Consider the following 72089-nt stretch of genomic DNA (forward strand, 5'->3'; position numbering starts at 1 on the left):
GAGAAAAAATCCAAGTTTTAGTATACTTTGTCATTATTATACATTTTTCTCTAATCATATATCCACTGTTTTCTTTTTTTGTTTTAGCATTTTGAATTTGGGTTAAACTTCTATTATATGATAGAATTAATATGAGTATATTTTATTATTAAATAAACAAAGTTAATATAAAATAAAATTATACATAAAAAAAGCAAAGAAAATAAAATTAAAATAGCAAAAGTGATAAAAAGATTATTTTTATAATTTTGTTTTGTCATTTTTATGTATAGAAGATTAGAAAATATTAAATTTTTTATTAAATTAATTTTTATTTGTTGTATTCAATTTAAATAAGTAATAAATTATCTTATTTTAATTTATTCCTTAAATTTATATATAATAAAAATTAAATCAAATAATTAAAATACATAATTTTAAATTGTGTGATACTTAAATATCTATTCAAATCAATTAGTTGATATAATTAATTCATCATAATGAATTAACTTTAATGAGTTAAACAAAATAAAGCGGAAGCATGCTACGTTGATTCTATCATTAAAGGTAAAAATTCGATTTTTATATAATAGAATAGATAGAATAGATAATATAATAAACGGCAAGAAAGAGAAAGATAAAAATTTTAAATTCTAAGTTGTTTCATTTGGATATTGCAATGTGGGTATCACATTATTTTACTTATTCTACCCTATAGACCCTTTTGTAACTTTATTTCAGTATTAATGGAAGAATGACTTTAATTAGTATTTGATAAAATATTCAATTAGAATAATTAAAAAAATAAAATTATGATATTATTAAAAATAATACATTTTTATGGTAAAAAATTATATTTAAATAAAATATTTATAAAATATAAAATTTAGAGTAACATAGTTTCATGAACATTAATCAATTATGAAATAACATCAAATTATAATATAATTTATTTATGAAAAAATAATCAATAATTAATATTAATATTAATAAATATAAAAATCATCCAAACACTTTGAAAAGTATGAGTGGTTAATTATTATTCATTATTAATAATATTTTGTTCATAACAAAAAATAAAAATATAATTATTCAGATTTAGATTTTAAAAAAATAAACATAAAAGTAACAAATGATCTATTTTATCATGAATATTATAAATTAATAAATTAAACTAACTGATATAATAAATTATAATTAATTAATTGGTATAAATTATAATAAATTATATGATATTTAAAAAGAAAGTAAAATGAATAAAAAATAAAAAGAAATAGAAGAATAGAAGACTATAATAAAATAAATTGAATGAAATTTTTTTTTCTTTTTACAAATTTTATATTACATTTGCTTCAATAATAATAAATAAAAATACATTAACTTAATATCTAAGGAAAATGATGAGATAAAATCATAACACAATTCTAAAATAAAAGCTTAAATTAAACCATAATATCATTGTACAACACAAATTAAAAGTAATTTTACACTACAATACACCACACAAATAGGTAAATGACTTAAACTTAATTACGAATTTTTTATTTATTTATGCAAACATGATAACACCATGGTCTATAAATGCTTAATGGATAACATATCATATATTGCTCTAAATGATGAGCACGGGAGTTGAAGAGTGTGTGCTGATTTGTATCCATGATAGTTACCTTCTTGTGACGACGTCTCATAGGAAGAAAAAGAATTGTTGTAAAAGCTACCCAATAAAAGAATAATTGGTAAATGAATGATGTTTTCTTCTAACATATATGATTTTTTATAGTGGTAAAATAAAAATGAAATGAATGAAATTTTGTATTTTTATATTAGAAATAGAATTTGATATTTATCCTAATAAAATTAAATAACAAATTAGTTATATTTAAATAAATAAAATAAGTTAAACAAAAATATTTGTAAGAATTAATCAAATTAATTAGTCAATAAAAATAATTAGTATAATTAATTTTATTTAATTTATTGAATTCAAAAAATAAATTAAAAAATAATTGATTGAATTAATTAGTTGATATAATTAATTTATTATAATTGATTGGATTTAATAAATTAGAAAAAATAAATAGGAAAACATAGGAGACAATGGTTTTTTTAACTAAATTAATATGTATTTATTGTATTTAATCATTATAAGTAATAAATCATCTATGTTATTATGTACCTTATAAATTAATGAATTCAAATAATTGATATAATAAATTACAATTATTTGATTGATATAAATTATAATAAATAGTGTGATATTTAAATACATAATCAAATCAATTAGTTGATATAATTAATTTGCTATAATAAATTATATTCAATGAGTTATAAAAAACAAATTAAGAAACACGCTAAGAAGTATGTCACGCCCATCATGAAGTCAGAAATTCAATTTTTATATAATAAAAATATACATTTTTATATATGTTATAGAAATATGATTTGATTCCATGAACTTGCTTATTTTTTTTTACTTGCGACCTATATTCAGCATGGAATTTTAATTTTTCTAAAATAAATTTAGAAGAGAGAATAGTACTTTCATTTTGGAGAAAAAATAAATTTATAAAGAATTGACACCTCGCTTTCATTAGTTGATAATGCATTAAATATTAATTTTATATAATTATAATAAATATATTTTCCTAAATTAGTATAATCATACATTATTCATTAAATGTTAACTGTAATATAAATATAATAAAGATATTTTTGTAAAATACATTTAGAAGAGAGAATAGTGCTTTCATTTTAGAAGAAAAATGAATTTATGAAAAATTGACACCCCACTTCAATTAGTTAGAGAAAAATACAATTTTAGTATATTAAGTAGAAGTATATTATTATTATTATTATTATTATTATTATTATTATTATTATTATTATTATTATTATTATTATTATTATATTTTTGATTGATAATTGATAAGTAGTTTAATAATGTATTAAATATGACTTTTATATAATTATGCATTATTCATTAAATGCATTCATTTTGGAGAGAAAATGAATTCATGAGAAATTCACACCTCACTCATTAGTTGAAAAAAATCTAATTTTAATATATTAAGTAGATTATATAAATAGAAATACTTGCTAATAAGTATATATAAAAGAGGAGATATATAATTATATATAATATAATTGCTATATATGTAACAGATATAAATTGTTATAATTATATAGACTTACTATAATTATATTAAATTTAATTATGAATGTAAACAAATAAAAGTGATAATAATTAATATTATTTTTTTCTTTTTTATATTTAATATTTACCGTAAATATAAAAAATATTGAGAAAAAAAATAGATACTGACTTTATTTTATTTTATTTTACGTCATGGATTTCTTTACTAAAATTAATGGAGGAAAAAAAATCTTTATGATTATATATCAATCTCAATCACAATAAATAAGATGAATCGGTTGAGCAACTAACAAATTTACCAAAAAATCTATTCTTTATTTTCATTAAATACTTATATTAATTCAATTAGATGAGTATTTTAATAAAAGAAATTATTATTATTATTATTATTATTATTATTATTATTATTATTATTATTATTATTATTATTATTATTATTATCATTATTATTATTATTATTATTATTATTGAATAATAACGATAATTATCATTATTAATATTAAATTGATTATTAATATATATATATATATATATATATATATATATATATATTTTGTTACTTCTACAATCGTCCAATAATATTTTCTTTCATTTGTTAATTAATTAAATTTGGTTATTTATATTAAATATATTTAATGATTACTAAAAATTAATCATATAATTATCATTATTATTAATAACTAATTATTAATAATCAATTTATATTTCTCTAAAATATAATTTTCTATTATATTATTATTATTATTATTATTATTATTATTATTATTATTATTATTATTATATAGGTCACCATTAAAATAATAATTTGTCACTAATAAAATTTTAGGATAATGAATAAAAAATAGAATTATATTAATATAATTAAAATCAATATAATTAAAATAGTTAAAAATATTTTTGATTGATAATTAGGTTAATAATGCATTAATTATTGAGTTTATATAATTATAATAGAGATATTTTTTAAATTAATATAATTATGAATTATTCATTAAATGCTAAGTATAATATTGTTATATAATTATAATTAAGATAATTTTCTGAAATAAATTTAAAAGAGATTAGTATAATTATAATAAAGAGATTATCTTAAATTAGTATAATTATGTATCATTCATTACATACTAATTATAATATAATTATATCAATTAAAGATAATTTTTAAAAATAAATTTAAAAGAGAGAAATAGTGCAATCATTTTGGAAGAAAAATGGGTTCACAAAAAAGTGACACCTCACTTTCATTAGTTGGAGAAAAACACAATTTTAGTATATTAAATAGAAGTAGATTGGTATAAATTATGATAGATTACATAACATTTGAAAAGAAAATAAAATGAATAAGAAGAAAATAAAAATAAATAGAATAGATAGAAGACTACAATAAAATAAATTAAATGTGAGAGTTTTTTTGGTACATTTCATATCACATTTGTTTCAATAATAATAATAATAAATAAAAATACGTCAACTTGATATCTAAGAAAAAATGATGAGATAAAATCATAATACAGTTTTAAAGTAAAAGCTTAAATTAGAACATAATATCATTACATAACACATATTGAAAGTAATTTCACACTACAATATATCACAAACAGGTAAATGACTTAAATTTAAATACAAAATAGTTTTTATTTATACATACATGATCTATAAATATTTCATAGATAACATATCTTATAGAGCTCCGAATGATAAGCACGAAAGTTGGAGAGTGTGTAGTTTGTATCCACGATAGTTGTCTTCTTGCAACGATGCCTCATAGGAAGAAAAAGAATTGTTGTAAAAGCTATCAAATAAAAGAGTAATTGGTAAACGAATGATATTTTCTTCTAGCATACATGGTCTTTTATAGTGGTAAAATAAAAATGGAAGGAATCAAATTTTATATTTTTATATTAGGAATAGAATTTGATATTTATCCTAATAAAATTATTATTATTATCAATATAAATGGGTTAACAACTTGCCACTAATAAAATCATTGGATAATGAATAAGAATTAGAAAGATATGAATATAATTAAAATATTTAAAAATATTTTTGATTGATAATTAGTTTAATGATGCATTAAATATTGATTTTATATAATTATAATAAAGATATTTTCTTAAATGAGTATAATTATGTATTATTCATTAAAATAATAAAAAATATTTCTAATTAATAATTGATAAGTAGTTTAATAATAAATTAAATATTGATTTTATATAATTAAAATAAAGATATTTTCCTAAATTAGTATAATTATGCATTATTCATTAAATGCATTCATTTTGGAGGGAAAATGGGTTCACGAGAAAGTGACACCTCACTTTCATTAGTCGGAAAAAAACACAATTTCAGTGAAGACAACTCGATGAGGTATTTCATGGATGTGATGCATTGTAAATGATTGTGGCAAAAGACAATCGAACTGGAACATTAGACGATAAGAATAACTTAGAGTAACAACAAATAAAAAATTATTAAAAGAATAATATAATAGAATGAGTATATGAAAAATATTATAAAAAATTATAAATTGTACCTTAAAAGGATCAACTTCAATAAAAAACGAAGAATACATTCTTATTCTATGAAGTAGTAAAAAAGAAAAATACTAAATATAAAATTATGAATTGACTCTCAAATTTAGATTCATGTACCACAGGAAAACATTATATATAGACTTTAGTAAAACAAAAATAAATATGTAAATTACCTATTATTAAGGTAATTTTTTAATAATGCATTAAATATTGATTTGATACAATTATAATGAATATATGTTCTTAAATTAGTATAATTATATATTAATTTCATCATATCACGGGTAACAAAGATTTTTTATTATTAGTATTATTATTACTGATATTATTATTATCATTAAAATGAATAAAAGTATTTTTAATTGATAATTGATAAGTAGTTTAATCGTGCATTAAATTTTGATTTGATACAATTATAATGAAGATATGTTTCTAAATTAGTATAATTATATATTATTCATTAAATATTAATTACAATATAATTATATTAAAGATATTTTTTATAAAATAATTTAAAAAAATTATTTGATATACGTGAATCGGGTAACAAAGATTTATTATTATTATTATTACTATTATTGATATTATTATTATCATTAAAATTATTAAAAGTATTTTTAATTGATAATTGATAAATAGTTTAATAGTACATTAAATATTGATTTGATATAATTATAATGAAGATATGTTGCTAAATTAGTATAATTATATATTATTCATTTAGTATTAATTATAATATAATTACAATAAAATAATTTAGAATAGAAAAAAAATTTTATTCGGAGGGAAAACGAAGGCATGAGAGATCGACATGTCACCTTTAGTAGCTGAGGAAAAACTCAGTTTTAGTATATTAAGTAGATAGATAAGATTGTGAAAGTAAATAAAGAATTTAGGTTTTTTTTCTCATTTTTACTAAATTTTTTTTTGGGGTTAATACCAAAAAAAGATTTTAAATAAGCTTTTGTTATCATTTATTTTATTTTGTCTATTCAGGTGAAAGTATCTATAGTGATATCTTCAAGTTATTAAAATGATAAATTTTGTAAAAACAAATTAAAATTTTACGGTAAAAAGTATTATTTTTACCATAAAGTTTACAGTTTAATAATTAGTATTTTGCATATTTCATTTAAATTAAAATTCTGTTTTCAATTTTTATCCTCCTCTCATAATTTTTTTTAGTTTTTGCTAAAAAAAATATATATATTATTTACGTGCCCAGTAAAATACTTGAATAACGTACCCATGAGTCTTGGTTCTTTAACTTGTCTTTACGTAATCAGTCTTTTGCCAACCCTAACAATTTCCCCAATCGGCCAATCTTTCTCTGCTCATCTACAGAGAGTCATCCTTCGTTTGGGATTCGGATTAGGGTTTCCCAATCACCACCTTTCTCACTCATCTTGCAGCCATGGATGCTCAGAGAGCTCTTCTTGACGAACTCATGGGTTCAGGTACTTCTTCCATTCTCTCATTCCCCAAAACGTTTACTTCCTCATTGTTTCTAAACTGAGGAAAATAAAAATTCGATATTTGATGCTTCCAAGTTGATGAATTTGGTGTGTGTTTCTTGTTCCTGTGTGGAAAAAGCTCGCAACTTGACGGAGGAAGAGAGGAAAGGATACAAAGAAGTGACGTGGGACGATAAGGAAGTGTGTGGATTCTACATGGTGCGGTTTTGCCCTCATGATCTCTTTGTCAACACCCGCAGCGATCTTGGTGAGTTTTATTTGTTGATTATGTTGCTTCTTGCTGAGATTTGAGAATTGATGAGAGTTGACCATAGCTAATGGATTCTATGACAGATGATGAAATTTGAGTTATTTGTTGTAATCTAGATTGTTGCTCTCTTGTGAAGAAATTTTAGAGACTTTGTTTATATTCTTATATCTTCATATCTGTCATCCTAAGGGCACGCTTGAATGAAATCCTAGTTAATAAAGGTAAAGAAGTAATGACTTGATTTTGTAGTGTTATGCTTTGCATCATAATTAGCTTTATATGAGGTTAGTTAATTATTTCTTTAGAAGTTTATTTATAGGAACGTTCTCAAGTTTACAAGAGGGTGGGTGAGCCTTAGTGCAAATAGTTTGATTTTAAATATAAAGCTGTGTACATTCTCCCTAGAGCCCACCAAGCAGGATCCTTGTGCCGTGTTGTGCCCTTTCTTTATGGAATTTATTTGCTCGTAATATTTTATTTATTACTTATTTGATTTTTATTTATATTTGCATAAAATTGCTGCAGGACCTTGCCCAAGAATACATGATCCGAAGTTGAAAGAAAGGTGAACAAGTAGATCTACTCTATTCATATAAGGTTTTGTGTTTTGTTAAGGAACGGTGTCAAATTTCTAATAATGGACTGCATACTATGAATCCTCTTGCTGTAATTATTTCCTAAATGAATATGTAAGAAAACCATTGTGTCTCTGAAGTTAAACATTGTTGACTTGATTCTCATCAGCTTTGAGAATTCCCCAAGACATGATGCATTCGTACCCAAATTTGAAGCTGACCTTGCTCAGTTCTGTGAGAAATTGGTAAGCTACCTACATGTTTGCTGACCGTCAATTAAGTTTATTCTCTTCTATATGTTAATGAATAATTTCAATTTTTATAATCACAGGTAATGGACTTGGATAGAAGAGTAAGACGTGGGCGAGAACGCCTTGCTCAAGAGGTGGAGCCAGCACCAGCGCCTCCATTGACTACTGAAAAGTCTGAACAGCTATCGGTGCTGGAGGAGAAGATAAAGAATCTTCTGGAACAAGTTGAATCTTTAGGTGAAGCTGGGAAGGTTGATGAAGCTGAAGCTCTTATGAGGAAGGTACTGAATATGATTCAACGCCTTTCTTTGCATGCATTTACTATTGATCTTTTTTTTTTTAAGTTTTGATGGTCTCTATTGCATAAGAGCACTTATAAATATTTATCTTTGGAGGATCTCAACAACTTTCACTTTGAGCTTCACATTGCTTTTAATTGTCTGTTATAGGTGGATGCACTCAATGTTGAGAAAACGGCATTAACACAGCCTCAAAATGATAAGGTGTTGATGCTTGGTCAGGAAAAGAAGATGGCACTCTGTGAGATATGTGGTTCTTTTCTTGTGGCAAATGATGCTGCGGAAAGGACTCAGTCCCATATTACTGGGAAGCAACATGTTGGTTATGGCATGGTTCGCGATTTCATATCCGAATACAAGGTCAATTTTGTTGTCTAAACTCATATTCTAATTAAAATACATGAAATGTTTTTTATGTTTATATATTGATATCATAATTCAGGCTGCCAAAGAGAAGGCCGTTGAAGAAGAAAGATTAGCTCGGGAAAAAGAGGCAGAAGAGCGAAGGAAACAGAGGGAGAAGGATCATGAGAGAAGACGACGAAGTGATTCAAGTGATAGGGACAGGCATCGGGATAAAGATCGAGATAGGGACAGGGATAGGTACAGAGATAGAGACCTAGATCGTGAAAGGTCTCGGGAGCTGGATGGTAGAGGTAATCGAGATGGGGGAAGGGGCATGGATTCTAGGTTGAGGAATGGAAGAAATGGAGGCAGAGACAGGTACCGCAACAAAAGCAGGTCACGCTCCCCCGTTAGGCACAACTACAGGCGGCACTCCTGAAATCTGGTTTCTCAAATTTGGGGAATTTCTTGATAGATGTCGGAATTTGAATTAAAAAGAGGTAGATCTTAATATCCCAAGACTTAGATAAATATGTGTTTTGGAGTCCTGAGTTTTCTCATCATCAAGGGTGAATTTATTTTGTTTCTTATGTCAGAGCTTTGTTGAGACTATACAATCTCCCTTCCATCAATATTATTTATGGAGAAAAAAGGGTTGAGGTAGGTATTTTACTGTTGTAATTTTTTCCTCTTGCATGACTGATCTCTGAAAGTGTAGTCCAGTCTTTCTTTACTCGCATTTTCTAGAAGTCATTTGATCGGTTTAAAATGTCAGACACAAAATTACATGCATGGTTGTCATTGCTGCTGAGGGGGATGGTTTTCTCATGTTTTGAGGTAACCTGTGAATCTTATATCCTGAGAAAAATATGATATTTGTTCATAGTAGAAATCATGTTTGGTTTCCCGTAATCTTTTTGTTTCATTACTTTGCTTCTTAAGTTGATATAAACCAGCACAGGGTTTAAAAATGCTGCTCAAACATGCATTTGACATTGAGCTACATACCAAAGGCACCAGTTTAGAAGATATGGGTAACATACCGAATCTGTTGTTAGTAATCTCCCAAATCCATGGTGTCCTATTTATAATATATCTGTCATGATAACATAAATTAACTCTATATTCCCTAAACTCCTGGTATCATTGTAGATGAGTTTCCTATTGCTGGAGGTGCTGAATAGGTAGGCTATGTTGATAGAATTGAAGCAAAAACTGATTTTTTGCTAAACTTGGTTTGATTTAGCCAATTGGCCTTTAAGAGGAAAAACAATATCAAAACTAATTGTGAAAGTTAAGATTTTTCTTTTGGGTGTTAACTCATTTTAAAGCACTCTAATTTCAAATCTTATTTCACAATGTAATTTTACTTTTAGTACTTGTTAATTAAGTAAATTATTGGAAAAAATATTTTTAAAGTTGAATTATTATATATATAAAGAAAATATGCCATAGTGCAAATTGCTAACCATCACTATGCTGAGCCTATAATGGTCCAAGCTTGGCCTATGGAGAAAATATAAGTTTTTGGTCCACCATAAGTAGTTGATCCTAATGATTTTACTATAAGATGCAATGACTTATCATGTATCCAATTTGACTTAATAGGAAAAACTATGTTGTTGTAGTTGTACAACTAAGAAGCTATTTTGACGAATTTGGATCTGGTATAGAATCAACTAGGTTGTTAGACTACAACCTTGTTAGAAATAATGCTTCAGTTGAAGATTTGCCGAGGAGCCGCTTCAGTTGAAGATTCGTAGAACCGGAAACACATGATTTTTTTTAATTTTTGGATTTTCTATGTAGTCATTTGCATGGAAAACTATCAATCATGATTGGGATGTATGACGCCTCTTGTTGGAAGAACGGGAGCAAGTCGAAAATAAGGCTTATCTGGAGAATAATCTGAATATTGTTACTTTGGTACATTCTTCAGTCTTGAATAATTGTAATATTCAAGCTAATAAATCTGGCATTTTGGAGCAATGCAAGCTTTTCTTCCCTGTTCTTAGAATCTCACAACTTAGATTATATTCTGTTACCTTCCGTCGCACTTGAATGTCTAATGATCTCATAGTTTCCTAAATTTTAATTGGTTGGGTAAAAAATAAAAATGAAATTTAAACTACTCATGACTAATGAAAGTGAAATCATTGTTTCTTGACTTGTGTGTTATTAAATTTAAGTTTTTGCTAAGGCAAGCCTGGAAAAAGTACCACCTCACTAAAGAGGGTTAAAATTTACATTAATTACGGATTAAGGGACAAGCAAATATTTTCTTGAATTCCTTACAAAATTAGAAGCTTGTACTCTATTATTCTAAACTAAATAAAAGCTTTATCTTTTTAGCTGTAACTTTTTTTTTTGGTGAAAAAAAATATAAATTATAATTTAGGTGTGACTAAACTATTATTTTTAATTATGCATTTCTAACCATTAAAAATATAAATTAATTTGCTAATGAGTTGTTGCTCAAATACCATAGTATTTCCATACTTACCTAGAGTCTGCGAGTTCGAGTCTCATTCCTAATTTTAGAAAAAAAAATATAAATTAATTTGATATCCAGCAAAGATTGACTTAGTTTGACAAAATTAATTACTTAAAATGTTTAGTAAAACTACTCAATAAATGTAGTTTACCATTTTCTGTGCACTATAAGAAATGTTGTTTACCATTTTCTGTGCACTATCTTTTTCTTTGAATAATGACAAATACAAAAAATTGAATCCCAGCTTTACACGCACCATTAAGCAGCAGATAACAACAAAATCAAGTCCTCAAATATGCAACAAAATTCTAGTGACACAAAAAAAATGAATGGTCTAACCACAAGCTTCTCTTATCCAAAAACAAAACCAGCTTCTGTGACTCTAGTTAAATTAAACTTCTCTAAATATTATTATCCCTCTTTGAAGAAACCAATTCAGTTATCTATGATTGAAACCATTTCTATTACCATTTCGGTCCTCCAACCATGAATGACACAGTAGACAAACTTGTGATCTTCCTAGCAAAGAGAGATGGCATAGACAAGCTTGTGAAGACATTCCAATATGTCTCAAAGCTTGTAAACTACCATGTTGAATCCACAGACTCTGACATGGCTAAGAGGTTCAAGAACTGGGAAGTTGCATCAGGACTAAGCCGAAAAGCCTTTCGAACCGGAAGGTTCTTAACCGGCTTCAACGCCCTAAGGCGAAATCCAGGTTCATCAAACACTCTAAGGCTGCTAGCAGTTCTTGGAAATGCTGGTGAGATGGTTTACTTCTTCTTTGACCATTTTCTTTGGCTTTCAAGGATTGGAACCATTGATGCAAAGTTGGCAAAGAAGATGAGTTTCATTTCAGCATTTGGTGAATCAGTAGGGTACATATTCTTCATCATTGGTGACTTCATTTTGATGAGACAAGGTTTGAAGGAAGAGATGAAGCTGAAGAGGAGAATAAGAAGCAGCAATGATAATAGTAAGAATGATGAGAAAGAATCAAAAGGAGAAGAAGTAGAAGAATTGAAGAAAAGGGTTCAGAAGATAAAAGGTGACAGAGTAATGAGGCTAATGGCAGTGGCAGCAAATGTTGCAGATTTGTTCATAGCAGTGGCTGAAATTGAACCAAATCCATTTTGTAATCACACAATCACACTTGGTATTAGTGGTTTGGTTTCTGCTTGGGCTGGTTGGTATAGAAATTGGCCTTCATAAACACAAATATTTCCCAGTTTTACTGTAATTTTTCAAAGTTTTAATAATAATATGGATGTTTATTTATCTTAATTTGTTCATAATTTTGTTCTACTCTTTTAATATACTGTTTTTCAATGCAATTCTCTGCAAAAGTTCCCTGACTACTAAAATCACCAAACATAATGTTTTGTTTTTGTATGAATACTGTTTTTTTTTTTTTGGTAGTGATGTTGGGGTGGGGGATAGGTTATGTATGGTTCAGTTTTCATTGTTTGCACCAATGAAAAGTATGCTTTTTAATTACTTATTTCTTTCAAAAAATGTTTTTTTTTTCCCTTACAAAATACTTAATAGAAAATGAGAGAAAATCTTTGACTCATCATGAAACACACACTATTAAATAATGGGTAAATACTATGGTGCCTAAGTTATGATGCCTAACTTACTAAAAAGGCAAAGAAATAATATTTAATAAACTTTAACTATTTTATTTTTACTTTATACATTTTATTTTTTATCTATAAAAGCAAGTTAGACAATTTAGGCACAACAATAAAAGACACCATAAAATTCACCTAAATAATGAGTAATACACTCTTTATTAATTAAGAACTTTTTATTAATTAAATAAATTTTAATTCTTTATTTTATTAGAAAATTTTCAATAATTCTTAAAATATCAGTATTTTAATAATTTTAACCATTTATTTCAATTAATATATATTATATATATTTTTTATAATTAAGATTGACAGCTAAAATTATTAGAACATCAGTGTTTTAGAAATATTTAATTTTTTTATTTTATTATGTTCTATATAATAATTAAAATTTAAGAAGATAATTTACAGTATTTTAATAATTTTAATTATTTATTTTAATTAATATATATTGTATATTTTTTTTAATTGAGATTCACAGTTAAAATTATTAGAATCAATGTTTTGAAAATATTTAAAATTCTTTTTATTTTATTATGTTGTATATAAGAATTAAAATTTAAGAATATAACTTATTAATCAAGTTAATCAATTTTTTAAAAATTATATTTATTCTTTTTTAAAAAATAAAGTTCATAATACCTTTTATGGTAGATAATTTTCTAAAGAAGATACTGCATTCTTTATTTTACTTAGAACTTTGCCGAAAATTTTTTAATCGCCTGATAATAATCATAAGATAAAATCTTTTAAAACCGACACTCTAAAGTCTGAACAAAGTACTAGTTTAAACAATTAATTAGTTTGGCAATTAAACACAATAATCGTATTTTTTAAGTAAAAGATATTCTACCAACCCATAAAATAAAAAAAATATTCTGTACGAATCCCTACATGGAATATTGTCAACTACAGATACACGATTCTTTTGCATTAGACAGAAACCAAAACCTGGCGCTTTACACATAAATTAAAAATAGGTTTTGCTAACCATTGGTCAAGGTTTCTATTTTCTATTGAATTGACTATAGTATCATTATATTAAAAAAATAAAAAGAGTGAACTATTAATCCAGTCTCTGATAGAATGATAACGCGGTCAATTAAAATAGAAACGGTCTATTTTAATTTTTGTCTTCTATTTTTATATCATAATATAATTTTTGTGGGTGTTTTTCTGTCAACTCTAAACGAAAAATGCTAAATTTATTTATTTCTATTTTTTAAATAATATATTTTTTAAATTTTGTATTTATTATATTAATATTTTTTTCAATAAATTATTAAATATATAGTATAATAAGTACAAACTAATTAATAAATTATTCAAATTTAAAAATATTATTTATTATAAAATTAAATAAATAATTTTCAAATATAATTTTAAATATATATAAATAATAAATATTAAAATTCAGTTAACACATTAATAATAATAATCCTATAATATATTATTAGTATTATGATTTAGATAATTTTCTCAATAAAATAAAAAAGAATGAACACATTATTTGATGTATAGTAAAATTTTTATTGAATAATAATAAATTTAATTTTTTTTATCTCTTTAAACTAAATTAATAATTCTATTTGATATCTTTACACTAAAATACACTATAAATAGACTACTAATACTAAATAAAATAAAATATAATATATATTTATATACAAATACAATATCATAAACTAAAAGTCTTGAATTTCAACCTCACTCTAACTTATAAAAAAAAAACTGTTACTTTAATTTTGAACTTTTGGTACACTTATATATTCGTGTAAAATATCATACACAATTCTTTCATCAAAATGTTGTTAAATAAAACATTTAAGTAATATAAAAATAAAATTGTTATTTTTAATTGACACAACAATACATTGCTAAACATTTATATTATAACTATATTAAAATTAAATCCATATAAATTATATATTGCCTTTGCTGAATTGATTAAATTCTCAATTTCCTTTTCTAAAAATTTGTGTTTTTGTGCTTTTATTTTTTGTTTTACAAAATCATGAAAATAAAAATACAAGCGCAATTTTTTAAAAAAAATTCTTCTTTAGTGAAAACAAAATCTATAATACTCCAAAGTGCAAAGTCTTCTAGTCTGCAAAGTCTTCTTAGCTAAGGACGAAGGAGGCGTAACAGTAAGGGCGGTTAAGTCAAAGGCAGTGCCTTGAAACAAAACAAGAGAAAAGCTGCTTCATTCCCTTCCTTCGCTCTCGATTAACAAGGTTCCCTTGTCACCCCAATCCCTCAGATCTATCTCATTTTCTTTTTTCATTTCCAATTTTCTTGCATTTTCTTTTTGGGTGAGGTTAGATAAGTTGATGGCGGAAAGGAAGCAATCGAGTTATGTGAAGCTGGGAAAAGATCATGCGCCTCTCGTTGATATCACTCCTGGCGAGCTCAATCAGCCAATTGAGGTTCCTCAGGTCAGATTTCAAATTTTAATTTTTTCCCCTTTCCATTTTATGTTACTTTTGAATCAGTTATTTCTTTCACATTTGCTATTGTTGCATTTTCCTTCTTGATTATTGGGTTTCTGTTATGTTATTTTCTTCCCAAAGGGGGTAAATCGTGTAAATCAAGGTTTTGAATTTTGCAGTTCTAGTCATAGTTTTGGAAAATCATGGGTAAATCATAAATGCATCTGGTGCAGCTGCAATTGATGCTGAATTGCGGTTGTGGAGCGTGATTTGAAAACATTTGGAGGTGTATCAACTTCTTATTCGCAATCTAAACCTAATTCTACAGTGATTAGGTTGATTATTAAAATGTGAATGTGGGTGGGGTTTATCTTGTTGTGGACGGTGAATTTTCTGGCTGATGTACGATAATGCTTTAGATTTGACTCAGAAGGATTAGTTATCATGTTTCTGTATTATTTTTTTTAAAGAAAATGTCACTCTAATTTTAGGGATTTCCAAGTCGAAGCAGCAAGAAACTGTTTGAGAACTTGTGTTGGTGTTTCTTTGGGCGCTTTGAGTGTGTTTGCTAATATGTAGATATATATTTTGGTCATGGATTTTCGGTATTGTGCAGTTGGCTGTTCGCAAGTGCCCTGAATGTAGACAGCCACTACCCGAAAGCTATTCGCCTCCGGCAGATGAACCTTGGACGACTGGGATCTTTGGATGCACTGAAGATAGGGAAAGTTGTAAGTAATGCATTAATGGTCAATGTTAATAGTCTGTTTATATATTTTTTATGCTGTAATTGCCTTCAGTTTGATATAATCTAAACTAAGTCTATATAGGCTAGAGTGGATCCATGACCATGAATTCATTGAGTACTGACTAGTTGGCAGAAACTGAGTTGCATAGACATTTGACAGCATCATTGTAACATAAAAATTAACCGAACACTTTCTTTGATCACTTTGTTGTCCTTCTTGCAAAACGCCGTCATACTTTGTTTCATCAATTATGATCGGCCCATGCTTCTTTCAACACAAAGGATTGATATGTATGGTTATGGTAGAAGTTTGTACTTTGCAGTGACGTGGTTAGACATACTGTAGTGGAGAGTTGCTTCCTGTTTATATTCTTTCGACCTTCATTGCAGGCTTGACAGGGCTGTTTTGTCCTTGTGTGTTATTTGGGCGCAATGTAGAAAGCTTGAGGGAAGACACGCCTTGGACTGGGCCATGCTTGTGTCATGCCATTTTTGTTGAAGGTGGCATTTCTTTGGCCATAGCAACTTTAGCTGCAAATTCCCTCGTTCCTGGTATTGATCCGGGGACGGTATTTCTCGTTTGCGAGGGTTTATTCTTTACATGGTGGATGTGTGGCATTTACACTGGTCAAGTTCGGCAAACCTTGCAGAAGAAATATCACTTGAAGGTAATTCTTTGTCACTATGTTAAACTAGTCGAAATCCAAGCTGAACTTGGCATATAACAAATATCCATTTACTGAGAAATATGGCTGCTGTATTCTGCTGCTTGCTTTAGAATTAAGATTAATAATGGAGAATAAAAAATGTTGTGTACACCAAAAATCAGCCACCATGTATTTGTATATAAATACATGTGTTGTTTAACTCATTTTCAATGTGTATTTTGTATTTCAATATGTATTTTATATGGATGGCTGATTTGGTAGCCAATATTCTGTGTACACATACCATGGTTGATTAACAAACTTGGAGGATAGGCACTGCCCATCACAAAAAACTTGATAATGTTTGAATCTGGCATGTTGACAAATTCCCTTGTGGTTCCAAGCAGAGGGTACTTCTACATGTTGATATCTTTGAGTCTTTACTCCGATTTTTACATTTTCTGTGAGTGCAGGACTCGCCTTGCAATGCATGTTGCGTGCACTGCTGCTTGCACTGGTGCGCCTTGTGTCAGGAGCACAGGGAGATGAAAGGCCGGCTCTCGGATGATCTTTTCTCGGAGATGACCATCGTAAACCCTCCTCCAGCTCAAGAGATGACCACGTCAACTCATACCGATGATGATCACAAGGAAAATCCCGAAGCATCTTCGGCTAACAATGGCGAGCACGAGCATACTCATTTAGAAATGCAGGCTATATAGGATATAGTATTGTTGATAGCATGGCTTTGGAACATTTGCCTTGAGTTTTTCACCACATTTTGTGAGAATTCTCTGAAGTAGGTTTGTCCCTTGGGTTGGAAGAAAACATGTGAGGGAGCTTAAAGTGGATATGGCTTCATTTTTTCACTATACATACAAGTTCCCTTTGGAGGAGCTTTCTCTTTATCATATATACACAACTCATTCATGGTTTAAAAAGCCAGATTATATCGAAATCCTTGTTTTTGGAATTTGTTTTGGGGATTCGAGCAATCTTCTAGTCTCTTTCTTTAGTTTTCAGTTTTCACCAATGATTTTTTAGAAATAAAAATGCTAATTTTTTATATATTTGTTTTCCAACGTTTTAGGGAACACAAGTTAAATTTGATCATTTCTAAAGCTCTCTTACTCATCAAATCTGTCTAACGTTTCATATCATCGAAATTCTATTACTAGTGTATGTACCGTACTACGTATAAGATATATTTACTTTTTTTACATTTATATTTGAAATATATTTTTAAAATAAATTATCATAAATATATTTATCTTATATAAAATATTTTTATAAATTTTTTATTATTTATATTAATAGCAAACAATCTATAAAATAAAGAAATTCACAAAGTACTTATATTTAATAAAGAAAAGTTGTTGTATCTAGTAAATAAATTAATTAATATTTATAAAAAAATGAACTAAAATATTTTAAAATGAATTTTATATGTATTCACTAAATGTTGTCAAAATAATAATAATAATAATACTAATAATAATAATAATAATAATAATAATAATAAATTGAACTATATTTAAAATATTCTATTAAAAAAAATCAAGAATTATTTAAAAGATATATATTATTTATAAAGATATAAGAAAAACTCAAGATAATTATTAAAAAAATATAATATAATATATTATAATTATTTATAAATTTATCATAACTAATCATTAAATATTAATAAAATTTAATTTTTAATACATAATATTTTTTAAAAATGTCATCAGTAACTGACACCAAAATACGTCATGGCACTAAATTTGAATCTAAAACTTATGTTCATGAATAATAAAATGAAACACTATATATAACATTTACAAAAATATAAGAAAGAAGCGTGTTCTAAAAGAATATAAAATAAAATAGTAAAATTATTGATTCATGAAAATATAAGAAAGAATAACGATCATTATTAAAAATACATGAAATAAAATATTATAATTATTAACAAATCTGAAATTAATCATTAAATGTTAATTTGTCAAATATATTTCTAAAAATAGATGTATATATTCAAACTGGCAATAAAATATTGGAATAAATTAATTTCAATAATCCAGATCATCCATATTGAATCACCAAAAAATAAAATATAATGCGGAAGCGTATCTTTACTCATAAGAGTCAGAAATTGATGGAAGAATTTGGATCTTGTGGTTCTTTCGATCTTTCTCAATCAAAGCCTTCTGTATTCCTAGGCAACTGAACTGCAACTCTTTTGATGGGGAAAGAGCAACAAAGGCGGCTTTGGTATATTGGGGACCGAAACCCTGGAGGTCTATTTATATTTGGCATGACACCCATTAAACCCTAAATCCCAAATAAAATAGTATCTAAAGCCCAAAAGATAATATATCTAAAATCCAAAAGATAATTATCTAAGGAACAAAAGATAATATCCGGTTTTATTCTCATTTAATTCCAAATCAAAAGTAACAATGACTTATTCAATTAACATTTATAACAATAAATGAGATCATCATTATATAAGTCATTTAATTTGAAATAGCATCATTTGTGATTATAATTGATATATGTATTGCGCACAAATAAGTTAGGAAATTAAATAATTTCCTAACAATCTCCCACTTGGGCTATACATATATTCTTTCTTGACATAATCACATTTTATAAACTTTATGCGCGCATCTGAATGCTATTTCTTTCATTACTTTTAACAATCTGGTCCGTCTCATACATTAGATATGGAACTACCGCAACTTTTATCACATTAAATGCCGTGACTAAACCACACCAATCACCATCCTAATATACTTAACGACATAGATCAAATTTGGATGAGTAATATGGAAATTACATGCCAAGTGATCTCATGCATGTCTATTTCCAGCTGGTCCAACTTTATTGAGATCAAACACAATACAAATATTGCAAAATGAACATTTCATATAACATGAAATAAACCATCAACTTAATTCTGCAAAAAAATAACTCAATATCTGTCATAGGACATATAGCATGAAATAAATTCCCACTAAACCAAGGCATCATAAATATTGACACCCATCCGAGCAGTGTGCTCATGAAAAACTTTAGGGTTCAATCCCTTGGTAATGGGTCTGCTAGCATATACTCTGTTTCCATATGTCCTATGGAAATCTGTTTTTCTTAAACTTTCTCCTTGACAACTAAGAAACTTGATGTCTATATGCTTCGATTTTGTCAAGCTCTTATTGTTATTGGAGTATAGTACTTACTGACTTATTGTCACAAAATATCTTTAATGGCCCTTTCAATGTCATCTACTATATGAAGCTTAGTGACAGAGTTTCGCAACCATATGCCATGAAATCGGAATCAGAGTACCTAATGATCTCCAAATTTTCTGATCTCCGATAAATAAGCATGTAATCCTTTGTTCTCTTTAGATAACGCATTATGCGTTTAATAGCTATCCAATGATCCATGCCTGGATTGCTCAAGTATTTACCCAACACTCCCACTATAAATGATATATCGGGACTTGTGCAGACTTGAGCATACATTAAGCTCCCAAGTGCTGATGCATAAGATTTATCATGCATTGCTGTCCTCTCAAGATCATTTTTAAGGCATTGTTTGAGACTGAACTTGTCTCCTTTAGTTACCGGTGTGTCCATTGGTTTACATCTTTCCATGCCATGTCTACTTAAAATCTTTTCGATATAGTTCTTTTGTGATCATCCAAGAATACCTTGAGAGCGATCTCTTAGTATCTCGATTCCTAATACAAAAGAGACATCACCAAAATCTTTCATTTCGAATTTGTTCGATAGAAATTTCTTAGTTTCATGTAACAAGCCTATATCGTTACTGGCAAGTAGAATCTCATCAACATGTAAGACCAAAAAGATGTATTTACTCCCACTGAACTAGCGGTATACACATTTATCTATAATATTTACCTCAAAACCATATGAGGTAATAACTTGATGAAACTCGTGATACCATTAACGGGAAGTTTGTTTGAGATCATAGATAGATTTTCTCTTTTCTCTATTGGATCTCCTTACTGACACTTCTTGAGGTTGTTGAGCTTGCTGTATGGATTGGGATTGAGGAGGATTCTCATTATTTTACTGTGCTGTAGCAGTATCTTGAGCAGCAACGATATTCTCATTGTTCTCTTGTACTGTAACTGGATCTACAGTAGGATTCTCATTGTGCTCTTGTACTATAACTGTGTCTTTGAACAATAATAGGTACAAAGACCTGATCATTGTCAGTTACAGAATCCTCATCAAAAGCAACATTCCTAACATTTCCTTCCCCCCAAACTCAACATCCTCAAGAAATCTCGCATTTTCCGTTTCAAAAATAGACCTTAATATAGGATTGTAAAACTTGTACCCCCGTGAGCGCTCGCGTAACCAACAAAGTAGCAACTAATTGTCCTTAAGTCCAATTTTCTTTCATGCGGCCTATTAGGTCGCGCTCAGCTGGACATCCCCAAATATGCAGATGCTTTATACTGGGCCTTTTTCCAGTCTAAATTTCATATGGGGTTTTGTTAACTGCTTTGCTTGGCACCCTATTAAGGATGTACACTGCGGTCTTTAATGCTTCTCCCCAGAATGATTCAGGCAAGGAAGAATGACTAATCATACTTCTCACCATGTCCTTAAGAGTTCGGTTCCTTCGCTCTGCAACACCATTCATGCTAGGTTTGCCTGGCATGGTGTATTGCGGAACAATACCACACTCCTCTAGGAAAAGAGCAAAAGGCCCGGGACGTTGCTCACCTGAACCGTCATATCTTCCATAGTATTCATCACCACGATCAGATTTGACAGCTTTAATTTTCTTTCCAAGTTGAAGTTCAACTTCAGCTTTGAAAGACTTGAAAACATCCAAGGCTTGGGACTTTTCATGAATTAAATATAGATACCCGTAATGAGAGTAATCATCTATGAACGTAATAAAGTACCGTTGTCCATTCCAAGAGACAGTAGGGAATGTGCCATATATATTGGTATGTATCAGTTCTAAGACATCTTTAGCTCTCTCGGAACCTAATTTCCTTTTGTTTGTCCTTTTCCCCTTTATGCACTCAATGCAGACTTCAAAATCTGCCAAATTTAGGGGTCCAAGAATTCCATCCGATACGAGCCTCTGAATTCTCTGTTTAGAGATGTGACCTAAGCGTTTGTGCCATAATGATGCCGAATTCTCATTTAGTTTTCGTTTTGTACCCGTTTGCAGTATTTCATTATTATAGGAATTTAAGTCAAGCCTATATAGATTATCCACCAAATGACCAGAGCAAATATTATTCGAATTATAAAAGAGACTGACTTTATTGTCTCCGAACGAACAAAAATAACCTGATTTGTCCAAACGAGAAATAGAAACCAAATTTCGTCTAAATGACGGTACATAAAATGTCTCTAATAAATCCAAGTAAAATCCACTCGTGGAACATAATCTAAAGGTTCCTATAGCTTCAACTGCAACTATATTGTCGTCTGCCACATAGATGTATCTTTCAGCATCATTTGGCGGTCAGCTCCACAGGCAACCTTGCATAGTAACACTTACATGAGTAGTAGCAACAGAATCTACCCACCAAGTATCAACAGGTGCATAACTTAAACTAGCCTCAGAACAAACAAAAATAAGAATTATACCCTTCTTTACACGCCAGGTGGCATATTTGGTACAATCCTTCTTCATGTGTCCCCACCTTCTTACAGAAGAAACAAGTTGAAACTTGATCTTGTTTCTTAGCCTTTTTCTGCTGAGAAGGCACATCCGCAGTAGTATCACGCTTTCTTTTATACTGAGAAGATGAAGCCATGTGAGCACTTTCAGTCTTATCTTGCTGTAGCCTCTCTTCTTCTTGCACACAGTGAGATATAAGCTCATTTAAGGACCAAGTGTCCTTCAGAGTGTTATAACTCACTTTGAATTTCCCAAAGTGTGCAGGAAGGGAAATCAAAATGAAATGCACGAGTAAATCTTCAGACAACTCTAACTTTAGTAATTTCAATTTTGAAGCAAGATGAGACATTTCCATAATGTACTCCCTTATGTTCCCTATACCTTTATACCTCATGGAGACAAGTTTGCTCAAGAGACTACTTGCCTCCGCCTTTTCATTCTTAGTAAAGAATTTTTTCAACATCCTTTAGGAACTGTTTGGCATCTTTATCCTCAGTAATTAAGCCCCGAAACGCCTCAGGAATTGAGCGTTTCATGATCAGAATGCTCATTCGATTGGATCTCTCCCACTTTTCTATTTTAACCTCATTGAGGTTTTCCGGAGTAGAAGTGGGTTTCTCCTCTCGAAGAGCTATATCTAGATCCATACAACCAAGGACAATCTCCACGGTATCCTTCCAAACTTTAAAGTTTGAACCATTCAGCATAGGAATACTGCTAATTTGTGCAGAAACATTGGTAGCCAAAGCCATAGTTTCTGGATTAGAACAAAAAGAACATGCAGTAAACATTAGTTAAATAATGGGAAAAAATCCATATTGAGATATCTAGAGCAACATTAATTTTCAATCTTTGGATAGAAAAATTAACTGTAAGTGATACTCTCATCGCAGTAATCAAATATTGTCAAAATTCCTGTCACACATTAAGCCTTTCTTTGGACCGACTTAATGCGCACATGGAAACTTAAACTTTGCAACTTATTTATTATCGCATATATTTTCTATTAATTGGCCAAACAATAACCTTCCTTTGGGCCGATTATTGACCGCATAATTAATAGAAAATAAACAAAAGTGTGCAATGCTTATTATTTGGCCAAACAACAAACTTCTTTTGGGCCGATTGTTGTCCGCATAAATAATAAACATTACTTTATTCTTAATTAGTTACCCAAACATGTATTTACTATCAATATGTGTATGTAATTCACCCAAATGTAGACCTTCCTTTGGGCCGACCAATATTCGCATGAATTATATAACACCATATTTCTTATGTTTTGAATAAATTAATTTTTACAAAAGAGACTATTTTGACAGTATAATATTCAATCAATTTATTCTAAAACCAAATTTTTATAAAATTGATGAGTACAATAATCCTTATATCCCAAAGAGGATAATCAATTAATTTTTGTACCAAATTAATGGCGCACACAATTAAAATTAAAACAATCATATTAATACTCTACTAATATTTAAAATAAATCAATTATTATATTATCAAAAATTGGACACGATGACATATATATTTTAAAACCAAATGCCAAGAGTTCATATGCGGTCATAATGAATATAAATATTATGAATGCCATATAAAAAAAAATAACCAAAATATGCTTGTTATAAGCACGCAGTAGTGTATATATATGACGTTACACGTATATATATAAGGTGGCTTCTGTGGTGGCCAAGGTATTTGGGTGGACAAGGTGGCTAATAAATATGTAGCCAATTGAAACGTGACACATGGAATGAATGTTGACTAACTCCCAAATGAATTTGACCATAGAAATAATTAGTTTGGTTAATGAGCCATGGTAAATGTGAGTAAACACCGGTAAGTAGAAAATGTAATGGATTAGTAATTGTAGTTTGTGAGGTCATTTATTCAAATTTCAAAATACTTGAAACAGGGGGAATTGAAATAGATATCAATAAGAAAAATTAAAAAAGCTCTCAAATTTTAGAATTGAATGAGCAGACCTTCAAGCAAGTTAGAGAAGTTAGGGTTCATCTTGAAGCTGTGCAAACGGTTGCGGGAGGTGGCCGCATGCCATCCCAAAGAGGTGATTGGAATCTATGTCGACGATTCAGCGGGGAACAGCAGAAGAATAGTGGAACGGTAGGGTTCGCGCCATCGTTGCCTCTCCTCTGTCTCTTTTGAAGTGCCCCTTCGATCTCTCTCAAGGGTGAAACCCCTGAACTCTGGAGGCTGGTTCTGGATCTCTGACTCGCTTGGTGTCCCTTGTGTCTGCTAGGTTGCGTCCTTGCTCTTCGGAAACGCTGAATTTGGCTCCTGTTCGTTCTTACTCTGTGCTCTTACATTGGTGAGTATAATTTTTTAGCTTTGTTCTATATCGGAGGACTATGCAATTATGCTGAATTTGTTGAGATGGTTGTTAATCTGTTGTGTTAGGCATAGGATATACTGGTTTTGTTTCCCAAAAAAATGCACAGAGTAGCTTAAATTAAATTTCTGAAAGTAAGTTAATACCTCTATTATGATGCTTAGGAACAAGATTAACCCTGTAATCGACCACCCGAAAAATTGTTTATTAGGGGCTCCTTGTGATTGGAACAAAAGCAGATCCTTATGACTTTACCAAGAACAGTAAACTTAATAGAATATTTAACCGTTGTCATAGTCTTGAGGTCCCCATGCTGTAAAATCAAATCACCAAACTTATGCTTCTGAAAACAAAACTATGTGCGTTTAGTATAAATGATTTTGGTTAAACTGAATTTGATATATTCTTTTAGCAATTCTCTTCTGGGCAACCTTAACCCAAAAATTAAAAAATTGTCTTTGTAATGTTAGAAACCAATGAATCAACCAATTTATTTAGACCATACACTGTGATAAACTATTGACTGATGACTATGGACTTCGCTTAATGCTAATTTAAGTAGCAATTTTCTCCATTTAAGTTAATTCCATAAGCGACAATGTGTACGACATGCTTTGTTCCTCAATGGATTTTTTTTTTTAAATCCAGGGATGTCTGATAGTGAGTCGGATTTGGATGATAGCAGCACGTCAGAGTTGTCAGGTCATTGGACTGATGGCTGGAGCACCGATTCAGGAGATGGGGATGACTTGAACGGGTTGGAGGAACCTTTGACTGATGAAGGGGATAGTGGCCATTCTGACAGTGAATACGATGGCAGGGATGGTGGTGGAAGCTATATGCATGCTGCTGCAGAGGATCATGCAAACTCCGAGAATGTCATGGGTAAACAATTCAGTTGTCTAGACCCTGTGATTGCTTCCGTGTTGTTATCTGCAGAATTTAATGGGATTGGAGATGCGTATGCAAGTTATGTCGCGAGGGTATTAATTCATCACTTAAGAAATTTATCAAGTCTGGGAATTGTTTAGTTGAGTTGGTCGAGAACCTGGATCGAGTAGTTAAGGATTACCGGAATAACGAGTTCATTGCAGATTACAAGACTCTTTACTCAAATCCGGTGTTGACAACGGGTCTTGAAGCATTGGAAAGATCTGTGAGCAAGTTCTACACGAGGGAAATATTCTATGAGGTGAAAAAACAGATTGAGGGAGTTGGGGCATTGTTAGTGTTGCACAGGGACAGTATCGGTGGCACGGAGAAGTTCATGTTCCGAAAGTATCGAAAGCCCCATCATGTATACTCTGTTTTCGTAGATAGAAGTTGTGATAAGTATGAAGTACCAGAGCCATGCAGGGTATTGTATATTTTTTATTTCTGTTATGCTTAATCAGATTATAGTTTAAACTCTATCCTATGTTCATGTGTAATGACTTTTAAACATGGTACGAAATTTGTAGTTCAATAATTATTTATTGTAGCTAACTTATACTATTTAAGATGTATACAGTGGTCGTGGCTAACAAAACTTATACACAGGCATAGTATTCTAAGCTAATTCACATTTCTTATGATGCACCTACCGAAGTAAATTTAATTTAAAAAGTAAAGAAATAAAATGAAGTTTACAGAAACTAAAATATTTTTTAGAATTAATTTTGTTAGTGAAGTAAAAATGTAACGTATTAAATTAGATTTTGAAGGATTGGCATACATGAGGTTTATATTTTTAAATCAACAAACAGGCTTTTCGTGTAAATAAGGCAGGTTAAAAAAGTTTGCATGCGATATTAATGAATTTAGGTTCTCTAAATTTTAGATTTTATTTTAGAGTATAAAGCATGATCTTACACTATTAAAAAAAAATTAAAATAATATATATATATATTATTATTTCCTGTTGAATTGTGCAGTGTTAATTTATAATATATTAAAGTATAATGTTCTCATAGATAAGAAAATATGATTTAATATTATTCTTTTCTAAAAATCATATCTGTGCAAACAATAATAGTATTAGAAAATAAGGAGGTTTTTTCGTTGGGAAAAGAATAACCTGGACGTGAAGAATCGGGTTATAAATTCAAATAATAATAATAATAAAAAGATTGGTTCACAAATAAAGCAGACCTACAGTTGAGAGGAATTTGAAAAAAAGTATAAAAAATTTTTTATTACAAGAAAGCACCAATGCCGCGTCATGCGAGAGGGGATTCGCTTGGTCTCATCGCTGTGTCGTCTTTCCCGACAAGTTGGTGTGGACACAGTGCTGCTGGTTGAGGAGATCTTAGAGAAGAGCAAAACAGAGAGATTCACAGAGGATAGAGACCTCGCCTCGCCGTCGTCGTTGCTGTCGTCACCGCAGTTAATCGCCTCTCCAGATCTAGTCGCAACGTCCAAGTCTCTGAGAATGTTCCATTACGAAGTGGGGTGTAGGTGGAGGCCACTATCAGAATTCTTTGCTGCCATTTTTCAGTACTTGAAATCTAATGGAGATATGGAGGAGACAGAGGATTCGATAAGGGTACTCAGCAGCAAGAAGATTGTCTCCCTTCGACTTCATAACAAGATGATGAGTTGAATTAAGGATGTGAAATCAAATGTGCCTGCAATTGATGTGCTGGGAGGCGATTCACATAAATAACTCGGTGAAATTTTACAGCCAAAGGAAGATGGGAACACGAACTACCCTGACTTCAAGCCCGAATGTGTTGGAGTGTTCGAGGTCATCTCAATTGACCCAGTCACAATACTGCAGGTCCGACGTCGCGACGAATCTGGAAGCTGATCAATCTTGCTATTCTTTTTTTTATTAATCAGAGTGGTATTTTGTGGATTGTGTTGGTATATAACTTTTTAGGAATTTCGTTACCTGATGCACTGATTCTATTCAACCAAGACACTATGGTTTTTGAGAATAAAATGTTATCTTCCAAAATAATACTAAATAAAAAAATATTGAGAATATTAAATAATAGTATGCCATCCAATGAAAGAATATAATTAAAAATAATAATTCTAGAAATGTAACTGGTTCAATGATCAGTTCAGTTTCAACAACTATGACACAGAGACAGCAACAAAATATGTTCTTACGAAGATTCCACGACAGCATCTAGAGAGTCTACAGAGAACATCAACTTCTTCAACGTTCGTGGAACTTTTATATGTTACTATTGGAGGAAGAAGATCTACGTTGGAGTGGGTTGGAACCAAATCGAAAGTATAGGTCTGTTGGGAATGGGTCGAATTCTACAAGTTTAGTCTGTTTTTGTGAACCTTAACCCAAATCCAAAAAAAGGACAGGTCAGTCATTAAACTAATAAATTAGATTGCTTCATGTATTTCAACTATTTTATCTTTTAGAAAAAAATAAAAGTTTTATTTTCTTTATAATTTTAATTGTTTTTTTGTTTTACTATCTTCAGAATGTATAAAAAATAGGACAATAAATAATTATATTTTATAATTTTAATTCTTGCATTAAAAAAATTAGTCTTCACTTTAATTATCTACAATGTGAATGCTTTTTTTTTCTCTAAATCATCAAAAGGATACACGATTAATATAAGTTACTTAAAATACCTTTATGTCATCTGATAAAAATAATAGGCAAATAATTTTTTTCTAACACAATAGAGTTATTTTAAATAAATAAATTTATAGTAAATCGTAAAGTAAACGAGATAACGGATCAAAGGAGTTTATTAAGTTGAAAACAATATGCCATCTAAATTGTAACGAGAGAAAAAATTATGTTTTACATTTTAATTCTTAAGTTATAACAATAATAATAAAATAGAATATAAATTTTAAAATTATAATAATAATAATAATAATAACAATTGAGTTTATTTTTTTGGGGCTTCTTCCAACTGAATCTAGTTTTTTGCTCTCTACCATTTGTTTCATTTAGCTTTGTTTTTTATTTAACGGTGAACATTCCAACGGCCCATCCTTTTTGGGTTTTGGCTGATTGTTTCTCTGCAGTCCATCTCAACCCATTCTTTTTTATCTTGAAATTACTTAAATGCCCTAGCGGTAAACCCAAAATAATAACCGTGCTCAACTTTAAACTTGCTTTCACAACCCATTCAGCAACTCATTCCAATAAACCACGTGTCTCAAGGTTATTGGAAGGTCAACCAAAACTCATTCTTGGTCACTCTTGGTCACCTAATACATTGCCACCACAGAGTTGCCCTATATATAAATCTTGCAATCCAGGGCGTTTGCATTCAAAAATAATCTTTGCACTTGTGGATCAATACCAATATAAACACATACACATATAACAAAATAATATAACGACGACTTTGGTATATTGGGACCGAAACCGTGAAGGTCTATTTATATTTGGCATGGCACTCATTAAACCCTAAAGTCCAAATAAAATATTATCTAAAGCCCAAAAGATAATATATCTAAAATCCAAAAGATAATTATCTAAAGAACAAAAGATAATATTCGATTTTATTCTCATTTAATTCCAAATCAAAAGTAACAATGACTTATTCAATTAACATTTATAACAATAAATGAAATCATCATTATATAAGTCATTTAATTTGAAATAGCATAATTTGTGATTATAATTAATATATGTATTATCCACAAATAATTTAGAAAATCAAATAATTTCCTAACACAAAATACTTACGTTTGTATGTTTAGTATCAAAATATAACCTATTATAGAATTAGAATTATTAATAATTAATATGATGATTCACTCACTAAAATATAAGAAAGAATCATAATAATAATTATTAAAAAGATATGAAATAGAATATTAAAATTATTGACAAATCTCAATATAAATAATCATTAAATGTTATTTTGTATATAATTGATTTCATAATACTTTTTTAAAAAAGAGTTGAAAAGAAAAATTTATGCAAATGGTCACCAGAGATCAGAATACGTTTTGGTGCTATAATACAATCTGTTTTAAAATAATATAATGATGATTGACAAATTTTATCATAATTAATCATTAAATATTAACAAATCTAATTATTTTAGTACATAATATTTTTCAAAAATAGCATTAACATATAGACGAGCACCAGAGTGCACCATAATAATATAATAAAAGAAAGAATCGTGATAATTTTAAAAAAGATATAAAAAATAGGACAATTTACGTTTTTAAATTGTTTGAACTCCAATTTTACGTAAATACATTGTTTCAAAAACGGATACGTAAATACATTGTTTCACTATTTTATATAAACCGCTACTGCCAGTAGTGGTTTACAATTGCACAGAAACCGCTAGTACCAGCCGCGGATTATGTGTATTTTTGGTTGGTCATAAACCGCTGCTGCCAGCAGCGGTTTATGTAGGTTGGTGTGCGTGCGTAAACCGCTGGTGCCTATAGCGGTTTACGTTTAGTATGTGTCACTGGGCTCCGTATATAAACCATGGAGGGGCCAAATGTAGAGAGGTATTTATTCACAAATGGATGGGGAGGATAATATTAAAAAAATACAATACTCAAAGTATTAAATTATATAAATCAAGACTATTTTTTTTATTCTCATCTCTTTTACAATTTATAAATAATAAAATAGTTTATTTTTAGCTAAAATTTCACTAAATCATATATTTTTCTCTTTAACAATCACTTCATTCTCTTTTATTTATATCAACCATACAAGAGATACTAGGAGAGTTTGAAACATGGGTTGTGTTCTTCGCTACTGATTTGATTTACATTTGAGGTTCTAGCTAAACGATTTTTTTTATTTGTGTAACTTTCTTGTTTTATGCCAAAAAATAAAAATTATTTGTATTTTATAGTTGATTGATTGGATAAATAATATTGATAACATCATAATTTTGATGAATAAAATAAAAAATATAATTATGCATGTAATAATTTTTTATTTGTATTTATTATTAAAATGAAACTAAATAACAAATCAAAGAGGGAGTATTCACAGAGTACTAAAATATATAAACTAAGACTAATTTTTTTTATCTTCATCCCTTCTAAAATTCATGAATGATAAAATAATTTTTTTAGTAAAAAATAGTAAATTTTTTTAACAGAAGAAAGTTATGGCACCATGAACTCTGATATCATGAAAGGTATCAGATCATAGAGGGTGATCTTGAAGAAGAGTCAAAATAGAAGTTGAAAGAAAGAAAGAAATAACAGAGAAGGCAAGAGGGAGAAGAAATTTCATTGAATGAATGAGTGGAATTACAAAAGCTACCTTGTAAAGTGAGGAGGAGGATTATTTATAAGCAATGAAACTAGGAGTGAGTTGAGCAAGGAAGCTTCCAACATCTTCTAGCATTTATAGCTAACTAACTAACTAAAAAAGGAAGAGTGAAGACTAAGAGCACTAACTGCCTAACAAAATTGATAGCAAACACATGCCTTCTAACAGAATCAATCAGCAAGCACATAAGGCACAATACTCATTCTAAACGTGCTTAATTCTAACCATGCCATAACTCTTATCATTGATTAAAAAATTAAAGTTAAATAATCCCTAATTAATTTTTTTTAATAAATCATTAAAAGAATTTCTCTAAATCGTCAACTACTTTAATTACGTTTAATCCCTTTTCAATGACATATACAACAACAACAACAACAACAACAAAGCCTTGTCCCACTAAGTGGGGTCGGCTACATGAATCAAACGACGCCATTGTGCTCTGTCATGTATCATGTCTACAGAGAGACCGTTTACATGTAGATCTCGTTTGACCACCTCATGGATGGTCTTCTTAGGTCTTCCTCTGCCTTTCGCCCTTTGTCCATCTTCCATCTCATCCACCCTCCTGACTGGATGTTCTATCGGTCTTCTTCTCACATGTCCAAACCACCTGAGACGCGATTCAACCATCTTTTCCACAATGGGTGCTACTCCAACTCTCTCCCTTATATCTTCATTCCTTATTTTATCCAATCGCGTGTGACCACTCATCCATCTCAACATCTTCATCTCTGCCACACTCAGCTTATGTTCGTGCTCTCCTTTAGCCGCCCAACACTCCGTACCATACAGCATAGCCGGTCTTATAGCGGTGCGATAGAATTTACCTTTAAGTTTTAAAGGCACTTTTTTGTCGCATATAAAACCAGATGCACTCCGCCATTTTGACCAACCTGCTTGGATCCTATGATTTACATCATGTTCAATCTCTCCATTATCCTGTATGATGCACCCAAGATACTTAAAACTTTTAACTTTTCGTAAGGTGTTCTCTCCAATTTTCACCTCTATATTGGAGTTTTCCCTTCTCAGACTGAACTTACATTCCATATATTCCGTCTTACTACGGCTTATGCATAGACCATACACTTCTAGAGCTTCTCTCCATAACTCCAACTTCTTATTTAGGTCTTCCCTTGACTCTTCCATAAGGACGATATCATCGGCAAAAAGCATGCACCATGGCACAGGCTCTTGGATGTGCTCTGTGAGTACTTCCAAGACTAATGTGAAAAGGTATGGACTTAAGGATGATCCCTGGTGTAATCCTATACCAATAGGGAATTCCTCTGTCACACCACCTTGAGTCTTCACACTAGTTGTGGCCCCATCATACATGTCTTTAATTGCCCGAATATATGCGATCCTTACTCTCCTCTTTTCTAAAACCTTCCATAAGACCTCCCTTGGTACCCTATCATACGCTTTTTCCAAATCAATAAACACCATGTGTAGATCCCTTTTATTACTACGATACCTCTCCATCATCCTTCTTAATAGGTATATCGCTTCAGTGGTAGATCTGCCTGGCATAAATCCAAATTGGTTCTCTGTTACTTGTGTCTCTTTTCTCAACTTCCGTTCTATCACCCTTTCCCATAACTTCATAGTATGACTCATAAGCTTAATCCCTCTATAATTTCCGCAACTTTGTATATCCCCCTTATTCTTGTAGATGGGTACCAAGGTGCTCTTTCTCCACTCATCAGGCATCTTCTTTGACCTTAAAATCTCATTAAAAAGCTTGGTTAACCAGTTGATGCCTTTTCCTCCAAGACCCTTCCAAACCTCAATCGGGATATTATCAGGTCCTACTGCCCTGCCATTTTTCATCTGCTTTAGAGCCTCTTTTACCTCAAAGTCTCGAATCCTTCGATAGTAGTCAAAGTTTTGATCTTCTTCCCTTGTGCATAATCGACCAAGGCTCGGAAGAGTCTTCTGTCCCTCATTAAATAACTCGTAGAAATAGCTCTTCCACCTTTCATTAATCTTCTCCTCTTGAGCCAACACCTCTCCATCCTTATCCTTTATGCACTTAACCTGATCCAAATCTCTCGTTCTTCTTTCCCGGCTCTTTGCAATTCTATATATACCTTTTTCTCCTTCTTTCGTATCCAAAGACTGGTAGAGACCCTCATATGCTCTTGTTCTTGCTTCACTTACAGCCACTTTTTTCTCTTTCTTAGCCGCCTTATATTTTTTCCAGTTATCTGCATTGCGGCATAAAGACCACTCTTTAAAGCATTCTCTTTTTATCTTTATCTTTTCTTGTATACTCGCATTCCACCACCAGGACTCCTTGTCTCTTGGTCCTATTCCTTTAGATTCACCAAAACTTTCTTTTGCTGTTCTTCTAATAACTTCTGCCATCTCCCTCCACATCTCTTTCGCGCTTCCATTCCCATCCCACCTTGCCTCTTCTCCTACCCGTCTTAGGAAGCTTCTTTGTTCCTCACCTTTCATCCGCCACCACCTCGTCCTTGGGTTCTTCGTATGATGTCTTTTCCTCAACTTTTGCTCAACGCGAAAATCCATGACGAGCACCCTATGTTGTGTTGTCAAACTCTCTCCCGGGATAATTTTACAGTTAATGCAAAATTTCCGGTCGACTCTCCTCAACAAGAAGAAGTCGATTTGAGAGCTTGTCATGCCACTCTTATAGGTTATAAGATGTTCGTCTCTCTTTTTAAAACATGTATTTGCGATGAGAAGATCAAAAGTTGAGGAAAAGTCCAAAATAGTTTTACCCTCGGCATTGATCACCCCGAAACCATGGCCTCCGTGAATACTCCCATATCCAGTCACTTCTCTCCCAACATGGCCATTTAAATCTCCTCCTAAGAAAATCTTATCTCCCAAAGATATGCCTTGAACTAAACTCTCTAGATCCTCCCAAAACCTTATCTTGTATTGTTCGTCCGAACCCACTTGCGGTGCATAGGCGCTAATCACATGAAAAGCACCTCCCTCCACCACAAGTTTGATAGAGATGATCCGATCTCCCACCCTCTTGACATCAACTACGTCCTTCTTCCACTGCTTATCCACAATTATTCCAACTCCGTTCCTATTCTTCACCTTTCCTGTATACCAAAGTTTGAAACCAGAAGAATCCAACTCCCTAGCCTTTGCACCAACCCATTTCGTTTCTTGTAGGCACATAATGTTAATCTTCCTCCTTGTCATGGTATCCACCACCTCCATGGACTTTTCTGTTAGAGTGCCTATGTTCCATGTCCCAAATCTCAACCTTTTGTCGCTTCGACCTTTACCTTTTCCTTTGTGAACTAGCTTATTTACCCTCGTCCGTTCACGAAAACGCGAGAACCCTTGCTCATTTAACACTACATCCGGGCACCGATGCAGCGGCTCTTGCTTTGACACCGTACTCGAGCCATACGGCGCGTTACTTCCGGGTAACGACCTAGCTTTAGCGCAATAATGTCTTTGATTCATGTCATGGGGGGTTCGGCTATATTTTTACGTTGGTTGCCGAAGACCTAACACAACCCTCCTCCTTTATCCGGGCTTGGGACCGGCTATGTACCGCAAGTGTAACATAGGCGGAGTTTCAATGACATATAACAAATCTAATTAAACAATAATTTTTTTTATAGGTCTACTTACACAATAATGATGAAAAGCATTTGTCTAAATCGTCAACCATTTAAGATAATAATTCAAAAATTAAGAAATGACCTAATAGTTAATAGATCTCATTATTAAAAAAAAAAAGCCTCATCCTATTAACTCCAATGAATTTTTTTATTTGATTTGCTATTTTTAGTGAAGAAATTCACTATTTTTTACTAAAAATAAATTATTTTATCATTCATGAGTTTTAGAAGGGATGAATATAAAAAAATTAGTCTTAATTTATATATTTTAGTACTCTATCAATACTCACTATTTGATTTGCTATTTAGTCTCATTTTAATAATAAATACAAATAAAAAATTATTACATGCATATTTATATTTTTTATTTTATTCATCAAAATTATGATGTTATCACTATTATTTATCCAATCAATCAACTATAAAATACAAATAATTTTTATTTTTTGGCATAAAACAATAAAGTTGTACAAATAAAAAAAATTCGTTTAGCTAGAACCTCAAATGTAAATCAGCAGCAAAAAACACAACCCATGTTTTAAACTCTCCTGGTATTTCTTGTATGGTTGATATAAATAAAAGAGAATGAAGTAATTGTTAAAGAGAAAAATATATGATTTAGTGAACTTTTGACTAAAAATAAACTATTTTATTATTTATAAATTGTAAAAGAGATGAGAATAAAAAAATAGTCTTGATTTATATAATTTAATACTTTGAGTATTGTATTTTTTTAATACTATCCTCCCCATCCATTTGTGAATAAAACTCTACCTCTCTACATTTGACCCCTCCATGGTTTATATAGGGAGCCTATTGACACATACTAAATGTAAACCGCTATAGGCACCAGCGGTTTACGCACGCACACCAACCTACATAAACCGCTGCTGGCAGAAGCGGTTTATGACCAACCAAAAATACATATAATCTGCGGCTGGTATTAGCGGTTTCTGTGCAATTGTAAACCGCTACTGGCAGTAGCGGTTTATATAAAATAGTGAAACAATGTATTTACGTATCCGTTTTTGAAACAATGTATTTACGTAAAATTGGGGTTCAAACAATTTAAAAACGTAAATTGCCCTAAAAAATATTAAAATTATTGATTCACGTAAATATAGAAAAAAATAATGATAATTATTAAAAAAATATGAAATAAAATATTAGAATTATTAATAATTTATCATTAAGGCTATGTTTGTTTGAATGAAAAATGAAAGAGAAAAAAAGAAGAAAGAAAATGAAAAAATAATAATTATTTTTCATTCTTTGGTTGATGAGAAAAATTAGAGAAGAAGAAAAATAGATGGAGAAAAATTAGTGAGATTCACCAATTTTTTTCTCTCTAACATTGGAAAGAAAATAAAGAAAAAACTAATTTCTCTCTCTATTTCCAATTTTATCTTTTTATTTTTTTTAATATATTTTATAATATAAAAATAAAATTATCTTCTTATAAAACATTTTTGTTTTCTTATTTTTCTTCCATATAAACACATCTAAAAAAAATCTACTCAATTTTTTCTCTTTTCCTTTCTTTCTTTTTTTTTTCTCTATTTCTTTCCTTCTAAATATTCACAGCGTAAATGTTAATATGACTAATTACGTAATACTTCTAAATTAACATCAGGATATACCAGGTCAATATGTTTAGCATCAAAATATAACATGTTGTAAAATTAAAATAATTAAATTATTGATTATTGATTATTGATGATTGATTCGTTAAAATATAAGAAAGAATTATAATAATTATTAAAAAGATATATAATCAAATATTAAAATTATTGACAAATTTAAACATAAATAATTATTAAGTATTAATTTAGATATGATTGATTACATAATATTTATCTTAAAAAATAATTATAAACGAGAAATATCAACAAATTATTGCTAAAATATATTATATCAGCATGTTTGATATCAAGATACAATCGTTGTAGAATAATAATAATAATAATAATAATTATAGTATTATTATTAAGCATGTTATTAAAACTAAAATGTTAAAATAAAAAATATAGAGTTTAGGATTGGAGTTTAAGGACAAACTATTTAAGATTTAAAATTTAAAATTTAAAATTTAAAATTTAATATTTAATGTTTATAATTAAGATTTAAGTCTAAGCCTTTAAATTTAAATTTTTGAATTCAAAATTTTGAATTTGAGATTTAAGATCGGATTTATTATTTTTGTTTACATTATTTGTTTTAAATTTAAATGTATTGATAGGTGGGGGGGATTGATTTTGTATTTCAACCATGGGAAAGAGAAAAAAAATATGATATATTAAATCTAAAGGTGTGTTTTGAACATTCATTTAAATAGATTATTTTAATTGTCATGAGTTTCAGAGAAAAATTATATATATTGTTTTTATAATTACTTCGAAAGAAAATGGGGTTTTTTATAAAAATAATTTTTTGATCTTTAAATTTTACTAGTGTATGCTCCCGTATTTTGTATGGGATAATATATAAAATTATATTAAAAATATTATTAAAAAATTAAATAATATATATAGTAATTATTATTATAAATATTTTATAAAGTTATAATTAAAATCAAACTCTTAAAATTTTTAATATTAAAATATTAAAAATAATTAGTATTTATCTTAATTAATTTGAGTTTGTTAAGTAATCATCTCACTCGTCCAGTTAGAATTTTGTATTGGGTATATAGCAATCCATTGGCTAGTGATAAACCATTAATAAAAAGAGTATAATACGTGGTTAGACTTGGCAGGAGTTTTTGAATACGCAGGTACCCGATCCATCCATACCCGGATGAAAAGGGTAATAACTTGACCTGAGTCGGGCAGATTTTTCTCAAGACAGGTATCGTCGGGTTTAGGGTGTACCCGGCCCCGAATATATACATATAAAAAGTTTTTAGGAATTAGGATTTGCCTCACATCACACATGATTCATAACTTCAGTCTATACTCTATAGCCATGCAAGATAAACTCAATCATCCTCACCTAAAATCTTCTTCTCGACTTCTTCACAAAAAAACCGCATAGCTCCTGTCATGTTCAGTGACGGATCCAGAAAATTTTGTTAGTGGGGGCAATGCATATATAATATAATAATAATTTTTATAATTATATTTTATTATGATAAAATATAATTAATTTTTAAATTGTCTAACAAATAAATTTAAACACAAATAATAAGTTAAATAGGTTTTATATTTTCTTTCAATTGTCAATACAATCAAATATTTTATATATATATATATATATATATATATATATATACGAAATCGACTTTTTATAATATTTATAGCCGAAGAGGTTTTTTCAACTAATGTTGTTGTTACTGACAAACCTAAAACTAATTTAAAAAAAATAATAATCTTTTAGGTTTATGTAATTTTTTTATTTTAGAAACTAAGCCATTTAATTTTAGACAACATTTTTTTATTTTATTTTCAATCTTTTTTTTAGTCTTTCATTGATTAGATTTTAAAATTTTGTTACAAATCTTGGTATAGGCAAATTTATAAAAAAAATTCTTTAGTAATATTTATTTACATAAATATACCAAAAATCTAAAATTATTTTTAAATATTCAAATAATTTAGATATTAATTTTTTATTAATATTAAGCAAGCTAAATATATTTTTTATGGATAAATTTTCAATCTTTTATAATAAAAAAATATTTAATAGAGTCAAACTTTGGCTCTTCATTAAATTTATTTAATTTTTTTAATTTGTTAAGAGCTAAATTAACAAATAAAAACTAATTTTATTTTAACATTGTCGGTAGTGTATCAACTTTTAATGATAACAAATTTATTTACTAAAATTGAATTGATGTGCTTCATATTGGTGTTTTTATATATTTATTATTGATTAATGTTTATGTTTTGTGTCTTTTTTTTCATTTTTATACACCGAGAAGTGTGTGAACCAACAAAAATATTTTAGTGGGGTCAAATTTATTTTTTGAGTGGGGGCAAATATATTTCTTTTATGTATTCTACATGAAGTTTTATAAAAATTTAATGGGGCACTTGCCTCCACATGATTGAAGGTAGATCCGTCCTGGTCATGTTGATGCTGAGTCTATCGCCGCTTACCTATTCACAACTTCCATCTTCCTTCACAGTCAGAGACGGACCCACGTTTAATATAGAGGGGGCATTTGCCTCCACAAATTTTTTTAAAAAAATTAATACTTATATACATATATACCACTTATTATATTATATTTGTCTCAAAATAAAATATAAATAGTTCTTTTGTATTTTATGTTAAAAAATATTTTGTTAAACTTAACACATAATAATAATTATATTGTTAAATTTGATTTAATATGAAAAATAAATAAATACACTCAAAAATTAGTGATAATTAATTATATTATATTAGTTAATTAATTAATAATTAAATTAAAACTTAGTTTTCTAATTAAATACAACTTAAATTATTAGTGATTTTAAAAATTATTTAAAATAAAAAAATATATTATCTATATATTAATATACTGTAATTATTTTGGTTAAAAAAATTATTTATACTATAAAAATTATAATAAGTAGATTTGACAATTAAGTAAAATAATTGTTTAAAAATATATATAAAAAATAATATTTAATCATGTTAAAAATAAAAAAGTCCTTATAAATATTTTTTTGTTATTTTAAATATTATACTATGTGTATGAAATTATATTTTTATTATTTTAAATATTATAATAATGATTGTGTGTATATTTCTAGTTCTGATCAATATGTATTAGATAGTTATAATTTTAAATTTTGAATATATCTAAACCAATTTAGATTGATCAAGTGATCAACTTAGTCGTCCGCTTAAATAAGTATTGAGGGTTCGAATTCTGTCTCGTATGTATAGCAACTCGTTGCCGGCCAATTGTAAATTCTTAAATGGAATTCAAATTCATGACTGATTAGTCCTTAACTTGTTGAATATTGTGGGAAGCAAAAAAATATCTATACCTAAATTTTATTATAATTTTCTCCCCATTATTAAATTTTTCTGGGTCTGTCACTGTTCATAGCTTATGTCATCATCGCTGCTCATCCCGTTACTGTCGTTGTTGAGCCCGTCACCACCATTTTCCAGCCGAATTTTTTTTCTCTAGGTAAATTTTCCTATCTCTCTCATTGTGAATCTGTTAAGTTCTTCTATTCAAACATTGATATTTAAATTATAAAAATTTTGATTTTCATATTTTATAAAATATCATACTAGCGGTAATTGTAAATATGATGCTACTTAAAATTAAATAAAGTAACACAGATAAAACAAATAAAAAAATAAAAAATAACTTAATCTTGTATAAAATTTACCTATAAAATCCTGTACCGACAAATGAATTTAATTTTAGTATATTAATAATATAAAATATTTTATATAATCATTCAATTCAATTAGATTTATCTATTTAGGTCATTATTGAAAAATAAATTTAAGATACCAACATACAATTATTTTAAATTAAGCAACAATTATCAATACTATATAAGGGAGACCCTATTCCACTAAGAATGATTGCCATAAGGAATAATTTTTCCATTTTCTATACTAATTAATGTTAGAAAGTTTATATAATACTTGTTACGATGGGTAACCGGAGATTAATGGACTGGACTGTATCGGCCGGCCCAATCATCTGCGGATGGTAGCCTCCGAGCAGGTTTGTGCGCTGGAGCCTCCTTCCGACTTGTTTACGTGAGTGAATGGGGGATGGTACCTGCAAAGACATTCCGATGCCTAAGTTAGCAAGGGTGTAAGCAGGTTTAGAATGTGTTGGGCTTAGAGATACCTGAAGAGTGTCAGTGTATTTATAGTGGTGAGCCAATAACCACCGCTGAAGTAGTGCCACCCTTTTAGGGTGATAACCATCCCTTTATCTTAGGGAGGTTAAGATATGGCTCCTGGAAGTGGTTAGAGAGATTTTAGGGGCAGTTACTCATTTGGATTGATGTTGATCTGCCAACTATTCTCCGTCCCGACTTCTTTAGAGCAAATCGTAGTCAAGATCGACTTCTCAGTACGAAGGTCGGTGCTCAGCTAGGCTCAATCCTTTGGACTAGGCCTTTCGTTTGGACCTGGGCCTTTATTATTGGGCCAGGGTATGAACATTGCCCCTACTCGAGCCCAAGATCTCTTTAAGACTTGGGTTCGAGTATTTTACTCGGGTTCGTAGCCGACTTTCTTAGAGGAGACGAGGGTTTTTAAACCGACGTGATTTTTGCGACCTTTTGTTTCTGACAGTTACGTCTATTCAAGCGTCGCGTCCGTTAGGGATGCGCCTAGGGATTGATGGCTTTGGTAACGGTGCACTCTTATTAATGACTGCCCCGTTTTTACCATTATGCCCCTAGAGTATTTATAAATACTTTTCCCTCTCTTTCATTATTTTCTTTCTGCGATTTTTCTAATTTTTCTCTTCGTTCGTTCTTCATTCGTTCGTGCCACACTTCTGGGTCTCGAAGCTTTTACTTCCTGCAACCCTCATCTTCAGATAAAGGTCAATTTCTTTTTCTCTTTCATATTTTTCGTATGCCTTTATTTTGTAGATAAGTAGGTTTGTAGACTTCTGCTTGGTTCCTCTTTCTCCCCTCTAGAGACCTTGTTTTTTATTTTTTCTTTTCTTTTTCCCTTTGTAGGTTTCCTCATCTTCTTTAAGAAAAGAAAGTGGCCTCCGTAGATTGGGATGATATTACTGTCCTAGGGGAGGAGCCGTTGGTTGATGTTGAGTTTATTACCCATCTTCGTACTCACCACCGGCTCTGTACCTCGGATGAGGATGAGCCTAAGTATGAATTGCTTATCCTAAGTCTAGAGGACCGAGTTTGCCATGGGAGGGCCAACGGAACGGCCCCTCATTTCTTCTTTATGTATGAATGCATGATCACCCGTTTGGGCGTTTTTCTACCTTTTTCAGATTTTGAGATGTCTGTTTTGCAACACTGTCGGGTTGCCCCTACCCAGCTTCACCCCAACTCTTGGGGTTTTTTGAAAATTTATCAATTTATTAGCCATGCTTTGGAGTTTCCGACCTCTCTGAAAATCTTTTTCCATCTTTTCCATATGACCAAGCCCTTCAGTGGGCTAAACAATAAACAACAATGGGTTTCCTTCCGAGCCATACAAGGTCGGAGAATCTTCACCCTTTTTGACGAATCCTTCCACGACTTTAAAAATTATTTTTTCAAAGTGCAAGCTGTAGAGGGTCACCACCCCTTTTTCCTGGATGATAATTCTTCTCCTCGCTTTCCTTTATACTGGCTGGAGGCCTCCCCTTGTGAGAAATATGGTCTGGATGACCTGGATGAAGTAGAGGCCGCCATTGTGGGGTTCCTCCGAGAAGTGTGGGGGAGGGCCCCATATTTGGACACTAAAAAGTTTCTCCAAGGGTCTCCGACCTTTATCCAAGCACAGCTAGGTAGCTTTCATTTGTTTGTTAGATTCCTGACTCGTTAACTAAACTTTCCGACTTGTTTAATTCATTAGCTATTGTTTTATTTTTCAGAAATGGCGAAGACAAATGCTCAGGAATCTTACCAGAGAGTCCAGGAGGCCAAAGCAAAGTCTCGCGCCAGGACTGGTGGTACCAGGGTTATCTCTCCTCCTCCTCCTCCTCGGAACGTTGGGACTCTCTCCAAGCCCATTGTGATTTCTTCTTCAGCTTCCTCTCAACCGCCCCCCATCGTCCGACCCTCCCCTGAGCCAGAGAAGAAGAAGTGCAAGACCTTAGAGTCTGGCTCTTCTGGTGAGGTTAAGGCGGATGCTCTTGCATTCGTCCGAAAGAACATCTACCCCCATGCTCGTATAAGCATGGATGATGTGTCTGTTCGGAGCCACCTTACCACTATGGTTGAGGAGAGTCTCAAGGCGGCGGGGGTTTGCAGCAAACTCTTGGATATTTTTGAGAAGGCTCCTCTCAGCTCTTTAGGGATGACCTCGAGGGTCGAGGAGCTGGAAGGAAGGCTTCGCTCATACCAAGAGCATGAGAGGGAGTTGAAGGAGGAAGTCGCCAAGCTGAAGGAGGAGAGAGATGCCCTCCAGGAGAAGGGGAAGGTTTTACAAGCCCAATGCAACATGGAGGTGGATTTGAGGAAAGCAGCGCAGGCCAGCTATCAAAGTTTATTCAATGATCTTGTGTCTGTGAAGAATGATCTGCTGAATTCTCGGAAGGCATACGATGAGTTGGAGGACTCTATTGCTGATGGCGCCGAGGAGTCTTGGAGGATCTTCCTGGAGCAAGTCAGAGTTATTGCTCCTGACTTGGATCTTTCTCCTTTACATCCTGACAAAGTTGTTATTGACGGAGCCATAGTTGATCCCCCTGTCCCTGTGATCGTTTCTGAATCAGAGTTGAAGACTCGAGGGCAGAGGATCATTGAGTCTCCTCCTCATGGAAAGGATGTTCCGAGTTCTTCAGCAGTTCCTCCTATTTCCTCTTCATCTCCTATGGATGCTTCTCTTCGCGATCCTGGTGGCGCTCCTCCTGACTCCGGTGGTGGTGATCTGTCTACTCCTCTTCCTAAAAGATGATTTGTGGGCTATGTAGGGGCCCGGCCTGTGGGTCCCCCATTTTTAAACTCTTTTATTTGCTTTTGGTTACGTTTGAACAATTTTTTGGCCCCTTAAGGTCGTTAACAAAATACTGTATAATGCCCTTTTTTAATAAGGGTTTTAAGTTAAACAATAATTAAACGCCCTTTTTTGGATAAGGGTTTAAGTTACCTTTAGCGTGCCTATTTTTCTGCTTGTGATTCTTTTTGAATTTTTTTTTATTTTTTTCTGAAAAAACCTTTTCTTGAATTTGCCTGTCCTTCTGAACCTTTTTCAATCTTCGGGACAGGCTTATAATCTTTCCTTGGGTTTTTTTCCTATCTCTTTTGATGTTCTTAATACTCAATTTTGTTCCATTGAGTTTTCATGACTTAGGTTATTCTTGCGATACATTTTAATCTACTCGGTTCTTTCCTCGACTTGTGAGTCGGGTTTAGTACCGAGTTTCTTACGATCAACTTCTATAACCTCTTTACACCGACTTGTACCTCGTCGTTTTATCCTGACGACCATCTAGGTCGGTTCATGGGATTTTTACGTTTTGTCGAGCTTAAGTCGGCGCGTTTCGTAGAAAGGTAGGAAAAACAATAAAGAATTTATAAGAGATATTATGAAAAAATCTTTTATTCATTGGGACGGGTACTTTTATTACTACTAAGGGTTTTATGATCTTTTTTTCCTTAGCCCCTACTATGATGCCTCGTTAAAAACCCTTCTTCAGAAAAAACCCTTTAACTTTTGGGAAAAAATCATGAAGCTGGGAAAAGAGTACATCAGGGAGTAGGGTTCACTTTTAACTATAGTACCTTTTCAAGTTACAAGCATGCCATGACCTTGGTAACTCTGTGCCGTTTAGGTTGGTCACCTTATAATAGCCTTTTCCTAAGACCTCATTGATCTTATATGGTCCCTTCCAATTTGCAGCGAGCTTTCCTTTCCCCGATTTGTTGACTCCAATGTCGTTTCTGATCAAGACCAAATCGTTTGAGGCAAAGCTCCTTCGAATGACCTTCTTGTTGTACCTTATGGTCATCCTTTGCTTCAACGCTGCTTCTGTTATCTGGGCTTGTTCTCGTACTTCGGGAAGAAGGTCGAGTTCTTCTTTGTGCCCCTGTATGTTACCGATCTCGTCGTGGAGAGCCACCCTTGGGCTTTGCTCATTAACTTCTATTGGTATCATGGCTTCTACGCCATAGACAAGTCGAAAAGGTGTTTCTCCGGTGGCGGATTGGGGTGTTGTCCTATAAGCCCATAGAACTTGTGGGAGCTCCTCCGCCCAGGCTCCTTTTGCATCTTGTAATCTTTTCTTTAGCCCTGCCAGTATGACTTTGTTGGCTGCCTCGGCTTGCCAATTGGCTTGTGGGTGCTCCACCGAGGTGAATTGATGCTTGATTTTCAAACTGGCTACTAGGCTTCTAAAGGTAGAGTCAGTGAACTGGGTTCCATTGTCTGTAGTAATGGAATAGGGGATTCCATACCTTGTGATAATATTTTTGTAGAGGAATCTTCGACTCCTTTGGGCTGTGATGGTGGCCAGGGGTTCTGCCTCTATCCACTTTGTGAAGTAGTCAATTCCCACGATTAGATACTTAACTTGTCCTGGTGCTTGGGGAAAGGGCCCTAACAAGTCCATTCCCCATTTTGCGAAAGGCCATGGAGAAGTTATACTGATAAGCTCCTCGGGGGGAGCCACGTGGAAATTTGCATGCATCTGGCATGGTTGGCACTTTTTCACAAATTCTGTGGCATCCTTCTGCAAGGTCGGCCAGTAGAATCCGGCTCGGATCACCTTTCTGGCTAATGACCTTGCTCCGAGGTGGTTCCCGCAGATCCCACTATGAACTTCTTCTAGCACCTCGGTGGTTTTAGAAGTCGGTACACATTTTAACAATGGTATTGATATCCCCCTTCTGTAGAGGATATTTCTCACCCAAGTGTAATGTTGTGCTTCCCTTCGGATTTTCTTGGCCTCTTTTTCCTCTTCTGGGAGGATGTCGAATTTTACGTATTCGACCAAATGGTTCATCCATCCGAGGTTTAGGCCGACCACTTTGAAGACTTCTTGTTTGTCCTCTATTTTTACCACTGAGGGTTCCTGGAGAGTTTCTTGGATTAGGCTTCTATTATTTCCCCCTGACTTGGTACTTGCTAACTTGGATAGGGCGTCTGCTCTGCTGTTTAGATCCCGAGTAATGTGTCTTACCTCGGTTTCTGCAAAGCACCCGAGGTGCTCCAGAGTTTTCTCCAAGTACCTCTTCATATTTGGGTCTTTTTCCTGATACTCTCCACTTATTTGGGAGGTTACTACTTGCGAGTCGCTGTATATCATTACTTTGATAGCACCGACTTCTTCTGCTAGCTTCAATCCAGCAATCAAGGCTTCATACTCTGCCTGATTATTTGAAGCTGGGAATTCAAATTTTAGGGAAACCTCTATCTGATTTCCCCTTTCATCTACCAATATTATACCTGCACCACTTCCTGTTTTATTTGAGAAACCATCTACATAGAGTTCCCATGTAGTCGGTTTTTCCTCTTGGTCTCCTGCGTATTCTGCAATGAAGTCGGTGAGGCACTGGGCTTTAATCGCCGTCCGAGTTTCATACCTTAGGTCGAATTCGGAAAGCTCTATGGCCCATTGAACCATTCTCCTTGCAACATCCGTCTTTTGGAGGATTTGCTTCATGGGTTGGTTCGTGCGGACTCTTATTGTGTGAGCCTGAAAGTAAGGCCGTAGCCTTCGGGAGGCCACCACTAAGGAGTAGGCAAATTTTTCTAGTTTGTGGTACCTTAGTTCAGGGCCTTGTAGAACTTTGCTGATAAAATACACTGGGTGCTGACCAACTTTGTCTTCTCTTATCAGTGCCGACGAAACGGCCTTGTCCGCCACAGATAGATATAGGACGAGGTCTTCCCCAGCTGTAGGTCGAGTCAGAATAGGAGGTTGGATTAAGAATATTTTGAACTCCTGGAACGCCTCCTCGCATTCAGGGGTCCATTCAAACTGACATCCCTTTCTTAATAAGGAGAACAGTGAAAGGGATTTTAGCGCTGATCCTGCTAAGAATCTGGAAAGGGCTGCAAGTCGTCCATTCAGCTGCTGGACCTCTCTCAGACAAGTCGGGCTTTTCATCTCTAGGATAGCTCTACACTTATCGGGATTAGCTTCAATCCCTCTTTGTGTTAGCATAAACCCTAGGAATTTTCCTGCCTCTACTGCGAAGGCGCACTTTGCGGGATTTAGCCTCATCCCGTGCGACCTTATGGTGTCGAAGACTTGTGAGAGGTCTGTGAAGAGGTCGACTTCTCTCTTAGTTTTCACCAGCATATCGTCGACGTATACTTCCATAAGGCTCCCTAGGTGAGACGCGAACACCTTATTCATCAACCTCTGATATGTAGCCCCTGCATTTTTCAGTCCAAATGGCATGACCACATAGCAGAAATTAGCCCTAGGTGTGATGAATGATGTCTTCTCCTGGTCTGGCTCATACATAGGGATTTGGTTATACCCCGAGTATGCATCCATGAACGACAAGTATTGATATCCCGAGCTAGAGTCTACTAGGGTATCAATGCTTGGCAGTGGATAAGGGTCCTTGGGACATGCCTTATTTAGGTCAATATAGTCAACGCACATTCTCCATTTACCATTTTGTTTTTTAACTAGCACTACATTAGCTAGCCATGTTGGGTACTTGACTTCTCTGATGAAGCCAGCTTCTAAAAGTGCCTGTACTTGTTCTTCCACTATGAGAGCTCGTTCAGGGCCGAGCTTGCGTCTTCTCTGTTGAACAGGTCGGGATCCCGGGTAGACCGAGAGCTTGTGTGACATGAGCTCGGGATTTATCCCGGGCATGTCGGAGGCCTTCCAGGCGAAGAGATCGGAGTTATCTTTTAGGAGCTTAGTCAACCCTTGTTTTAGGGTTTCTCCTAGGTTGGCTCTTATGTGAGTATTTTTTCCTTCCTCTCCGTCGACCTGTATCTCCTCGGTTCTTCCTCCCGGCTGTGGCCGCAGCTCTTCTCTGGCCCTTGCACCACCGAGCTCTATTGTGTGTACTTCTCTGCCTTTTCCTCTTAGGTTTAGGCTTTCATTGTAGCATTTCCTTGCCAATTTCTGATCTCCCCTTACCGTTGCTATTCCCGCTGAGGTCGGGAATTTCATGCAGAGGTGGGGAGTGGATACTACTGCTCCGAGTCGATTAAGGGTAGCTCTGCCGATTAAAGCATTATATGCTGACCCTACATCGATGACTATGAAGTCTACACTCAGAGTCTTTGATTTTTCTCCTTTTCCAAAAGTGGTGTGGAGGGGCAAAAATCCCAGTGGCTTTATTGGTGTGTCGCCTAGTCCATACAAAGTGTCGGGGTAGGCTCTTAGTTCCTTCTCATCTAACCCTAGTTTATCAAAAGCGGGCTTAAAAAGGATGTCCGCTGAGCTTCCTTGGTCTACTAGGGTTCTGTGGAGATGGGCATTGGCTAGGATCATAGTTATTACCACGGGATCATCATGTCCAGGGGTTATTCCTTGCCCATCTTCTTTAGTGAATGAGATGGTGGGGAGATCGGATGACTCTCCTCCGACCTGATAGACTCTCTTGAGGTGCCTTTTGCGAGAGGATTTTGTGAGTCCCCTTCCCGCGAACCCCCCTGAGATCATATGGATATGTCTCTCAGGAGTCGGCGGTGGTGGGTCTCTTCCGTCGATATCATCTCGCTTCCTCTTCCCATGACTGTCCGACCTTTCTATGAGATATCTGTCAAGCCGACCTTCTCTAGCCAGCTTTTCTATCACATTTTTAAGGTCGTAACAATCGTTCGTGGAGTGACCATATATTTTATGGTACTCACAGTAGTCGCTGCGGCTTCCCCCCTTTTTATTTTTGATGGGTCTGGGGGTGGCAGCCTTTCAGTGTTGCAAATTTCTCTGTACACATCCACTATTGAAACTTTTAGAGGAGTATAAGAGTGGTACTTCCTTGGTCTGTCGAGACCGAGTTCTTCCTTCTTCTTGGTCTCCCTCTCCCTCTCTTTTGTTGAGGGAGGGTGCCCAGGTCGCCAACTCAGGTCTCTCAGCTTAGCATTTTCCTCCATGTTGATGTACTTTTCAGCTCTTTCCTGCACATCACTCAAGGAGATGGGGTGTCTTTTGGATATGGACTGCGAGAAGGGACCTTCTCTAAGCCCATTGACTAACCCCATTATTACTGCCTCGGTGGGCAGGTCTTGAATCTCCAAACATGCTTTGTTGAACCTTTCCATATAGGCTCGTATGGATTCTCCGACCTCCTGTTTTACTCCTAGGAGGCTTGGTGCATGTTTTACTTTGTCTTTCTGGATAGAGAACCTCATCAAGAACTTCCTTGATAGGTCTTCAAAACTGGTGATTGACCTTGGAGGGAGGCCCTTGAACCACTTCATCGCTGCCTTTGACAGAGTGGTCGGGAAGGCTTTGCAGCGTGTTACGTCAGAAGCATCAGCCAGGTACATCCGACTTTTGAAATTGCTTAGGTGATGCTTCGGATCCGTGGTTCCGTCATAGGAGTCCATGTCTGGGCTTTTGAAGTTCTTCGGAACTTTTGCCCTCATTATATCCTCGCTGAAGGGATCCTCCCCTCCTAAGGGTGTTTCTGCACGCTCGTCGCGGGAGTTCCGACTTTTGAGGGAGGATTCCAACTTTAAGAGTTTTCTTTCTAACTCTTTCCGTCATTCCGTCTCCTCTTTTAGGTTCTTCTCAATCTCTCTTTGTCGCTCCCGTTCCTGTTCTAACTGCTCCAAACGGTTTTGGTGGACGTGGACCAATCCCATGAGTTCGGTTGCATGGGATGGTTCATCCTTTTCTGATTCGCGCCCTTCTGTGGAATTTACCTTTGGATTTTTTACTCCAGAGGTGCCTTCCCTGTGATGGTCGCTGGTTCCCTGGTGGAGGGCCATATTTGGGTTATTGTTTCCAGTTTCCTGATTCTCTTGTTCAGAATCTGTCTCCATATGTCCTTCTTCAGGGGATCTGTCCGCCATCACTGGTTGATCTCTCGGGTCCCCGGCAACGGCGCCAATGTTACGATGGGTAACCGGAGATTAATTGACTGGACTGTATTGGCCGGCCCAATCGTCTGCGGATGGTAGCCTCCGAGCAGGTTTGTGCGCTGGAGCCTCCTTCCGACTTGTGTACGTGAGTGAATGGGGGGTGGTACCTGCAAAGACACTCCAATGCCTAAGTTAGCAAGGGTGTGAGCAGGTTTAGAATGTATTGGGCTTAGAGATACCTGAAGAGTATCAGTGTATTTATAGTGGTGAGCCAATAACCACCGCTGAAGTAGTGCCACCCTTTTAGGGTGATAACCGTCCCTTTATCTTAGGGAGGTTAAGATATGGCTCCTGGAAGTGGTTAGAGAGATTTTATGGGCAGTTACTCATTTGGATTGATGTTGATCTGCCAACTATTCTCCGTCCCGACTTCTTTAGAGCAAATCGTAGTCAAGACCGACTTCTCAGTACGAAGGTCGGTGCTCAGCAAGGCTCAATCCTTTGGACTAGGCCTTTCGTTTGGACCTGGGCCTTTATTATTGGGGCAGGGTATGAACAATACTATATAATAATATTATCATTATCAATACTATATGATATCAAAATAAAAAAAGTCACCATACTAATATAATATTATTAATATTATATAAATCATCTTTGTATTTATTTTTCTGTGCGTATATAATATTTAGTTAATACATTAAAACATATATAATATTTTGTTAATACATATATAATATAAAGTGATTCACAAATTATTATTAATTCGTATATAATGTATAATTAAATTTAATGAATTCAATTAGAATAAATAATAAATTATTTATTTTATTTCAAACTTTATAAATGAATAAATTAATTAACTAATATAACAAATCACAATTAATGTAGTAAAATTAATTAAGTAATATATATTATAATAAATTATATTAATATTTAAATATCTAATCAAATCAATTAGTTGATATAATTAAGTCATGATAATAAATTGTATTGAATGAGTTAAAATAATTAAATTGGGAAACACTCTCCAGAGCATGCCACGTCAGCTCCATCATTAAGTGCAGACATCCGATTTTTATATAATAAAATAGATTTTTATGAGATTAATTAGTCTTTTTATTAATATTTTTTATATCAATAGAATAAGTCTATATGATAAATTAAATTATTGATTTATCCGTTACGAGTTGAGTAAAATTGACAATTTTTTTTATTAAGAATCTTGTTATCTTTTTTTTTAAATAATTGTCAAAACATTTAGTTTTTTTTTGTTATTTTTTTAAATATATGAACTAAATTTATTATATAACAAATTTAAAAATATTAATAATTTTTAAATTATTTTTACTTATAAAAATTAAATAAAAAATATATTAGAGATTAATGTGTTATATAAATATGACTTAAAAATACTTAAAATGGATTATTTTTTATTAAAAGCTCGTAGTCCTTAAAAACAAATGATCAGAAATTAAAATAGATATTCACCCTGATTAAATAAAGACTTAATTTTATTAGTTACCTAATTATGTAATGTTTAGGTATATACAAACATGTATCTACTTGACCTGAATTATTCAACTCCATTTTTGTATTTACTGTATAATATTCAATAAAAACCTATAAAAAATGGGATTAGATAATGAATTTCAAAAATGATATTTGTTAATTTAATGTATCCAATAAAAATAAATAGATATTGAAAAAATAATATAAATTTTTAAATGGCTACATCATTAGTTTTATACAAAATTATTATTTTTTAAGTAATTTTATTTATTATTTAAAAAATGTCAAATAATAAAATTATTAAATTTTAAATAATAATTTTTAATTAAAATATAATTAAAAATATATTTTTAAATAAAAAATACGTAATAATATTTGACAATCTCATCCTGTAGTATTGGTGAATATTGTCCATGGTATAAGTATTTAAGAAATTTTTTTGTTTTACATCAAGATAAGTTGAGTACACATTGAGTTTTTTTTTGGTAAAATTAGATCATTTTAAATAAATTTTATTTTTTATTTTTTATTTAAAATTATTTAAATGACTAGTTTAAGATATCAAATTATCTATTTAAATTATTTAAATATTTATATTTTATTCTAAAAATAATTAAATTTAATAAAAAACATACTTTATTAGTTAAGAAATATAGTTTGTTTTTAAATATTTATAAAATTTACATAAATTTATATATTTTTTAAAAATATTTGCATACTACATCGGCGTTTAATACTATCAAATTCAGAATTTATCCGATCTGATTTAATCTATCTACTTCCCTAATTATTTCTTAGATTTAAAGATTGGAAGTGTTCACTTTCATACTTGTCTATTGCTATGAAGGAAATTATGCTGTCTTTATCAACTCTTTCAGAACGTACAAAGAGCAATGAAATACCTACTTGCATATTTAGAAATTAAATTAACTTGCTAAAGAAACTGATCTATCAATGACATAAATGATAATATAGGGTTTGATGGTTAATTATGAACAAGTCAAGTATTATTTATAGTTGCGTGTACTCAAATTCAAATTTAATATATACACTATGAATTTTCTATTTAAAGTTTCATGAAACCAAATTGTAACCTTTTTTTGGTTAACAATTTAATAATAAATATCATGTTAAAAGTAAAATTTTAAAACATAAACTGAATTACTTTTACTTATTCTTTAATAAAAAAATTGACCGATTATTTTAAATTTTTATATTCAATCTAATTTCAAATTAAACATATACTATACGAATAAAAATAAAAACCTAATCAATTTGGAAATTTAGATGGAACTGTTGAATAGCTCGGTGCCACTGAAATATAAAAGTTGATTATCACCAGCTATGCAGCCATAGAATATTGTCTCTATCTTTTTATATGGTTGTTCTTATCCAAAAGATAATGCTTATTTATAGATTTGTCATATATACATATTTAATTTAACGAATTTTTAAATTTTCATTATTTTAAAGAACCAAGCCATTTGATTCTTTCACTCAAACAACAACAAAAATGGGGTCCCTCAAAGACCTAACTTTCTCGCAAGCATATAAATAGGAACGATAAAAAGTAAAAACTGAAGCACAATAATAGCTTATATAGTTTCAGTTTCATTCCATATTTTTTTTTTCTTTAAAGGATTCCATGGATAGAAGATTTTATTCTGGCGTTGACGGTGGCGGCGGCGGCGGCATGAATCGTAGCATCTCCATGTCAGAGCTAATAAGCTTCTCCAATGATAATAAGAAAGGATCCATGGAAGACGTGCTTTATGGCAAAGAAGACCATCAAGAATTCAATAATAGTTACGTGTACAGGGGGGATGTGGTTGAGTCCATGAGAAGTGAAATAGAATCCAAAGAGTTGAAAAGGAAGAAGAAGAAGCAGAACATCTTTTGGAGCTTTTTTCAGTCTTGCTTTGAGTTCTTGAGGATTCTGGGTTAGTTAGTTCATCGGCATGTTTTCTAATGTGATTAGTTTTTTAATTAGTGAATTTAATTAGGGATTATTATTATAATTCAATCGAATTGTATATACAATTTTTTTTCAAGCATCATATTGCATTTAATTTAGCCAAATTGAACACACATGCTTTTAAGTAATTAACTCATTGTTAAGTTTTGGAGTTAATACAGATCAGAGAGATTGATGCATAGGGAAAATAAATTAAATTAGATTAGATTAGATATATCATAGTCGGTGCCTAAAGTTTGCTAATAATTATTTGATTGTTTAATTGCTAGTTACTGATTTGCTAATTGATACGTGTGTGATAATAACATAACATGTGAATATTATTGTGGTTGTTGTCAGAGTCAATTCATGGTTTAGAGCTTTTTTTTCATTAGAAACGTGATAATTTATTTTTATATGATATGATTGGCGTTCCATTGAAAATTCTGGTTGCGATTTTGATAAGTGCCAGGTGGATTATTTTGACGGAGACAATGTTTCGATGATGACTGGTAGCCGTAGGTGCTAGCTAGCAAAAAAATAATTAAAAAAACTAAGGGGTGGCTCATTTTCTAAATTAAATTTAATGGCTACAAAACAGTGGGACGTTTATTTGTATATAGAATTTGTGGACACATTCATATGTTTGCATATGTATTATCGAACTATTTATCTTTTTTTTTCACGTTTAATTTTAATTTTAAAGCCATTATAACTTATAAACTCCTCTCTTAGAAAAAAAATTGATAATATATAAATGTCCTTTGGGCATGGCAATAGAATAAGAAGCTGTGGCTATTCACTCTGCCGAGTGTGATTAGGATGGATAATTGATTGACACCGTTGGAGTCGATTGTGTCTGTGTCGGATTTTTGTGCACGGTGTTCGCTTGGCGGTTGAGATCAATTCTGAAAGAAAAATTAATTCAATTTAAATTATATTATTTGTTGTGATTTAAATTTGATTTTATTTTTTAATTTAGTTTAGTCCAACCAAAAATATTGCCATTTGAATAGAATTTGAATTTATTCGATTTGTTTAAAAAAAAAATTAGACTTTAGATTAAATTCACAAAATAGTTGGTTCGATTTATAATTTTATTACGAGAAAGTATTGGACACTATATTAATTTTTAGACTCTTTTTAAGTCGAGTTATCCACAAAATTACCGGTAATAAAATTTATATGATGTAGAAATTATTTTATCTTCTTTCATTCTCTAAAATAAAATGATGTCTTTTAATTTTGTGTTTAGCGTGGCAAAAAGGTATAAAGATCAAATGGTGCATGAAATTAGATCATATAGGACATGAAACTAGATTATATAGTTAAAGTTAGATTTTAAATATTAGTATAATAACTTTTAAATTTAAAAGACTAAAATAATAAAAATTTAAATCTTAGAGACTATTATATTTAGTCAAGATTTTATTATTAAAAAATAAAAATGATTTTAGGTTGATAAAATAAATAAATAAATAATTTTTAATTTATATTTATAAAATATTTATTAAATAATAATAATATATAAATAAAATAAAAATAGATAACAAATTAAATATATTATAAATAAAATTATAAATTTAATAATAATATTATATCACTTGTGTGGTATGAATTGAATTTGATCAATTCTAAAAAATAAACCTAAAATTTTATATAGTCAAAAATAAAATCTAATCTAATATAAATTAGTGTTATTTTGATGGATTTGTTAAAATTTGATTGAATGAACAATTTTAATTTAATTGGTTTAAATTTAATATGGGGTGGAGTCGGGGTGGTGAGCATGACAGTATGCTTTTTTTTATCCTCAAATATAAATGTTATTTTATTAATATAAAATAAAAGTGTTTTCATAAGAAAGTACAAAAGAATTGGGTATTTTCATTTATTACCAACTGTGACTGAAAGACTAAGAGGTTAAAGAAGAGTAAAATAAGAGTAAAGAAAATTAGCAGCATCTATCAGGTATGGCTCACGAATTCACACACTAAATTGCTGGCTTCTTTCACTATCTCTGGTACTGGGCTTATTACCTTCTCAAAAACACATCGATTCCTCGCTTTCCAAGTGCTCCAACACAGCGCCGCTATGAGGAGGGTCTTTTGTCTACCATCTAATTGAGCCGTTGCCCAAGATAAGACTCGTTGTCACCAATTGAAAAATGTCTCTTCTTCTCTCATCCATAGGCCAGGGGTTATTAAGCTTGGTCTCCATATTATTGAAGATAGAGGGCATTGGAATAAAGCATGAGAAATTGATTCAGCCTTCAACATGCATCTTGGACAAGTGGCAAGAGTGGATGCGAATCGGCTGTGGACTTGTTGCAACACTGGAAACTTTTCATGAAGACTTTTCCATAGAAAAATCTTAATTTTATGTGGTAATTTCAACTCCCAAATGCTATTCCAGACTCTGTTGTGTATGCTTTGGGGCCTCAATGAAGTAGGAGAATGAAAGAATCCATAAGCAATTTTGTATCCTGACCCAACTTCATATATACCAGATTTTGTCCAGCACCAATTAACTTCATCCTCCTCCGCTGTTGGTTTGATTGAAAAAATTTTATTGCATATATCAACTGAAAAAATCGACTCAATCAGATTTCTATTCCAGCTTCTATCAGGATTTAGTAACGCACTAACGTAATACACTTGCAGATCTAGCGGGATTGTGAGTGCATTTTGAGGGACATTAAAGGACACTGGTGGTAAGAGCCAGGGGTCATGGTAGATGCGAACATTAGTGCCAGAGCATGACAGTATGCTTATGCTTCTATCATCTTTGATATATATAATATAAATAAATATAATATATATAATTATAATTATATATAAAATTTTAATAAAAAAGATAAATATGAAAATATATAACTTTTTAAAAATTTGATTAGCTTTTTCAACATTTTTATGAAGACGATAATAATAAGTTCAATTTGAAAATTTTGTAATTCTGAGAGCAACAATCAAACTTTTAAAATTCTAATAAATCTTAATCACATGGAACCTAGGCGAAAATCTAAATCGCAACAGGTTAATGTATAATGGAAATTAGTTCAAGGGTTAATACAAATTACAATTTAAGTGTATTAAAATTTTGAGGATTAAATTAAATCTCACTTTAAATTTCAGGAGTCAAATTGAATATTAACTCTGATTATAATTTTATTTGGAAAAATTTTGTTATTCATTCTTCCACATATTTTAATGTTACACACTAAATTTTATTAATCTTAACTGAAATAGTGACAAATATATTTGAGAGAAACAAATACACAGCGGGACAAAACCTAGGTTGGATTGGTAGGGTGAAATAGAATAATCTGCCTGTATTTATCTCATTGCTATCTCTAGTGTGTTTCAAATAAGTGTTATCTAAACTAATATTTAATTAACAGACAAATAAAGAATTTAAAACTTTGATTAATATAATAATATATAATTAGATACTTATATAAAGTTCTTTTCTGCCAAACAAACAATGCGTACAAATTAGGTATATATAAAAATAATTCTAGGGTTTTGTCTGTCCAATGAATCCAAGACAATGAAAAAGCCATCATTAATCTTTCAAGAATGAGCATTGTTCAATGAATATTATACCACCACTTGTTGAACGGTTTTGAGACAACAATTTCACAGCCATCATCATATATATCTCCCTCCATCCCTTCATCCAGCAAATAATTTATGAAACCAATGCACCACTAACAATCATATTACATCTACAAAAAAAAATAGCTATTAGATTAGTTTTTGCATATAAAACACATTAATTAAAATATAAAATATACATTAAAAATAAATAAAATAAAATATATTTATACATAAATATAAAATGGTTGATTTTTTTTATGTATATGTGGTTTTTTTTTTGCACCACTAATGTTATATATATGCTTGAATACCCACCATTATTCATGAATAAATCTCTTGTACCATGCAACTTTCTTGGATTTTCTGAATTCAATGAATTAAGGTTGTTTTTTATCCGAATCAAAATCCGTAGACTTATAGTTGCATTGTTGACCAAACTCAATGCTTACAAGGGAAGAAGGTTCTAGAAGAAATAGGAACAACATAATGGGAAGAGAACAAATTTCCAGGACCAGAATAATGTAAAGCTGAAGCTGAAGCGGCTCAATTTCCATTCATTTCAAGTCCAACAATAACTCTCATCTGATCTCACTTTTGTTACGTGTTCTTCAAAGTTCAAATCAACATAAACTATTTTTTATTTTTGGACGGTCCGAATTTATTTTGTATCAATTTTATTTGTACCATTTTTATTTGTACCATTTTCTAGACTGAATTCGGGTGCTTATTATTTTTTATGTAACTCTCGCGCTCAAAGAGTGTCACTAAAATGTTCAAATAGCTCAATTATTAATGAAACACACGTAAGTTTTTATTTGATTTTGGTTTATTTTTGTCACGTATTTATTGATTACCTAGCACTGCTACAGTTGCTACATGCCATTTACTTAGCACCACATCGATTTAACAATGAACGTAAGGCTTGCGTTACATTTTGGCTCAGCATATATTACAGTGGTCGGGAGACAAGTTCACCCTCTCCTACTACTGTTTTCACTGAATTGTGATCAGTGTCCAAAAACATTTCTCTGCATGATTGTAATAAATGTACAAGTGCTGGATTAGGAATGCTATTATTGGAAACTATGTTGTTAGTCTCATCCATTAGTCTAACAAGTGTGCCCTTCTGAAACCTTTTAGAATTTTCTTTGAATAGATTCAACCACCAAGACTTGTAAAATGGCTCCAAGTCTTTCTGGGCTATATTGGTGATACATGAAAGAGCACCAAGATAGTCATCTTTCTCGAGTTTGGCACAGAACCTTTCTTTGACCATAGAAGCTGGCGGAACGCGATCTGTATCATTCAAGTGCTTCCATGTTATCTCCAAAGGCTTTTCCTGCAAACAAAACAAGGTTTTATAACTTCTTGACATTATATGAGGACTATGAGAGTGATATCATGTTTACTCCTACTTTATCTACCAAGCATATTTCCTAAAAGAATGATTCTCTTTCTGCATGATAATAAAAGGATCATCCATAAATAACTATTAAGAAAAGAGGAAGGTCACCTTTCCAGCTCTTGAGGCCTCCAATACCATTCGAAGATGACGTTTTGGATTGAAGTAGAAACCATGGTATAGCATCCTTTGATAGATATCTTGAAAATCATCCCATCTCTTCTCTGCAGCACATGCATCTAACATGATGTTGAATGTGTATATATCTGGTATCACCAGCATTTTGTAATCGGTATTGTTCCTCAGACGATCTGTGTTTTCTAACATCTGCTCGAACATCTCTTTAGCTTCTCGAAACATTCCATTTTCAAGGTAACCTTTCAGCATTATGTTACAAGTAACCAGATTCGGGGCACAGATTTTCTTCATTTTCTCAAAAATATAGGCCCCATCTTGAATGTTTCCGGAATCTAGACTTGCTTGCATCAAGCCAGTGTAGGTCACTACTAGTGGTTTATTTGCAACCTTGCATATCTTGTCTATCTGTCAAAACATGAAAAAGATCATTGCTATTTGAACCAAAAGAATTTCTTCAACACAAATTAAACACAGAGGAATAGATGCAGAAGTTCATGTATGCCCAACACTGAATTCTTGGTTCTTGGAGTACGGAAAAAAATATAAACCTTGGATATCAACCTATTAGAGTCAACTGATAAGTTTGTTATACAAATTGCATTCAAACCTTCCGGAAAGTCCTTATGTAGTTTTCTTTTGGGGATATGACAGCTCCTTCATGGAACATTTTCACAATTGAATTAAAATGTAATATCATTGTAGTTAATTAGTGTTATGGGGTTACAAAGGTAATGATCCAATTGAAGAATAGCTATTAATAAGCAAGGATTTTTGGTAAATATTGTGTTTTTTGAACTTATGTTGCTCTACTGTATTAACAATCTTAACATCATCTGCACATTAAAGCATTTAAATGTTTCAAAGAAAATGACACCACCTGCATCAGTGCCTCGCGACTCCTTCCAGCTGCACAGAGGCATCGAGCTAGATCATAATAAAGAGAAGCGGAACCTACAATTCCACGTTTTTCCATTTCTTGGACAGCCAACACAGCCTCATCAGTTTTTCCCTCTTTCCAAAGTGCATTTACAAGAACTGCATTTAACAGGAAGGTCAAGACTCAGATCATAATTAAATTAAGTGATTGACATGGATATGCAAATAAACAGGAATACCTCTATATGTCAATGAATTGGGAATACAAGACTTCTGAAGTTTTCTAAAAAACTCATGAACCAAATTGTACTTTCCACAAGCAAACATCACCTGTTCAAGCATAACAAATCCATTTATTATGATTATCTACTATCAAGCCAAGATTCGTACATGCAACTGCAATTTTAGTTTTTTCACGAGACAATCCAACTCAACCAGGACTGGGGGACCTTCACATCAATCTTCTAAAGAATTCAAATATAACGGACTGCTATTACATTTTATTTGAAGCAAAAAATTGAATCATTTATATCTTTTTGTACTCTGTCTTTAATCATAGGACCCTGGGTTTTAGCAATGCACATGAGATTATGCAACTGTAACTACAAATGATTAAATAAACTGACGAGACAACTATTACCTCCATGACTAGGCCATAAGTTGTAGCAGTAGGTTGTAGACCTTTGTCCTTTAACTGCTGCAAAACCCAAAAAGCCCCTTCCCATTGTTCCCTCTTAATGCAAGCATTAAGGATCTGTGTGCCCACAATAACAGAAGTTACAAAATAAAAAGAAAAACTATCATACATTACTTTACATTTGCAATTTGCCATATGGAACATTAACGTAAAATGATTATCAAACCAGTGCTGGGTACAGTGCAAGAAATGTACTCATGAGAAAACCATTTTTATACAAAGTGTGAATGGATTTACAATCATGATGCCATTTATCATAATCATCCCATTCAAGAAAGCAACTGATCTCCTATTCAGCCTTGAATAGTGAAATCCATTCAGGAAAACATTCATAAGGAGACAGTGAATCACCAAAAACATAATGAGGCAACCAAGAAGGCAGGGGAAAAAAGGGCCACATTTGTAGGGGGAGAATGATGAACAAAGATAACATATTTTAATTTGTACAATAGTTGTCATCAAGACCAATAAAGAACTACCTGCATAAACATAGGTCCCAAAATTAAATGCATTTTCTTTCTTCACCTATAGAAGTTATCTTATCACAAGAAGTAAATTTAACCATAGGCATATTCATGGAGATGGACTTTAATTATCACATTCAGAAGATGAACCATTAGACCCAACAGCCATCCGTTTCAGATCCAAAGAATCAAAGATATGGAGTAGAACAACTATATCTAAACCTCATAACATGAAGTTCCTCTTTAAAAATCACTTACTGCATTATAGACTACAAGATCTGGTTCCAGCCTTGGGTCCCATTTCTCAAGCGGCCCAGTTTTGAACTTCTTCTTTGGTGGTGCTCGCATAATATCAATTACGTCAAAAAGTTCTTTCATGTGTCCTGCTTGTCCAAGGGTAATAGCAATACTATGATAAGCTACTAAATCAGGATATGAGGACATTTGTTGCTGAAAGAAATAGAGAGTGTTAGTAAAGTTTTCCATACTCCCACATTGTATTAAGGAACACATTGCACAACAAAGGAACATGCTACATGGATTACATGCATTACCTGCATTTCATGAAATACATTTAATGCCTCTACAGGTCTCCTTGACTTTCCTAGTGCATCAAGAGCAGCAGTGTATATATGCCTAATGTCAAAAAACAACACATTAAAGGATACTTGTAGGAGAAACAAGAGGAGGAGGAGGAGAGAGAGAGAGAGAGAGAGAGAGAGAGAGAGAGAGAGAGGAGGGGGGGAGGCCATTTACATGTTAACAATTTCTTGTGTGAGTGTGTGTACACACGTACCAGTGTAATTGATCCAACATCAATTAATAACATTTATAGGATATGTACTTTGAGACTCTGCCACTTGATTGAAAGTATGTATAGACAAAGCATGCACATAATTTTCTATATTAATCAATGGTCACCCTGTTTACCATAGTCCATAGACCACTCAACAAAATCATTTAAGTACCTTAGTTTATGGGATTTGAAGCGTTCACGCTTTTGAAGCCATTCAATGACCTGTATCACTCGCCGCCAGTTTCCTAATTTCCCCAAGATTATGATAACCCTTGTTATAGAATAGTCATTAAACTTAATCTTTGCACTTCTCATCATCTTAGAAAACATCCATTCAGCCAAATTGATATCTGCACCATTTAACCTGTTCAAGAAAATGGTCGAGAAAGCAAGAAAGAAACATATTCACAAGATTGTATAAAAAACAGTCTTCAAATCACACAAAGATAATAGTCTATGGACCACAAATTTAAGTGAGCAGGAAGGAAAGAAAAACTTTAATCTCCTAGAGAAGGTAACACTTCCTCATAAAATATGTTATATTTATTAAATTCAATCACACCAATCAATATAAATATTAAAGGAACTTAAGAAGAACAGAGCAATCTTTATACACCAATAAAGGGCACTAAGAGGCCATCTCTATTACTAATTTAATATCAAGTGCTCATTGCTCCATAAATTCTGAGAAGCTCTTCAAGTTGCTGCATGAAATATACAACTCCTTTCACATTCTTTTTAGCATATTAAAAAAATGTTTGGTTTACAAATCACACTTCTCTCACAAAAAGGGAAAAAAAATGAAAGGACTTCACCAGCCATTCCCCAAAAGGGCTATTCAGCTATAGACATCATGGGATTTGAGTCGCTCTCCGTGCTTGTCAGTTATGGGAAGGGGAAAAAAAGAAAAAGAAAAAGGAAAAAAGAGTATATGTAATAACCATACTCTACCTTACAACCAGCTGCAAACTAGCACATTTTTCCAAAACAAAGTTATGAATTATAAATCCTATATTACTACAATTGATCAGTGCGTTCAATACAAACTTAACTTCAAGATTAAGCGTACACCTGAGGCAAAGAACTAACTCTATTCTTCCAGTGCACTGATTCAGCTCCAACTTAAAAATAAAGCCCCCAAAGTTCAATGTGTCAAAGCTCACTTAAAAATAAAAATACAAATTATTAATGAATATGGAGAAAAGCACTTTCATCCTGAGCTTGAATATCAATTATCAAGTTCTGCAGTCTTAGGAATTGTAAACCCTTTGTCATAGTGGTTCAACTTTTCCTAAGGCAACACTCACCTAAAACGTCTTGTTCAAAACTTCCAAAAAAATACTCTATGAAAAAATAACTAAATACTGAGATCACGAGCATATTATTTCCTGTTTAGATATCCATAAGCAAAAAAGAAGGAATGTGCCACATACAATTTGGCTAGGTTTTGGATTCTCTCCTCCATTGCCTTGTGTGAAAACTGCTGCTTGCCGGTAATCTTGTCAGATTCCTCAATGCTCCTAAATGCAGCTCGATCCAATTCCAAGTCATCGGAATCATAATCTTTATCAAAATAACGCTTACTGCCTCGATTCACTTTCGCATTTTCCCGCCCATTTCTGTTTATGAAACTCTCAACTCCATTATGCCTTCTCTCAATCCCACTGTCCATAACTTCATAACCAGCAACAATTTTGTCTCCACCAAGAGCTTTACCCTGTGTTCTATAATCACTTTGTCTGGTACTAGCTACCTTTTCTCCAGATATCTTTGACGAATATAACTCATGAGTGACTCCTTTCTCTATACTACTCCCACGGCTACTATTTAAATTAGACTTAGGTATGTTATTGTTTATCCTTCCACTTCTACTTTTTCCTTGATTATTACTCATATTGTATTCATCAGATTCCTGTCCTAAACTAAAACTCTGACTCTTATGTTTCAACCACCTATCATCTCTAACATTTTCAACAAGATTGCTTCCTTTCCCATCATAATCCTTTCTAAACCCTTTAATTGGTGATCTTCGGATCTTACTTCTGGAATAGCCTTCTCTAGAACCTTCAAACCCATCATCATCATCATCATCATCACTCTCTTCAACACTTGGAAATCTCTTATCTCTTCCTCTTCCTCCTTCCATCCTTGGTTTCCTAGACATACCTTTTTCCCTCTCCTTATGTTTTTGAGTAGTAGCAGCAGCTGCACTACTACCACTATGCTCCTTACCCCTAAAAGGTCTAGCTCTAGCAGATTCCATAACCTTCAAATACTCATCGAAAGACGGCTTAAATTCCAAGTCACTAACCAAACCAAAAATATTGCCGTCGCTGCCGCCTCCACCACCACCGTTGAGTGAAGCACTAACTGGCTCAAAATTGAGCTTTCGGACATGAAAGGCATGAAACCTCCTCGAAAAACTCGAGTTTAATGCATTTCCAACGAAGAAGGTTCTAGAAGAAATAGGAACAGCATAAGGGGAAGAGAACGAATTTCCAGCATAATGTAAAGCTGAAGCTGAAGCAGCATAATTCCCATTCATTTCAAGTCCAACAATAACTCTCACCTGACCTCAGTTTTGTTACGTGTTCCTCAAATCAACATAAACAATAAACGAAGGTGGACAACGCAGTCGGTGAAGGCTGCGGTGTCTGCGACGAGGGGAAAGCCGGCGCAATTTTGAGCTGTTGAAGCACGCTGAAAGTGGCGACGCAGCGTCAGAGCCAGAAGGTGGTGGTGCAAAGGCAGACAGAAGGCGACGCAGAGGAGGATGGGAAGGTGGAGACGAGGCGGCAGAGGAGGTTGGTTGGCACTAGAGGAAAAAGAGACACAAGCTGAGAGAGGGGAGGAGAGACGAGACGAGAAGGGTGAGAACGAGAGATAAGAAAGTCAGGGTAAAATTGAAAATATCACGAGGATAAAATTGTTAAAAACTTAAAGAATCATGTAAAGAAGGGTAAAATTATTATTTCTATTCCCTAAAGCTTTAAATAGGTTGAATATTATTTTTAAGTTAAATCTGGTACCAAAAGTTAATGAAGCGGATGATATAAACGTTAATAATATTATTAATTAAATTATATCTTTTATTATGGTATATTAAAAAAAGTAATTAAAATTTTTTTATAATATTTTTTTCTAGGCTTTTTAGTATAAAATTCTAAATTTTGGTAATTAATTATTAAGATTCTAAATTAAAAGACTAAAAATGTTTATATTTATAATTATATGTGGTCAATTTTATTTATCTATTAAAATCGAACACTATTATTTTTTAAATATATGTTAATTATTTGTGTCAAATATAATAGTAAAATAATATTAAATTTATTTAAAAAAATTTAAATTAAAATAAAATATTTTAAATATTATAAAGATCAAATTAAAATTTGATACAAATATTAAAGAATAAAATAATATTTTATTCAAAAAATTTAACTATTTAATTAATTATTTGTTTATGAAATATTTTTTGATATAAATTAATTATTTTAATAAGTTTTTTATATATGTATAATTTTTCAATGATTTTTTTTATCATATTTTCTAATTTTGAAACAAAAAAATATACGAGATAGATATGTATATAAAAGTGATAGTTATATAATATTAATCAAATTTTTATATTAAAAATTAAAAATTAAATTAATTTTTTATCCATATATATTATGTTAAAATATAAATATGCATAAAAATAAATTAATCAATCAATACATATAACATATATTATAGTTTAGTGATTAATTTTTTGTGAGTTGATAATATTTTTTATATAATATTAGACCATAATATCCATTCAATTCATGTGATCAAATCGTTTTTTAACTTTCAGTTAAAATGAAAACAATTCCGTTAAGTTACCTGCCAACATTTGCCAATTTTTTTTATTGTATTTAATAGAAGGGTTTTTGTGATGTGTCTAATAAAAATATTTTTTTTATGACTGTATCTAATAAAAATATCTTTATATATATATTTTTTAGATGTGTCTCCTTATACATATATTTAAAATATAATAATTAATTATTATTGATAATAAGTTGACAGATAGTATATCGGTAACCTATACTTTTCCAAATGAAAAAAGGGTACATGTTTTCAACTCACAGCTTGAAGCATTTCCCGGGAAGGGACTTTAGTATCAATGGCACTTAAAACCCTATCCACTTTTCTCACACCTCTCCCTCTCCAAAACCCCAAGTCCCGAACCCTCATCCTCTTCCAGTTCCCCAAATCGCGTTCTCTGAAAGCGCGTTTGTCCGCGGAACCCGATGGCACCGGCGCCGCCGCTCCCTCTCCGGGAGAGAGGTTCCTCGAACACCACCATGTGGCAGAGGCCGCGAAGCTCATCATCAAGGAGAACAAGAAGAACAGGAACAAGAAAAACAAAGAGAAGCCTCTGAAAGCTTCGAGGAATGTGGCCTCTTGCTACGGTTGCGGCGCGCCGTTGCAAACTTCCGACGAAGAAGCACCTGGATATGTGAATCTGGAAACCTATGAACTGAAGAAGAAGCACCGCCAGTTAAGAACCGTTCTCTGCGGACGGTGCCGGCTTCTGTCGCACGGGAAGATGATAACTGCCGTTGGTGGACACGGAGGATATAACGGTGGGAAATTGTTTGTTACGGCTGAAGAGCTCAGAGAGAAGCTCTCCCATTTGCGTCATGAGAAAGCTTTGATTGTCAAACTGGTAAAACTATGCATTCTGAACATTTTTCTTGCCTTTAATTTTTGGAAATTGGTAGAAGTTATGTTAAGAAGAGCAAAGAGAAAAGTTAAATTGAGAGATGTTAAGCTAATTATGTGCAGATCTCAGAATTAGGAATTTTAAGTCAGCATTATGTGTAAGTTCCAGTTTCTATAATCAAATTCAGAAACTATCTCTAATTATTATTAAGGAGAGGATCTTGAAATGTATGATTATAAGATAATTGAAGCATGAGTCATTACCGAACCTTTTACATTGTGGTGAAATGCAATCCTTTTTCTTATAAATAGTTTTTGTTGTAGAAAGCATTTTCTATTAGTCTATGAATCTGTTCTTAGTGGATCTTTTGATGCAATAACTCTTCAAAGTAATATTTATATTTGTTTCATAGCGAGCACCAACTTATAGGCCTAGCATATAATGAAATATTATTACTTGAGAACATAATAAATTGTTGAATTGTGATAGCTGATCATTTAAAAACTCTTGCTATACTTGTATGCATTTAAACTGTTGTACTCATATTACAAGTTATACTTGGAAACTTCTAGGTTGATATTGTTGACTTCAATGGCAGCTTTTTATCCCGTGTGCGTGATCTTGCTGGTGCTAATCCTATAATACTGGTGGTGACTAAGGTAATATATATATGTGTAGCTTATAATTGTGTTTAGTTTTTTTCCCCTTCTCTGGTGGATATATGACAGGGTTGTATATTTATGTATATGGTCATATTTAACAATATGTTTACTTTGTAGATTGATCTCCTTCCAAGAGATACTGATCTTAATTGTGTTGGGGATTGGATTGTAGAGGCCATTACAAGAAAGAAACTGAAGTAAGTTTCATATACAAACACTTGGTCTTTGTATTAAGCTGATTACTTTTTCATTTGAATGTTATAATACACGAATTATTTAAAAGTTAAGAGTGAGAAAAAATTCACATAAAGTTAATGTTATTGAGATGTAATGAATCCAATTCTTATATTTTTTGTCTTGCAGAAACACTGGACAGTTTTATAAACTGTGCTGAAAATTTTAACTTATCATATGCTAATATTCTTTGCAGTGTTCTCAGTGTCCATCTGACCAGTTCAAAATCATTGGTTGGGGTAACTGGAGTGATATCAGAAATCCAGAAAGAGAAGAAGGTTCTATTCTCTGTCATGGCTTACCCTGATTTAATTTCTTAAGAAAGACCAAGAGATTCTTTTGGGGAACTTAATGATGCATTGCCATTTGTGTTTAAATCTAAGATGTTGTCGACTCTGTTATCCATATTTATAAACGACTTTAATCAGTAATCAATGTGATTACTGATTACTATTTGAAATGTTTTCTATAAACTTCATTTCACGTGTTATCATTTACAAATTCTTGTTTTTCCCTCTACTAAAATTGTATTTTATTTTCATTTGTGCAGGGAAGAGATGTATACATTCTGGTAAGTTTCACAATGGAAGTTTCATATGCTTGACTGAGTTATTATTGAATTATGAGCTGATGATCCTGCATTGATGCATTTACCAAGTTTTCCATGGATTTTCTGAGTGCTATACCTTTGTATTTATGGCAAACAGTAGAAGGGTTCATATATTAAATTGTAATGATTGCTTATTTTTTTTATTCTTCTACCTTTGGTCATTAAGCTCCTAGTGGTTGAAGTTGAACCTAAAACAATATTGACCCGAACTTTATTTTACAGGGTTCAGCAAATGTTGGGAAATCTGCTTTCATCAATGCTTTACTGAGTAAGTCCGTTATATATCTATACTCCCTATTTATGAGGATTAAGCTTATTCATTAGCTGAATGAAAAATTCGTTTGTTTATATGGGGAGTAGATTAGACACCGGAGTGTAGCCTTACGTGTATCAGTAGACGAAGACCAGGAAAGGCTATAGATAAAATCATTGTTAAAGACTTAATTTTAATGTATTGTCTATGTATATAAAAATGGTTTATGATGGGATGCAACAGATGCAACAAGTCCCAGTAGGAAAAGGTATAGTTGTCGTCATTATGATTGCTCTAAATTATCTCCATTTTTTCCTATCGTCTTTTTTCCATTTCCAGTTTTTTAAGGTGCATGGATTCCATTCCTTGTTGATATTTTTAGTGTATTATGTCAGAAACAATGGCAATAAATGACCCAGTGGCTGCATCTGCACAAAAGTACAAACCAATACAATCTGCAGTTCCTGGAACTACCTTAGGGCCAATTCCAATTAATGCTTTCCTAGGAGGAGGGGTATGCCATTCCAATTTTTATATTATGGAGATCAGTTGTTTAATCTTAGTCTTTTTATTAGTTAATTAATTAATTATTCTTATTTTTAAATTAACTCATGCAGAAGCTGTATGATACTCCGGGAGTTCATCTCCACCATAGGCAAACTGCAGTTGTTCATTCTGAAGATCTTCCCTCCCTTGCTCCTCAAAGCCGGCTTAGGGGCCAATCTTTCCCAGTATGTTATGTCCAGTTGAGAGATTGTTTTAAGACATTATACAGTTTAACTAATGCTAACATCATCCTCGTGTTACTGCTAGAGTTTTCAAGTACGCTCAGACAATGTGGAGGAAGGCAGTTCCAAAGTGAATGGCTTGAATGCATTTTCCATATTTTGGGGTGGTCTTGTCAGAATTGACGTCTTGAAGGTTTTAATATTATTATATCGCATCATAGCCCCATTTATTTATCTCCTTTGCCTGTTCTAATAATGTCATCACTCCATTTTCAGGTTCTCCCAGAAACAAGTTTGACATTTTATGGTCCGAATCGTCTACCAATTCATGTTGTACCCACAGAAGCCGCAGATGAATTTTATCAGGTATTGAATAATTTATTCTATTCATGCTGGTGCTTAAATTTGGCTTATGTCAACAAAAATTGGGATAAGGATCTTTCCACCTCAAACCTGAATGAGGGCTTTGTTTTATCTCTCAGAAAGAACTTGGAGTTCTGCTGACCCCTCCAAGTGGAAAAGAAAATGTCGAGAACTGGAAAGGACTTGATTCCCAGCGTAAATTGCAAATAAAATTTGAAGATGTGGCAAGGTATAACTCTGACTCACTTTTCTTGTAACAAACTAGCAACTCTTTTCACTTAAAAAGGGTTTAATTTGCCATTAGATCAAAGCTCATTCCAGTGTTTACTGTTGAGTCACTTAAGCCAAAGAATAAAATGCTAACACTTATTATGAATATAATTGATAAATATAAATTGTCTTCTTTTGTTTTTGGAGCAGGCCAGCCTGTGATGTAGCTATATCAGGTCTAGGATGGTTTAGTGTTGATCCAATTAGTAGGTCATTTAAAATCTCAGAACCGAAAAAAATAGAAACTGCTGGGGAATTGCTTTTGTCCGTTCACGTCCCCAAGCCTGTTGAAATTTTTGTGAGGTCACCATTACCGGTAGGCAAGGCTGGAGCAGAGTGGTACCATTATCGAGATTTAACAGAAAAAGAAGAGGCAATTAGACCAAAATGGTACTTTTGAATACCGCATATGATATATGAGTTTTGTACCCGCACCCACGCCTTTCATGTGTTACTGTTATCATTATGAAATTATTATTCAAAGTTGTACAAAACTACAATTAATTAAATCATTCCAAAAGGAAGTAAATTTAAAGACTGCGAAGAAATTGCAAAATTTTCCTCATTCATGTGGAGAATCTGAAATGTTAAGATTATTTTCTAATTATTGTATAATTAGTATTTATGTATGAAATAATATTATGAAATTATTTATTGTTAATTTTTTTAGTATTAACATTATTCTCTATAATAATTTCATAAACAAAAGAAATATATTCAGATTTTTAAAGTGTATTAAAATTCTTTTTTACAATAATCGAAGTATTATTTAAATAGTTAAAACACTACTATAATTTAATCCGAAATTTTAGTTAAGGCATAGATATTAATCTTTTTCTGTTGTACTGTGTAAATGAAAGATGTGATCTGATGATTAAACCCTAAGAAATTTATCCAGTGCCTTTGTAACTAAAAAGAGACAAAAAGCATTGGAATTTGACTAACATAATTGACTAGTTGATACAATGATACTGTTTATACCTTGTCCAATGATAAAGACTCAGGACCCAACGAAAGGCTCAATCCAAAGGATTGAGCCTCACTCTACACCGACCTTCAATCTACGAAGTCGGTGCTTACCACGACTTGCTCTAAAGAAGTCGGGAGCGAGGGATTAGCTGGCAGCCCCTAAAATCTCTCTAATCACTTCCAGGAGCAATATCTCAACTTCCCTAAGATAAAGGGACGGTTATCCGCCTTTTGGGACGGTTATCCCCCTTAAAAGGCGGAACTACTCCAACGATGGTTATGGGTTCACCACTATAAATACACTGACATCCCTCAGGTATCTCTAAGCCCAATACTCTCTAGACCTGCTTACACCCTTGCTGACTTAGGCATCGCACAACTCGGAGGCGGCTTCCAGACGTAAACCAAGTCAGAGACCACCTTCCTCTAGCACTTGAGCCTCACAAATAAGTCCAACCACTGTCCGATTCTAGGTAAGCCCCGGAACAGATACCAAAATAAGAACTAAAGAAAATAAATAATTAAATAAAAGACTTGAGTGACAATTTCATCTCAAAGAATTTTACATTACACAAATTGATCCCTAAAAATTAATGTAATGAAATAGCCACCTTATGTTTGTATATTTACATTAACTAGAAGTAAGTTTTTTTTTTGTTAATTAATAATTGACATGTGGGACTACTGCTACATATCATTAGCAATTTTGAGTATATATTCTTTGAAAATTTTTATTTGCTTGGCACGTCAATTTAGATCAATTGCTGCTAAATTATTTAATTTTTAATCAAAAATATCTTTGTTTATAATACAATTTGCAATAAGAGTCAAAATCAAAATAGACTTATGCATATTAAATTAATTACAATATACTAACAAATTAGAAGTGTTGACTCGTTTATTAATCTAATTTTTGTATTAAATAAATGTGAATAATAAGAATAAATACGAGATTAGTTAATTAAGAATTTAAGATGGTAAATACTTTATTTTTAATAATAAATCTTGTATTCTAGCCTAAAATAAATTATGCACTGAATTATTCTCAATTCCCTTATATATTCATTAGAAGAGTTTTGTTTTTCATTATATATTTATATCAGAGTTTGAATATAATTGTGATATCATTTTAATAAAAGAGTTATTTTTACCAGACTATTATTTGTATTTTGATGTCACTAGAGTACTATTTAAATAGTAAAAATCAAAGTGAAATTTAACCCAAAATTTTAGATTTAAGGCATATCCTAAAATTTCTACATTAATGTATTGTGTATTGTATCATATAAGTGGAGATGTGATTGAATAATTATCTAGTGGTTTAAGATCGTATACTAAAAAATAGTCGAATTTGCCCAATAAGTAAAACATAGTTTACCACTCAAACCCAAGAGAGAACTTCAAATAAAATTAGAGAATACTAATTAAAAGAGCAGTTAAGAAATATGATAGAAAGTGTAGGAAGTAAAAGCAGACACAAAGGTTGGCGGTTATAGTTGGTTTTTGTTTCAAAATGCACATTCGAAACCCCCCTTAACCTCTTCTCACCTCTGTGGAAGCGTTGTGTATCTTCTGTTCAAAAGCCACGTCCCAACCGCTTCTATTTATAAAAAGGGAACTTTATGTTTCTAATGCGTTTTGCTTTGTCTGTCTTAGTGAGTTCCCTGTTCCGTTGCACTGCATTCTTATGCGCAATGGCTAACAATGTCACTAACCGGTTCCATCAATCTCTCACTCGAAATGCTCTTCGCTCTTATCTCGCCGAGTTCATGTCCACTTTCTTCTATGTTCTTGCCGTTGTTGGTTCTGGAATGTCCGCACGTGAGTAATTAATTTCACAATTATAGTTACACATGCTCATTCGTTTTTCATTTTACATGTAACTTCTTGTTTTGGTTTGATTAATTGGTGTTTCACGAATTAATGGCAGGGAAATTGATGCCTGATGCAACACTGAATCCGGCTACCCTTGTTGTGGTTGCCATTGCAAACGCTTTCGCCTTGTCGTCCGTGTTGTACACCGCATGGGACATCTCCGGTGGACACGTCAACCCGGCGATTACGTTTGCAATGGCAATAGGAGGCCATGTTAGTGTACCAACCGCTCTCTTTTATTGGGTTGCCCAACTTATAGCCTCTGTTATGGCTTGCCTTGTCCTTAGGGTCATCCTTGTTGGAATGGTACATATGTTTCTCCTTTCATTTCATTTTCACTTCTACTATACTTTAATGTAACAAATTTTAATAATAAGATAATATTTAACAGTTCTGTTTAAAATCGGTAAATTATTTTTTTGTAGCATGTTCCGACATACACAATTGCTGAAGAAATGACAGGGTTTGGAGCATCGGTACTAGAAGGTTTCTTGACATTTGTATTGGTGTACACAGTGTATGCAGCAAGGGACCCAAGGCGTGGTCCATTGAGTGCTACAGGACCACTTGTAATTGGACTCATGGCCGGTGCAAATGTGTTAGCCGCAGGTCCTTTCTCTGGAGGCTCAATGAACCCAGCATGTGCTTTCGGCTCTGCCGCCATTGGTGGCAGTTTCAGGAACCAAGCCGTGTATTGGGTTGGTCCCTTGCTT

At 32.1% G+C, this 72089-nt stretch overlaps 6 protein-coding genes across 20 annotated transcripts in view; 5 read left to right on the plus strand and 1 right to left on the minus strand.

Annotated features, from left to right (window-relative positions):
* Positions 1-6905: 6905 nt before the first annotated feature.
* Positions 6906-10854, plus strand: LOC112789361 (uncharacterized). 12 transcript variants are annotated; one of them, XR_011879510.1, is made up of 12 exons: positions 6906-7127; positions 7264-7392; positions 7921-7960; positions 8140-8215; positions 8302-8502; positions 8671-8880; positions 8963-9365; positions 9462-9525; positions 9641-9702; positions 9827-9918; positions 10018-10049; positions 10494-10854. XR_011879510.1 is itself a non-coding variant. In XM_025831216.3 (7 exons), the coding sequence occupies exons 1-7, from the start codon at positions 7085-7087 to the stop codon at positions 9302-9304; spliced, it is 1041 nt and encodes a 346-aa protein (XP_025687001.1). In that variant the 5' UTR covers positions 6906-7084; the 3' UTR covers positions 9305-9777. The 12 variants fall into 12 exon arrangements, 1 of the variants encoding a protein (XP_025687001.1); XR_011879509.1 differs by having other exon boundaries at positions 9462-9702; XR_011879511.1 differs by lacking the exon at positions 10018-10049.
* Positions 10855-10909: 55 nt separating this feature from the next.
* On the plus strand, positions 10910-12637 carry LOC112789362 (peroxisomal membrane protein 11B). The gene has a single exon (XM_025831217.3). It carries the CDS (start codon positions 11846-11848, stop codon positions 12569-12571), a length of 726 nt encoding a protein of 241 aa, XP_025687002.1. The 5' UTR covers positions 10910-11845; the 3' UTR covers positions 12572-12637.
* A 2357-nt stretch (positions 12638-14994) lies between these two features.
* On the plus strand, positions 14995-17790 carry LOC112789363 (cell number regulator 6). Of its 2 annotated transcripts, XM_025831218.3 has the most exons (5): positions 15035-15227; positions 15316-15428; positions 16039-16153; positions 16561-16838; positions 17291-17790. In XM_025831218.3, the coding sequence occupies exons 2-5, from the start codon at positions 15324-15326 to the stop codon at positions 17537-17539; spliced, it is 747 nt and encodes a 248-aa protein (XP_025687003.1). In that variant the 5' UTR covers positions 15035-15227; positions 15316-15323; the 3' UTR covers positions 17540-17790. The 2 variants fall into 2 exon arrangements, with proteins under 2 accessions (XP_025687004.1, XP_025687003.1); XM_025831219.3 differs by having other exon boundaries at positions 14995-15428.
* A 39461-nt stretch (positions 17791-57251) lies between these two features.
* Positions 57252-63682, minus strand: LOC112789365 (pentatricopeptide repeat-containing protein At1g30610, chloroplastic). 2 transcript variants are annotated; one of them, XM_025831221.3, is made up of 10 exons: positions 63292-63633; positions 62156-63178; positions 60895-61086; positions 60481-60562; positions 60185-60376; positions 59406-59519; positions 59005-59095; positions 58767-58924; positions 57863-58294; positions 57252-57688 (listed from the first exon to the last, which is right to left on the minus strand). In XM_025831221.3, the coding sequence occupies exons 2-10, from the start codon at positions 62983-62985 to the stop codon at positions 57299-57301; spliced, it is 2481 nt and encodes an 826-aa protein (XP_025687006.1). In that variant the 5' UTR covers positions 62986-63178; positions 63292-63633; the 3' UTR covers positions 57252-57298. The 2 variants fall into 2 exon arrangements, with proteins under 2 accessions (XP_025687006.1, XP_025687005.1); XM_025831220.3 differs by having other exon boundaries at positions 62156-63682.
* Positions 63683-64789: 1107 nt separating this feature from the next.
* On the plus strand, positions 64790-69097 carry LOC112789366 (NO-associated protein 1, chloroplastic/mitochondrial). Of its 2 annotated transcripts, XM_025831222.2 has the most exons (12): positions 64790-65415; positions 65985-66071; positions 66192-66271; positions 66505-66586; positions 66859-66879; positions 67141-67186; positions 67567-67685; positions 67789-67902; positions 67985-68092; positions 68176-68265; positions 68382-68491; positions 68683-69097. In XM_025831222.2, the coding sequence occupies exons 1-12, from the start codon at positions 64870-64872 to the stop codon at positions 68930-68932; spliced, it is 1653 nt and encodes a 550-aa protein (XP_025687007.1). In that variant the 5' UTR covers positions 64790-64869; the 3' UTR covers positions 68933-69097. The 2 variants fall into 2 exon arrangements, with proteins under 2 accessions (XP_025687007.1, XP_072088441.1); XM_072232340.1 differs by lacking the exon at positions 66859-66879 and having other exon boundaries at positions 66505-66598.
* A 1892-nt stretch (positions 69098-70989) lies between these two features.
* The window catches only part of LOC112789367 (probable aquaporin TIP5-1), a 1326-nt gene continuing 226 nt past the window's right edge, over positions 70990-72089 (plus strand). Inside the window, exons 1-3 of the mRNA XM_029295912.2 lie at positions 70990-71322; positions 71432-71682; positions 71802-72089. The exon at positions 71802-72089 is cut by the window's right edge and continues 226 nt beyond it. Coding sequence (XP_029151745.2) covers positions 71124-71322; positions 71432-71682; positions 71802-72089 — 738 coding nt within the window. The 5' untranslated portion in view covers positions 70990-71123. The remainder of the gene's footprint in view (positions 71323-71431; positions 71683-71801) is intronic.

The sequence above is a fragment of the Arachis hypogaea genome, chromosome 3 (genome assembly GCF_003086295.3).
Source record: "Arachis hypogaea cultivar Tifrunner chromosome 3, arahy.Tifrunner.gnm2.J5K5, whole genome shotgun sequence".
Classification (NCBI taxonomy): Eukaryota; Viridiplantae; Streptophyta; class Magnoliopsida; order Fabales; family Fabaceae; genus Arachis; species Arachis hypogaea.

Coding starts and splice junctions, on each gene's coding strand:
- LOC112789361 (XM_025831216.3), top strand. CDS start 7,085: ATGGATGCTCAGAGAGCTCTTCTTGACGAACTCATGGGTTCAG. Junction 7,961..8,139: donor GATCCGAAGTTGAAAGAAAG/GTGAACAAGTAG, acceptor GATTCTCATCAG/CTTTGAGAATTCCCCAAGAC. Junction 8,216..8,301: donor CTCAGTTCTGTGAGAAATTG/GTAAGCTACCTA, acceptor TTATAATCACAG/GTAATGGACTTGGATAGAAG.
- LOC112789365 (XM_025831220.3), bottom strand. CDS start 63,267: ATGAATGGGAATTATGCTGCTTCAGCTTCAGCTTTACATTATGCTGGA. Junction 61,087..62,155: donor ATCCAAAACCTAGCCAAATT/GTATGTGGCACA, acceptor TTTCTTGAACAG/GTTAAATGGTGCAGATATCA. Junction 58,925..59,004: donor CAATTCATTGACATATAGAG/GTATTCCTGTTT, acceptor TGTTAAATGCAG/TTCTTGTAAATGCACTTTGG.
- LOC112789362 (XM_025831217.3), top strand. CDS start 11,846: ATGAATGACACAGTAGACAAACTTGTGATCTTCCTAGCAAAGAGAGAT.
- LOC112789366 (XM_025831222.2), top strand. CDS start 64,870: ATGGCACTTAAAACCCTATCCACTTTTCTCACACCTCTCCCTCTCCAA. Junction 66,587..66,858: donor AAATCCAGAAAGAGAAGAAG/GTTCTATTCTCT, acceptor TCATTTGTGCAG/GGAAGAGATGTATACATTCT. Junction 68,492..68,682: donor AAATTTGAAGATGTGGCAAG/GTATAACTCTGA, acceptor TTTTTGGAGCAG/GCCAGCCTGTGATGTAGCTA.
- LOC112789363 (XM_025831219.3), top strand. CDS start 15,324: ATGGCGGAAAGGAAGCAATCGAGTTATGTGAAGCTGGGAAAAGATCAT. Junction 15,429..16,038: donor AGCCAATTGAGGTTCCTCAG/GTCAGATTTCAA, acceptor GGTATTGTGCAG/TTGGCTGTTCGCAAGTGCCC. Junction 16,154..16,560: donor CACTGAAGATAGGGAAAGTT/GTAAGTAATGCA, acceptor CCTTCATTGCAG/GCTTGACAGGGCTGTTTTGT.